Genomic DNA, 72,089 nt, shown 5'->3' with positions numbered 1-72,089 from the left:
TCTCACAATAACCTCTCTTGCAATAATCCTCTCGCAAATGACCTCTCTCCCAATCACCCTGACCTTCTCGTAGTTCTCTTCTTATATCCTGGTAGCTCCTCCCATCGTACCTCCCAGTCTCATTTGATTAATAGGAAACACCTGTGGTTTCTCAGCAGGCGAAACGGTAAAGCGAAAACTAATTAATGGCACGTGTGTTGCGCAACACGGCGCATGCTCCAGGCGGCTCCGGACACGTTGAGCCATCCTTGTGTCCCTGGATTGAATCCCACTTGATCGTGGTGCACTATCCCTTTGACACATTGCTGGATTATGTGGGCAGGATTTTGTTGAGGAATTTTGCATCAGTGTTCATTAGGAAGAATGTCCTGTAATATTCTTTGTGCTGTCTTTGTTTAGTTTTGGTATTAGTACAATGTTGGCTTCGTAGAACATATTTGGTAGTTTTCCTTCTTTTTCAATTTTTTGAAAGAGTTTGTGTAGGATAGGCACTAATTCACTACAGAACATTTGGTAGAATTCATTTGTGAAGCTGGCTGGGCCTGGGCTTTTTTTGGGGGGGAGTGCTTTGAGACTGCCTCAGAGACTATACTTGCTGACCTGTGCCTTTTCCCAGTAGTTCTCTGAGAAATGGAGGAGGGGCAGAGGGGAGCACCTCAACACAGGGACTCTTATTCAAGCTGGGTGTTCTGTCTGCCCCATGTTCACTGGGTGCTGTGCCCACAACTATATGGACCCCGTGCCCTGAATTCTGCATTGTAGGTCTCCTTTTCAGGGCTATCAGATCCAAAACACTGGCTGTCACTCTGCAGTGCCTGCTGCTATGGTGCGTCCCGCATCCCGGATCCTGCACCTAGCTCTCAATTCCAGAATGGGGGTCTTGCTCCACGCCTTATGTCCCTTCTTAGCCCAGTTGCATGGCCCATCCTTTCTCAGAGCCTGAGTGTGTTTTTGGGATCCCTGGTTTCCAACTATCAGGATGTTGGTGATTTTGCTCTGTTCGCTAGGTGGCACCAGAGATCTTTCCCAGTGTCCTTGGGTCTGGGGAAGAGTGGGGGTGTCGTGGAGCACCTCAGAAGCATGTGGGTGTTGTGTTCCCTGTGCCCCACCCTTGTAGGTATCCCACATCCTGAATTTCGTGTCCCAGTTCTCAGTTTCGAAGCTCTCAGATACAGGTCACAGGTGGTAGCCCAGTTCAGTGTCTGCAGAAATGGTGCCTTTTGCACCCAACTCCTGTGTCTGGGCTCCTGGTTTCTGATTACTCAGTGAGGGACATTCTCCTCAGTGACAGCTCCAGTGCATCTCCCCACAAACCTAGGTTGTGGGCACGTGGACTTGGGCAATGTGATACACGTATGTTGTTTTTTTATGATTTATTTATTTATACAATAACCGGGGTACAGGCCAGATGCATGGGAGGGTGAGAGTATTCACCAGAGACATAGTAGGGTACAGAACAGGCAGACTGACGAAATACACTGCTGAGGGGAGCAGTGGGCGCGGCAGGAGAGGTCTGCTGCACCATGTGGGACCCTCGCCTGCCCGCCGTGAAGGAACCCACGCTGCAGAGGCTGTGTTCAGCTCCACAGTGCTGCACTCAACCGCCTGCACCACCACAGGAGGCCCAATACATGTGTGTTTTTCCAGCGTGCATAGTTTTTCTGCACAAGTTACCAGCTGGCCTTGGGCTATTTACAGGTCTCTCCGCGAAGTACTTGTCTTCCTCTAATGGTGCCTGGAGCTGTTCGCTCCCTTCCTGGAAACTCCTGCACGGTTCTCCACAGTTCCCATTCATGGGGTGCGGTGCCTAAAATAGTTCTTTTCTACGCAGTGTCCCAATTGATCTGTACTTTGTTCCTGTTTTCTTTTCTTTATTTTTTTTCCTACTTTCTGTTGGTCACAGAGTGCCGACTTTGTGGGTGGGAGGGTAGCAGGGTTCTCTGATCTATAATGTTGATATTGCTAGTTCCTTCACACTAAAGTAGAGACACCTGTGGAAATCTATTATGGATGTGATCTTGTTTTTATTTTAATTCCACACAACAACAGAGCTATGTAAAATCTAATTTTGTCAATATAAATATGGATTCCAGACCACTGAAAAAGCTTTTTCCCTAGGCTACAACATTTTTTGAGTTGATTTTTTTCTTGTTTTCATTAAATTAGCTGGAATTGTTTCTCTTATATCTTACAGTAATTATATACTACTACATTCTCCTAAAATATCTTACAGTCACCAGGACCTGCCCCTCTGTCACCCCCACAGAGGGAGGAGAGGATAAGATTGGGAAGGAGGAGGAGAGAAGGCAGGGCTGCCCCGTGTCCAGATGTCCCCACTCTCACATGGTCCTGAACAACCTGCACACAAGGGGGAGCAGAAGGGCTGGGGCTTTAGGGAGGGGCTGTCAGCCGACTATGAGATTCAACCAGAGCAGAATCCTAAGATCAGCTGAAATGTCCCTCATTTCCCGATCCCAGATCCTGTGTGAAAAAGGTGTGTTTCTGGAGCTGAACACAAAAGGCTCAACAGAGAGCGAGAGACACGGAGCTGATCGACACCACACCATTAGAGTGACCTCTGGGGCACACTTGTGACTGTCCTTGCAGGTGTCATGTTTTATTTTGCTCAATATTTTTATGCGGATGATGGCTCCAGGGGTGACCAATCTCACAGCCGTGACAGAATTCATCCTCCTGGGGTTCCCCACCCAGGGGACCATGGGCTTCTTGCACCTGCTGCTCTTCTCCCTGGTCTACCTGTGCACCATGCTGGGGAAGGGGCTCAAAATCCTCATCACCACCCTGGACCAGATCTTCCACACCCCCATGTACTTTTTCCTGAGGGGTCTGTCCCTCACGGAACTTTGTCTCATCTCAGCAACGGTCCCCAAGTCCATTGCAAACTCTCTGAGGCACAGCAGCTCCATCTCCTTCCCGGGCTGTGTTGTCCAGGTCTTCGTGCTGATTCTTTCAGGGGCTGCAGAGTTTCACATCCTTGTGTTGATGAGCCTTGACCGCTATGCTTCCATCTGCCACCCCCTGCACTATGATGTCCTCATGATCAGGGACAGGTGTGTGCAGCTGACAGCTGTGTCCTGGCTGGTTTGGGGTCTCTATGCTGTGATGAACACAGCTGGAACCTTATCCTTGTACTACTGCAGTTCCAAGGTGGTCCACCAGTTCTTCTGTGATGTCCCCCAGTTATTGGCTATTTCCTGCTCAGAAAATCTAATCAGCGAACTTGTCCCCATTCTCATTAGTGTGACATTGGATTTGGGTTGTTTTAATTTCATCATCTTTTCCTAGGTCCACATCTTCTCTGCTGTCAGGAAGTTCCCATCCACAGAAGGGAAGGCCAAAGTCTACTCCACCTGCCTTCCCCACCTGCTGGTTGTGGTGCTGTGTCTCTCCACTGGAAGATTTGCTCATCTAAAGCTGACCTCAGATACCCCGTCCATGTCTTACCTGGATCATGTCTATGTTCTACATGACGGTGCCCCCCACCATTAATCCCGTCATATACAGACTGAGGAACCAAGCCATGAAGTTGGCTGTCGGGAGAGACTGCTGAGGGGACAATACTGTAAGATGTGAGATATCACAGTCTAAAATTACAGCCCCTCATTTATTCAGTTTTTCCTTTTAACTCTACATGTTATCATTTATAAAGTATAGATTTCTTGCATTAGGATTTTTTTCTTTTTCCAGAAATTTATATTCTCATATTCTTCCATAAGCTGTGGTTTCCTAATTACTGCTATCATTTGCCAAATCTCCAATTATGTGATGTTCATAAACTGAATTCCCACTTATGTTTGAAAACGTAGAAAGAATGGCATAGAGGGCCTCCCAGGTGGCGCAGCGGTTGAGCGCTGGGTTGCGAAGCTGCCCGCGGCCTCTGCGGCGCCGGTTCGATCCCCGGCTGCTCCCCGGCTACCAGAGGAGGGTCCCACATGGCGCGCAGACCTCCCCTGCCGCCCGCTGCTCCCCTCAGCAGTGTACTTCGGTCGTTCTGCCTGCTCTGCTCCCTGCTCTGGCTCTGGTGAATTCTCTCGCCCTCCCGCACTTCTGACTGTACCCAGTGCATGTATAAACAAAACAAACAAACAAATAAATAAAAATAAAACATGCCTCTATTTAAAAAAAAAAAAAAAAAAGAATGGCATAGAGAGGATGCTCTAGAACTCACACATCTTATGGAGTGGAGGGGAGACAGCTGAGTGGGGTCCCCCACCCCTTACAATTATAATGGGGCATCTTCTTCTAAGAGACATTCATGATTCTGTTCAAAAGACAAATGGAAAACACAGTTGACTCTGCAAGAAATGGAAGGATGGAAGCTTCCTTGGGGAAGTGGAGTCTATGTAAACCCTACAACTGATGTGAAGATTAATTTCTATGATGCCTGATTTGATAGTAACAGGACTACACTGTTAAAGTACTACAATAAAAGTAAAAAGTGCATGATATTTATTGAGGAACTACATTTTTACTTTTCAAATATATGTTTTTTTTATACACATCATTTTTTTATACACATCAAATAAAGGGTTTATCTTCACATCATTTTTTATACACATCAAATAAAGGGTTTATTTTCGGGTTCCCTTAGTTTTTGAAATTGTATTTTGAGTCTTAGGCCAGGACTTCTTTTTGACTCTGGTAGATGACATTCACTTCCCTTTCCTTCTACTTTGGAAATAACTATTTATTATACTATGTAAAGAACATTACATGAAGGTCAGCATGACACTATTTATAAATATGTATTATTGTACATCATTTGTACCCTAAATACTCAGCTTCTCATTATTGTCTTCCTTCTACTGAGACCATGAGCTGGGTTGATGTTCTTCCCTCAAGAGTATTTTCACGGAGCAGCTCACTGTGTCTCCACACTCTCCTGACTGATCATTACATACTCAGTCCAGAAAACATTTCTTTAAAAAATATATATGGGAACCACCAGACCAAGTCCATTCAGATTTCGGAATTGAACATGTGCTAGAAAATCACTCAAATAAGCATTCATTTCAATGAATGCATTTGAGCAAAGATCTATCCCCTTGGGATCCTTATTTCAGTCTCCTCTGTTTTTTAAAATATTTTCTGTTCTTCATTTGGACAAAATTTCTGTCTTTTGAGATGTGGATGTGAGTTCATGAGTGACATAATATGAAGTCATGTGAAGTTATAACTTGCCACCATCAAATATATGCATTATTCATGTTTTTTGGTGGCTTTCATTTGGGGATTAGTTTCCCACTCTGTAATCACAGGGCCCCTGCACTCCACAAAACACCCATTACTACCTCATCTACTCCCATGCCCATCCTTTACCCCCATTACCTCTGGTAACTGCATGTTTTCCCTAGTCCAAGATTTGCTTTTGCCGCATTTTGCACTAGAGGATTTCTGTATTTTCTTTTCCCTGATGAGTGAGACCATCCGCTATCTGTCTTTTGCTCTGTTATTTCACTTTATAAAATCACCACAAGGCCCATCCATGTTGACCCATATGCATGGTATCATGTTTTTAATAGCTGTATAGTATTCCAATGAGTGTGGGCCCACATTATTTATTCCTTCCTCTGTTCACGGCACTGTGTTGGGGCCATGGACAGCAATGGTGGACGGTGTGCCTGTGAACATAGGTGTACCTGGTCTGCCTTGTAGTGTCTGGGCATCTGGGACAAACACCTAGCAGAGGTTGCTCCATCCTATGGTTGTTCTGTTTTTGTAGTCTGAAGAAATCTCAAGCCATTTTCCCAAAAGAGGTGAGAGGCTCATTCTCTCCCTCCCTCACCTCCTGTTGTGTCCAGTCTCTTGATTGGTCCCAGCTTGCAGGGGAGAGTGACAAGTCACTGCAGTTTAACTTGCGTTCTCTTATCCTTAGTGCTGTTGAATAATATTGTGTGGATTAAAATCATGATAGGACCCAAAACCATAAAATAGCAGAAAGAAAATATGGGGTGATGTCCTAGTGGACACAGACACAGACCCCAGAATGTTTACAGGGACACAAGTCCAAGGGGAAGGGAGCAAGGGCATGTAGGAACAAGTGCCCCCCCACATTAGAGCGCTCCTGGGCCTCAGAAACAGCTGTGAGCACAGGCCATGTGTGGGGAGAAACCATGGGCACCGCACACTCCTGCCAAGGGCGAGTGTCCATCCACACACGTGTGTCCCCAACACAACAGGGAGCAGCACCCCAGTCCAGACAACAGCCAGGCCTAGGCGGATACTCTCTAAGGAGAATGCCCAGTGCCTGCAGAGTCGCGGGCAGGTGGATTCAGTTCCAGGCCCTGCTCCGAGCTCACTGGCACGTCCTGACCCCCGCACGGGCGTGTTTGTTCCCGTCTCGGGATGGGCTCATCCTGCCGGGCCAGTGGAGTCCAGGGCGTGATCGTGTCATTATTCAGCATTAACTCTAATAAGCTGGCCAGACTCTGTCCTGCTGCTTCCTGGGATCTCTGAGAGCTACCGAGGATGACACAACCGCTCCTCACACTCAGCTCACACTTCCCACCATGTCCCTTTCCCTCAGGGGGTGCTGGACACCCAAATCCATGTGGTCCGAGTCTGTTTTCTGAGAGACTTAAATGTGGGGAATGTGCTCCTGCATGCTGAGAAGCTTTTCTCGGCTGAGATTAGCAGGAAGGACTAACTATAATTTTTCTCAAGCCATGAACAGAACATTCAGATGACAAAGATTACCCCATGATACCCGGGGGCAGCAGCCCCTGTTGCCCCTCCCTGAGGTACCCCACAACCTTCTCCCTGAACCCCTAAAAAAACAACAGCCCGGTGTTATCTCCTGGCCCTGTTACCATAGTCATATCCTCCGCTGAGTAGGAGCAAAGCTGGTGTCCTCTCCCCGGAGGGTAACCACCCGATGGAGGGTGCAGGGGAACCCCTCCCTGCAGGCAGGAGCCACCCAGGGCAACTGGGAGAGCCAAGCCCAGGCCCAGGTAGGGGGCTGGGGAACAATCTCTGGTGGACAGGGGGGAATTGCAGGCCTGGAAGGAGGGCCTCTCCTCAGCTACCACATGCCAGAAGCTGAGGTCAAAGCCGTGTCCCCTCGAGTCTACGGAGGTCAGCATGGGTCATGGACCCCATGGACCCTAAGCTGGGCCCACCCTCCATGTGGACCCACACTGTCTTTAATAATGGGGCCAGCACCTGGTCCCCACGGCATGTCAGTGGAGGCTGATGTAGTCTGAGGAGGAGGAACCACAGTTCAGTCCTCACAGGAGTCAAGACTAACAGAACTGCCTCTGGCACCCTCGGTGCACTAATTATCACTGGGATGTGCTGCAGGACAACGCCAATTAAGAGAGTCAAAAACAACAAAAAATGCATTTGTCCCTCGGGAGGAAGGCCCCTGAGGGCTGGAATCTGGACCGAGTCCAACCCGCGGACAACAGCAACAGAGCTCACATTGCCCAGCCCTGAGGCCCTGCTCTGTCCATGAGGTGGCGCAGGACGGGGCGGAACATCCTGTGAGTGCTCAGAGGCTCCCCACGAGCCCTGACCATGGAGTGAGATGCCGGGACACCCTCTGTCCAAGACACGGGGACAACCTCAGGAGAGAGACTTGACACGGCAGCGGAATCTTCTCCCCCAGACTGCAGGTATTTAGCTCTTAAACAGTTTCCAAGGAGAATCCATTGAGATTGAAAGATTTCAGATTTCAAGCTTCATTTCACATCTCAGAAAGCACCGTAGTTAAAATATTCATTCAGAAAAGAACTACACATTCTCAAGGTTCCCAAATAGTTCTGTTTCACACCACAATATTTTTTATGGGATTAGTTTCAATGGGAGAAATTAACTTTTTCATTGACTCTTCCAAAGTCTGTGACATTTAATACATTTTTCATAGAGAATGTTTTGAATTGTGGCCAATGACAATATTCTTTAATAACTGATTTTAGCATTCAGCACAGTGAGTGAATATCAAGTATTAAATAAAATCACAACTAATGGAATTACAATGATAAAGAAATATAAGATGAAAAAAATAGAAATTTAAGACGAAATTTAAAATATTTATTGTTAAAATTCAGAGCAATATGCCTTTTTTCCCAAAATTCACAACACATAGGTGTCAAGCAGAAATTCAAAAACATTTTAAGCAACAACTGTTGATGGTTTCATGGCTCTGACACTAATGTGAGCCTGGCAGGGATGTCTACTCATGGACATGAACTTGGAATTTTTCCAAAACTCTGTCACTCACAGATTGTTAGCGAAATTGTAAAATGAAGAAGTGACAGTATTTTAACAGAATTATATCTCAAAATTTATCTTATTATTATAAATATTTAAATCAATGAAAAGATTTGACATCTAGACTACTTTGTGCCCTTATTGAGAACATTATTTTTATTAAAGTACTTTTAAATGTTCAAACTAATGTATACCTATAAGTTTATTTCCCACATATTCCTTAAAAATCCTGCCTCCCCAGGGCCTGCCCCCGCGTCACCCCACAGAGGGGGGATAGGGTGAGATTGGGGAGGGGGAAAGTTGCAGGGCTGCTCTGTGTCCAGAAGTCCCCACTGACACATGGGCCTGGGGTGAGGAACAAACCAGCACCCGGGGGGAACCCGGGGCCCTGGGACATGGAGGGACAGCCACACACACAGACCGTCAGCTCAGCCCCGGATCGGCCTCGTCCCTGCACAGACGTGCCTGAGTCTGAAAGGGACAGAGGTGCCGGGAGGGACCCAGGGTGGATGAGCCCATCCTGCAGGAGGAACGTGTGGGTGTGACCCAGGAGGAGAGTCTGCGGGAAACGTGGTCTCTGGGTCCTCAGATGTGGGGAGTCAGGGTCAGGGAGATGAGGAGATTAGGGGATGGACCAGAAGGCAGCAGTGTGGCAACAGAGGAAGGAATCTAACAGAGGAGGCATCAGGACACGCAGCACGGGGATGCTGAGACCAGATCATTCAGTTCCAGGACAGTATCGGGTCCCGGGGAGCAGGAAATCGGGGACGCGCTCACCCCACCTCCCTGCACACCCGTCCCTGTGGGGTCTCCCCAGACCAGGGCTGTGCTGGAGCAGCAGGGACAGGCTCTCCAGGGTGGGGAGGGGCTGGGCATGGTCACGTGTCCTCTGGGTTGTGCCCTGGAAAACCTCTGGGAGGTGTGCTGGGCGGAGACGCTGGGGCCTGGGCAGGAGGGTGAGCCACAGGCCTGGGGCAGTGGGGAGGGGCATTCACTTGGGTTTATTTACACATGTGAGATTCTAATTTTTCAAGTTTGTAGAGGAGAATTGAAATTTTCCAGTCTTTACCAAATTTCAGAAACAATTTCGACAACATAATAATGACACATGAGATGGAAATAAAAGGTTGAATTAGCAGGACACACAGAGGAGGAGATGAGATTCCATAGCACCTAGAAGGAGTAATTACCTGGCAAATAGATTAAATCATTATGCTATACTTATAACTCACCTTATGCTCAATACCTGATGATTTGACATTTGTTGTTCTCTTTCATACAGATGATGGCTCCAGGGGTGACCAATCTCACAGCCGTGACAGAATTTGTCCTCCTGGGGTTTCCCACCCAGGGAACCATGGGCTTCTTGCACCCGGTGCTCTTCTCCCTGGTCTACCTGTCCGCCCTGCTAGGGAACGGGCTCATCATCCTCATCACCACCCTAGACCGGCAACTCCACACCCCCATGTACTTCTTCCTGAGGAGTCTGTCCTTCTCGGACCTCTGCCTCATCTCAGCCACTGTCCCCAAGTCCATTGCCAATTCTCTGAGGCACAGCAGCTCCATCTCCTTCCAGGGCTGTGTCCTCCAGATCTTCATGATGGTTTTTACAACAACCACAGAGCTTCACATACTCACAGCAATGAGCCTTGACCGCTATGCTGCCATCTGCCACCCCCTGCACTATGAGGTCATCATGAGCAGGGACAGGTGTGTGCAGCTGACAGCTGTGTCCTGGCTGGGTGGGGGTCTCGATGCTGTGATGCACACAGCTGGAACCTTCTCCATGTCCTACTGTGGGTCAAACGTGGTCCACCAGTTCTTCTGTGACATCCCCCAGTTAATGACTATTTCCTGCTCAGGAAATTTGATGAACGAACTCGTCCCCATTCTCATCAGTGTGGTCTGGGGTATGTGCTGTTTTATTTTCATCATGATTTCTTATGTCCACATCTTCTCTGCTGTCAGGAAGATCCAATCCACAGAAGGGAAGGCCAAAGTCTACTCCACCTGCCTTCCCCACCTGCTGGTTGTGGTGCTGTTTCTCTTCACTGCATGCTTTGCTTATCTGAAGCCGACCTCAGAGACTCTGTCCATGTCTGACCTGGTCATTTCTATGTTCTACACGGTGGTGCCCCCCACTTTTAATCCTGTCATATACAGTTTGAGGAATCAAGCCTTGAAGATGGCTGTGTGGAGACTGATAAATGGTAAATACTAAGATGTGAGATTTCATAATGTAAAATTATAACTCCTCATAAATTCAGCTTTTCCCCTCTAACTCTTACATGTCATTATTTATAAAGCATAGGCTTCGGCTTCTTGCATTAGTATTTTTCCTTTTCCAGAAATTTATATTCTCATATTCTTCCATAAACTCCTGTTTCCTAAAACACTACAATCATTTCCCCATGCCTCCCTACATGGTACGCATAGACTGAAACCAGCTCATGGTTAAAAACATGTATTTGGTGTAGAGAGAATGTTCTAGAACTCAGGCATCACCAACTTTACAAAAATGAAGTAGTGGTAAAAGGGGTAGTCCTTGAACGCATTGTCACAAGATCCCAGTCCTGAACAATCGGTTTCCACAGCCAATGTGTGTCTCCATTGAGAGGCCTATCTTGATGGAGTGGAGGGGAGACAGAAAGTGGGGCCCCCATCCCTCACAATTTCTTTCTTTTTAAATGCTGATGAATTTGACCTCTCAAGTTTGTTTGTTTGTTTCATTAAGATTTATTTATTTGTTTGTTTGTTTGTTTGTTTGTTTATTTATTTTACAATTATTGGGTACAGTCAGAAGTGCAGGAGGGTGAGAGGATTCACCAGAGCCAGAGCGGGGAACAGAACAGGCAGACCGACGAAGGACACTGATGAGGGGATCGGAGGGCGGCCGGAAATGTCAACAAGCCATGTGGGCCCCTCGCCAGTGGCCGGGGATCGAACCAGTGCTGCAGAGGCTGCAGGTAGCTTTGGGGCCCAGTTCTCAACCACTGTGCCACCAGGGGAGGCCCCCTCACAATTTCTAACAGAACATTTTTCTCTAGGAGAAGTTCATGTTTCTGCCCTCTCTGACTCTGCCAGAGATGGAAGGATGGAGGTTCCTTGGTTAGTCGGAATCTATGAAAGAATTCTGGAATTGATGGGAACATTAATTTGTATGAGCCCTGTTTTGATACTAATGTAACTAACACCCCCTTGATGTGGAATTTTCAAAGGATGGACGCTACCTTGGTTAGTAGGAATCTATGACTGAAACCTGGAATGGATGGAATATTAATTTCTATGATGCCTGTTTTTATGGCAACGTGAATACACTCCCTCGATGTGGTGTTATCAAAAGTAAAGTTATTTGAATTATTTTTGAAGAACTACATTTCTACTTAAAAATTTATCATTTTAATTGTTGTATTTATTTTTAGGTTCCTTATTTTTCCAGATTGTATCTTGATCCTACACCAGGTCTTCTTCTCGACCTTCTTGTAGGTTACACTTAAGCCCAGTTTTCTTCTACATGGGAACTATGTTATTTTTTATTATGTAAAACATCATGAAAAATAAAGACAGGCAATATTTGTTAATTCTACACATCTACACTCAGTGTTATTGTTTCCCTAACACTGAGAATGTGAGCTGGGCTTGTTGTTCTTGCTCTCAAGTACTTTCTCCGGAACAGGTCACTGTGTCTCCAAACTCTCCTGATTGATTATCACATATTTGTCCATAAAAATATTTCTTATAATAATATGTGTAGTTAACCACAAACCTGACTAGTCCATTCAAATTTCAGAATTAAACATGAGTTAGAAAATCATTCAAATTAGGGGCCTCCATGGTGGTGCAAAGGCTTAAGACACAACCTATGAAGCTATCTGCATCCACTGAAGCACCAGTTCAATCCCGGGCAAGGGAGCTACCCACATGGTGCAGCAGACCACTCCTGGCTCTCCTGCTGCTCCCCTTAATAGCATATATCAGTACTTCTGCTGTTCTGCTCCCCACTCTGTCTCTGGTGAATCTTCTCACCTCTGCACACTTCTGGCCTGTACCCCAGTTACTGTATGCATAATACATCTTTAAAAAAAGGAATCTGAGGGGAAAACAAAAGAAAATCACTCAAAGTAATATTCATTTCAGTGATAGTATGAGATTACAGTCGCCATCCCTTGGGATATGATGTCTTCCCTGGTCAGATTCCTGTTAATGTATTTTCTATTTTTCTTTGAACAAATTCAGTGTCTGTTGAGAAGGGATCTTCACCATGAGTGTGTCATCGAAATGTCACATTAATTTGTTATTTGTTCTTATCAAGGATGACATTTACACTTTGTACTGTTTTCACCGTGGGTCACTTTTCACTCCCCACATGCACAAGTGTCCACTCAGAATCTACTAAATGCCCTGCAGTGCCCGGCCCCTCCTTCCACACTCCTATCTCCTCCCTGGTTCCCTCTGGTAATGATCAAAATTTTGCACTCTGTCCAACATATCCGTGTGCTGTTTGCCACTATACTTTTTCAGTTATTGAATTTTTATATTATCTTCCACAGATGGGTGAGACCACCAATGTCTTTCACTTTGTGACATATCTCACTAGCATACGCAGCTCAATGTCCTCCTTTGGTCCCGAGGGCATGGGCTCATCTTTTTAAAAGCTGTGCAGTATTCCACTGAGTGTGGACCCACATAGTTTGTTCACTCTTCTGTGCACCACACTTGGGTTGGGGCCCTGGCCAGCAACAGTTGTCAGTGCAGCTGTGAACACAGGTGTACATGGTCTGCACTGTAGAGTCTGTGCATCTGGGATAACACCCGACAGAGGTTGGTCCAACCTGTGGGAGCTGTTTTCATCATCTGAAGACATTGTCTGAGGCCCTTTATTTCCTTCGCTTCTCACAGGTGACAACTCATTACAGTTTGGATTTCTATTTTCCTTATTAGTGCAGTTTAACAATTTGGAATGGATTAAAAATCTGCATTAGATAAGGGCCTCCCTGGTGGCGTAGTGGTTGAGCGCTGGGTTGTGAAGCTGCCCGTGGCCTCTGCGGCACCAGTTCGATCCTGGCTGCTCCCCATCCACCAGAGGAGGTTCCCACATGGCGTGCAGACCTCTCCTGCCGCCCGCTGCTCCCCTTAGCAGTGTACTTCGGTCCTTCTGCCTGTTCTGCTCCCTGCTCTGGTGAATTCTCTCACCCTCCCGGCTTCTGACTGTACCCAGTGCATGTGTAAAAAGAACAAACAAACAAAACAAATAAAGAAATAAACATGCCTCTATAAAAAAAAATTAAAAAAAAAGAAAAAAATCAGAGAGGAACTACAAAGACAGTAAGAAAACAATAAACAAATGGAAATAATTATATACCTTCAACAATCACTTTAAATGTAAATGGAAAATTATACTTTCAAAAGATATGGAGTGGCTGAATGATAAGAGACAAGACATCTATTTGCTGCCTACAAGAGTCACATTTCAAGTGTAGGGAGGCAGAGACAGAAACAGAGACTGAAAGAGAAGGAGTGGGAAATGATATTCCATGCTATTGCAAATGATCAAATGTTGGTAGAGCTATACTCATACCAAAAACATAGATACTGAAACTAAGGCCATAAAAAGACAAAGGAAAACAGTATATGTTGATATATAGGGCTGAACCAACAAGAATATATAATGTTTTAATATATTTTAACCCTGCAAAACACAACCAAAATATATAAGGCAAATATTAACAAAACTAAAAACAAAATGACAATACAATAATTTGGGCAATGTTAGTAACCCAATTTCATCATGGGTAGATCGTCCACACAAAAAAAATAAGGAAATACTGGCTTTAAATGGTACATTAGATCCCACAGACTTAAAAAGAAACCTAGAACATAAAAAGAAAAATATTAAATAATTACAACTGCAATCATATCAAGCATCATTTTCAACTACAACTGCATGAAACATGAAATTGAGTACAAGCAGTAAACTAAAAAATCACAAAACTTAAAGATCAAAGAACATGTGTGAACAACTATTGAGTCCATGACAAAAATCAAAGGCAAAGTTATACACACAGATGTGCAGATAAAAAACAAAATGGAAATACAACATACCAAAATATATATAGACTGCAGCAAAGTTGTCTCTAAGAGAAAATTAGAGCAATACAGGCCTGTATCAAAAACCAACAAAAAATCTCAAAAACATAAAGGAACTAGAATAAAACACAAGCAATGTGCAAAGTGAATAAAATATTGGAAATAAATATCAAAGTAGCAATAAATGTAACAGACTGAAATAATAATTGAAAAGTTAAATGGAATTAAGAACAGCACCTTTGAAATCAAAAATGACAAACCTTTGGCTAGAATCAAGAAAAAGAGAGGGCTTAAATAAATAAAATAAAAAAATTGGAAGTTAAAAAGAATACTTGAGAAACACAAAGATCTATAAGAGATTATAAGAACACATAGATGACAACAAGATGGACAATCTAGATGAAACAGATTTATTCTTAGAATCATAAAATATCTCATGACTGAATAGTGAAGAGACAGAATATCTAAATAGACCCATTTTAGTAAGGATTTTGAAGTTGTAATCAAAAACCTTCCCCGAAATAAAGGACAAATGCTTTTATACCAAATTATACCAAAGATTTAATACATATCCTCCTCAAATGCTTCAAAAGCTTTAAGAAGGGAACACGTCCATAGCCATATTACTATGTAAGTATTACCCTGAAATAAAATAAATGAGAACATGACCAAAAAAAAAAAAAAACTACAGGTCAATAATCCTGATGAACATAGATTCAAAAATCCTCAAAATATCAGTAAATGCAATTCACAATGATATAAAAGGCTTATATACTATGATTTTTTTCATCTATTACAGAAATTCAAGGATGGCTCACCATCTCTCAATGAAGGATTAAAATCTATTTTTTTATTTTTTTATTATTTTTTAAACAATATTTGCTTCCCCTCACCCCCTCAGATTGAGCACCCATAGAATTTCCTTCCCCAAGGCACTTGTGCACCATAACCACAGTCCCCTGTGCTACTCCCTCCTCCCTCTCATCCCTCTCCCTCCTCCTCCCCTGCAGGGTATCTCTGATTTATAATTGTCTGTTTTTTCTTTGTTGTGTTTTATACTGTTAGTATTTTTTTACACTGATGTCTTATTTGGTTCCCCTATATTCTTGTTATAAGCGGAATCATCTGATATTTTCCTATTCCTCTGGCTTATTTCACTGAGCATAATTCCTTCTAGCTCCATCCACGCTGCTGCAAATGGCATGAATTTATCTTTTGACTGCTTAGTAATATTCCATTGTGTATATGTATCACATCTTCTTGATCCAGTCATCTATTCTTGGGTACTTGGATTGTTTCCAGGTTTTACTTATTGTAATAGTGTGGCAATAAACATTGGTGTACAGGTGTTCTTTTGAATCAATATTTTTGTGTCCATTATGTAGATCCCTGGGAGCAGAATTGCTGGGTCGTATAATAGCTCCATTTTTAGTAGACTGAGGAACCTCCAGGCAGCGTTCCATAGTGGTTGGGCCAGTTTTCACTACCAACAGCAATGTAGGAGAGTTCCTTTTTCACCACATCCTTGTCAACATTTGTTGTTGCTTTTTATTTTTGATATGTGCCATTCTTACTGGTGTAAGGTGTTATCTCAGTGTGGTTTTGAGTTGCATTTCCCTGATTATAAGGGATGTTGAACATTTTTCATATGTCTGTTGGCCATTTGCATTTCCTCTTCAGAGAAATATATTTTGGGTTCTTCTGCCCATTTCTTGACTGGATTGTTTATTTTGTTTTTGTTGAGTCATGTGAGTTCTTTGTATATCTTTGTGATTAATTCCTTATCAGTTGAATGGAGTGCAAAGATTTTTTTTTTTCCCAATCAGTGGGGTGTCTCTCCATTTTGGTTAATGCGTCTTTGGCTGTACAGAAGGTTTTCAGTTTGATGTAATCCCGGGTGTTTATCTTTGCCTTCACTCTCACTGCTTTGAGTGATGAGTCTTTAAAGATTTTTCTGAGATGTATGTCTTATAGTGTTTTACCTATATTTTATTCTATCTATTTTATGGTTTCAGGTCTTATGTCCAGTTCTTTTATCCATTTTGAGTTGATTTTTGTGCGTGGTGAGAGGTAATGGTGTAGATTCATTTTTTTGCATGTGGAGATCCTGTTTTACCAGCACCATTTATTGAACAAACTGTCCATGTTCCACTGCATATTCTTTGCTCCTTTGTTAAAGATTAGTTGTTCATGTACGTGTGGCTTTATTTCTGGGCTCTCTATTTGGTTCCATTGGTCTGTGTGTCTGTTTTTGTTCCAATACCAAACTGTTTTAATTATTATGGCTTTGTAGTATAGCTTGAAGTTTGGAAGTGCAATACTTCCTTTCTCCTTTGTTTTCATCAGTATGTCTGGCTATTCATGGTTTTTTGTGGTTCCCTATGAATTTCATCAGTATTTTTTTCTATTTCTTTGAAGAATGTCATTGAGATTTTTATTGGAATAGCATTGAAATGTATATTGCTTTTGGGAGGATGGCCATTTTAATAATGCTGATTCTTCCAATCCATGAGCAGGGCATGTCTTTTCATTTCTTTGTGTCTTCTTCAATTTCTTTTAACAGTGTTTTATAATTTTCTTTGTATAGGTCTTTAGTCTCTTTTGTTAGGTTTATTCCCAAGTATTTGATTTTGTTTGCTTCAATTACAAAAGGGATAGTTTTCATGATTTCTTCTTCTTCAGATTGATTGTGTATAGGAACGCTACTGATTTTTGTGTATTGACTTTATATCCTGCTACTTTACTGAACTGGTGGATTATTTTGAATAGTTTTTCTGTGGAGTTTTTAGGGTTCTCGATGTATATTATAGCATCTGCAAACAGTGATAGTTTTGAAGGATTAAAATCTTATGTGCATCTCTGTGTCTCCCAGGTGGTGCAGCGGTTGAGGGCTGGATTGCGAAGCTGCCCGCAGCCTCTGCAGTGCTGGTCCGATCCCCGGCTGCTCCCTGGCCACCGGAGGAGGGTCCCACATGGTGATATAACACTCATCTACATACACTCACCAAATGAAGGCACACCAAAACATATTAGGCAATTATTATCAGCTCTGAAAACAGACATTAAAGAAAATGCGTATAGAGTAGGAGACTTCAACACCCCATTCTAACCAATGGACACATCAACAAGATGAAAAATAAACAAAGACACTAAAGCCCTACATAAAAACATAGAACTCATGGGCTTAACAGACATCTTTAGGACACTGCACCCAAAAAACTCTGAGTACACATTTTTCTCAAGCACACAAAATCCTTCGCCTGAATCAATAACATACAGGGCCACAAGACAAACATCAACAGAATCATTAAGATCAAAATCATTCCAAATATCTCCTCTGATCATAAAGGCATCAAACTGGAAACAAGTCATGAAAATAAAGCAAGGGACCCTCCCACTTCATGGAGATTGAAATCCACACTACTGGAAGACCACTGGACTAATGAAGAGATCAAACAAGAAATGAAAATATACTTTGAATTGAATGACAAGGAGGACATCAATTTCCAGGATGGACTAGCATTATCCACAAAATCCAAGTTATGGAACCAGCCTAAGTGTACAATACAGATGAGTGAATGAAAAAAAAAAAAAACTGGGAATTTCAAAGTTTTCCCTTTTAATTGACTTCTAATTTACTATTGCTTTGCTGCGAAGTTGCCAAATTTTATTTTAATCTTCTTAGATTCCTTGAAATTTGCTTTCTGGAATAAAGCATTGTATATTATGAAGGATTTAACATATGCGCTTGGAAATAATGTGCATTCAATATTGTATTGAATGTGCATTTGATGGATATTGTATGGAATGCTCTGTATATGTCTTTTAGATCCTCCAACTCCAACATATAACTTATGTCTCTTAACCTTACTGCTAATCTTCCTGCAAGCTCACTCTATTTTTGATGGTGGGGTATTGAATTCCCCTCCTATTATTGTGTCCCTGTGCAATGATCGATTAAATGTGGTTAATATTTGCTTCATATATATTTAAGTGTTGTGATATATGATTTCACCTCTTATCTCTTCATACCCCTCCATGTGCAATGCAGACTACTTACAGCACTATTCTAAATTCCTCCTCCCCACTCCTTTATCCCTAGATGTTTACTGCACAACTGTGAGGGTAGTGAGGAAGACCAGAATGGGTTCCACTTTGGAAAAGTACTTCCCCCCATGCTGTGTTAAAGCATTGGAAAAGGGGATCAGGGAGGAGGGTTTGGGGGAACCAGTTGCCCTGAGTCACAGGGATTAGCATTGGTGGGCAGCTCCAACAGTATAGTCCAACTTTATTGTTCCAGGAGCTTCACCTAATACAAGTGGATGGCTGCTATGACGCTTCTTTGTGTTTGTCTCCTAGACACAAAACTTGAATTTGACCTGACAGCCAGATTCTCCTACAGTTGAAAGAAAAATCTAATTTGCTATTTACTCAGAACTTTTTATCTACTAAAGACAGAGATGACCACTTCTAAGACTTCTAAGACCACTTCTAAGAGTTAAAAATGAAAGTGCTTTTTAATTTTTAGTATTGTTTTCAGATAGCATTTTTCAAACAATTCACTACAGATAATATACATATAAAATTAGTATTTACTCAGACACACCCTTTCACCCAGGACACAGATCTGAGCTTTTACCCAGCTCCAGAAACTCCCTCCAGTACACAAGACAGAGGTGTGTTTTGAGGGAAGACTATGTTCTGGAAATGATTTTGTACCCAACTCAACTATCCCTCAAGGTTTGAGAGTAGAAGGAAGATATTTTTAGTCATGCATGGCCTGAAAACATGTACATTCAATTCACAACCTGTCAAGAAGTTGTTGAAGGATGTACTTCACTAAAGCAAAAGGGGTGACTAGAAAAAGGAAGGTGTAAAGGCACATGCACAAAAACAAGAAGTTCAATGCGGAACAGAGATGAAGGTGTCCCCTGAGAAGAGAAATAAAGGAAAGGCACACAGAGACTCATGCAACAGACCTGCACACAATCCCACCACTTTCGAGGAGACAGAGGTCTTCAGGAAAATGAACAAGTGTGGGAGAGAAAATTAAGTCTCAAGTGAAGAGAAGCACCATGGCTTACTTCTTGAATCAGCTGTGAATACTTTTTACTTTGTTATAATACTCTACTCTTGTTTCTTCATCTAACCTAAATTGTGATACTATAATTTGAAGGAATGGAGGAGAAGATGTGAAAGATGGGTCAGGGCTGTAAAACAGCTCCAGCACCTTCCACAGGAGAAAAATCAATAGCAGATCTCTAAGATGAACACAAGACAAAAAGCAATAGCACACCTGTTAATTAGTACAGTGGAGAAGGTAGACCCCACACCAAAGCTTGACTACAGGAAATGAAAACCAGGGGAGAAAGGGGCATGGGGAACCACTTTTTCATGGTAACCCTTGAAGGACTACCTGCCTCTTAAAAACAATATATACAACATAGTTAAAAACTTTGATTAGGTAAACATGCTTTACTACTGAAAAGCATGAAATTTTCTGTATTCTGTTTATTATTGTGGAAAACATGGATGGTCAAGGAATGAAATGAAAAAAAAAAATAGTTTCCATGGGGAAAAATTAGTCTTCACCAAAATATTTGAAGGTGAACCACTTAACAAGCAGTATCCCTGAGGTGGAGGCTGCATGTCCTTGTGAGATAGCTGTAACCATTTCTTCTGGGTCATGGAGGATGGGGAGGTAACTGCTGCACACTTTGCCTCAGGGACTGGGTGCAGTTGGGGATGGTCCCTCTGAGGGCTGACAGTGGAACAGTAAATTGGTGTGGATTATGGAGGCAATGGCGTCAAGGTATTTAACCTTTGTTCAGGAGGACTGTGGGCTTCTGAGGCTGGAAGAACTAAGACATTGATAACACTCTAGAAGCAGCACTGATTCTGTTCTTTTTTTTTTTTTTAATAGAGGCATGCTTTATTTATTTATTTATTTGTTTGTTTATTTGTTCATACATGCACTGGGTACAGTCAGAAGCGCGGGAGGGTGAGAGAATTCACCAGAGCCAGAGCAGGGAGCAGAGCAGGCAGAAGGACTGAAGTACACTGCTGAGGGGAGCAGCAGGCGGCAGCAGAGGTCTGCGCGCCATGTGGGACCCTCCTCCGGTGGCCGGGGAGCAGCCGGGGATCGAACCGGCGCTGCAGAGGCTGCAGGCAGCTTCGCAACCCAGCGCTCAACCGCTGCGCCACCGGGGAGGCCCCCAGCACTGATTCTGTTCTTACAAATATGTCAGAGGGTTGTTCTCGGGATACATGTTGAAGTCTGTTATGATTTCCTAAGCTGCCTAATATATAATGCTCTGACCTTGTACATATAATAGACAATATCAATAATCCCCTCTATTTAAGATATGTATCTATAAGATATTAATACATTTAAATACTGAAAATACTTAGATGTTGTCTGTGGACTCAAATAAGCTGTTTAGTTGAACTGGAACTGGCATGTGCACTAACATTGCATAAGAAGACAATAGCTCATGGCAATACTGATGGTCTGTAATTCTCAATGAGGTACAATTTACTAATTTTGGGGTGGAGTCAGGGGTTAGTTTTATGGAAGAAAGATGTTCACTGTTCAAAGCCAGCGTCCTCTCACAGTGCCAATGCCCTTCCTGGAAGACTATTTGAAGGCTGAGGGCATGAGGATTGTTGTAAATCTATAATAAATTCATTTTTAAGAGACATGAGCAGTGGCATAAGTAAAACCATAAGACATTTACCCAGGATCTACTCTCAAAACACACTGTTGGTTGATTTCCTTCTAATTCATGTCAATGAGGTAAAAGATAAAGTTGTTTTAAGTTAAAATGAAAGAAAATTGACTTCAAATTCATTTTTCCTGCCATTATATTTTGGGTAGTTTTATATATATTAAATACATATATTACATACATATATAAGATATGCACATGATTTCATGTCCTCTGGGAGTCTCATAGCATCATAAATTAAGTAAATCTCCAAATACAAACATCCACTTACCAAATTGCAGTGGACTGTTTTTGGATTGAGGGCATTCATATACATTAATTAGTAAACATTTAGGAAAATATCTATTAGGCAATACTGGAAATCATCAAAAGGTATTGAGAAAGTGGAATGTCAAATTTCTTAGGAAAACAAAGTATTTCAATGAAAAAGTAACTATTTACTGTACCACACTATTGCATTCATTGGCTCTCTGGAAGCTGGGAAATAAATTAATTTTATGTCCTCCCAGACATGAAGACTATTGTAATTCAAATGATTAGATTGTTGGATTCTCCTTCTAGCACATAATGCCACACTGCTTTGTTTGCTAGAGTTAAAGGGTTGATAGAAACAGGGAAGTTTTATATAGAGAGGGAGGTGGAAGAAAGTAGCGGTCCCATAACTTTTTTGTCATATTTAATGATTTAAAAGTCAATGTTTTCAGACTTAACATGCTTTTATGTGTATGACATTTAAGCACCAATTTCAGCATAGGGATTGGAGAGTGTTTGTGTCTAGATTTCCCCATATGACCAACCCTACATTCCACGCATTCTACAAACCCCATGTCATACCTCTGTGGCAGGAGGTGGTGAGGACAAGGGCAGATGATGCTCCTGTCACCGGGGCAGACAGCTGGGAACTCAGTGCCTAGCCACCTCACAGGGACTTCCGCTGGTACTAAAAAAAAAATGGGTCTACCACAGCTGCTGTAACTGCACACTTACCCAATGGCATTTATTAAACACATTTGTAATTTAAGTCTCATGTCCACTTAAAGTCTATGAAAGTTCTTTATTATACATCCACCCCAAGAGAAAGTGCTGCAAGTCAAAACACAAGTGCCAGCTCTTCACATTCAACACAAAATTGATGCTCTAAATAATGTCATGAAGCGAGAGTCCTACTCCCTCCATCACTTCACAAATGACCTTAAGTTCACTTTGCAACAGAACAAAGACAAAAAGACAGAAGGAAATCCCTGGGGATTTTCAAGTCCTGAGGTTGCTGCTGTGCCTCCACCTGTAGGGCAGTGAGTCCACCTGGCTTCCCATGCAGAAGCGCATTTCCCACGCAGTCCGCTCCTGCCAGGCAGGTCTCTATGACGTCTGCTGCGCAGTGGACCCTTGTCCTGTCCGAAGCTCACAAACAATACCTCCTTAATGACATGTTTTGAAATAGCTCCTTAGAGAAGAAAGACATTTCCATTATGCAACAGGTGAGATTTCCATGTTAATTGGAAGTCATTGTTGAAAAGAATTAAAGGCTGCCTTGACCCTGACCTTGCAGCTATGTCCACACAGCACATATAGCCCTGAACTACTGATATTACTCATTGTTTTTTTAAGATTTATTTATTTATGCTTACAAGAACCAGGGTACAGATGAGAGGTGTGGGGGCGTGAGGATTCACCAGACAGAGTGGGGAACAGAACAGGCAGATTGACTGAAATACACTGCTGAAGGGAGCAGCAGGGGTGTCAAGAAAGGTCTGCTGCACCATGTGGGTAGGGCCCTGGCCCAGGATTGAAATCACGCTGCAGTGGCAGTGGAGAGCTTCATAGTTTGTGTCTTAACCCCCTGCACCACCAGGAAGGCCCTGATACTCCACATTATTGAAGTGCATAATAGTGATGCAGGTGTTCATTAATTAATGCATTTATTTATGTATGCTACTTAAAGCATAACTTAATAGTAATTAATTGAGGAATGCAATTTCTAAAAAAATAATGACAAAAATGTTTCAAAATAACATTTTAAAGGTAGCCAATATTGCCTTTTATCAGTGTGGCAAGAATCCTAGATGGTAACTTAAGATACTTTAGTAAAGTCCAGTAAATGTAAATATATTTCTTAACTAATAAAGCTGAAGGGTGAAGTGCAGGGAGTAAAATAGACTTGCAATATTAAAAGTGGCACATGCCTTTATTTGCAAAAATCTTGCAGGGTCAATGAACATTACGCTTGTGAAAAACACTCCAAGGTTACAAATTCAAAACACGAGCATGGCATGGCTGAGCAACCAGACCTAAGGCAGTGATTTTGTCCTCTTGGATCTGTTCCACAGCACCCCAGTGCCCTGGGTCCTCTTCAAACTCACCCTGCTCGATCTCCTGCTGGCCCTGTTCGGCAACACCATAATAATCATCTTCATCTGGGCCGACCCTCTTCTCCACACCCCCATGTAATTTCTGCTCAGCCAGCTGTCCCTCATGGATCTCCTCTATATCTCCATATTTCTCCCAAAGGTGGTGGTGGATTTTCTGTCTAGGGACCACCTCATCTCCTTCATTGAGTGTAGCTTCCAGGTGTTCCTCTTCTCCACTCTTTGGGGGTTGGAGTGCCTGCTGCTGGCGGTCATGGCTTATGACCGCTACGTGGCCATCTGCCACCCTCTGCGCTACCCCATCCTCATGCGCCCCAAGGTCTGTGTGCTCCTGGTGCTTGTGACCTGGCTGGGTGCCCTGCTCAATTCCTTGATCCATGTGGTCTATACTCTGACACTTCCTTACTGCGCCTCCAGGGAAATCCACTATTTCTTTTGTGAGATCCCAGTGCTCCTCAAAGTGGCCTGTACTGACACTTTGCAATATGAAAAGGGGATTTATTTTAGTGCTGTGATTTTATTCATTCCTCCCATCTCAGCCATTCTGTGCTCCTATGGAAGCATACTCTCCACTGTTCTGGGCATGGGATCAGGCTAGGCTCTCTGGAAATCCTTGGCTACTTGCTCTTCTCACATGACTGTGGTGTTGCTCTTATATGGGGCTGCAATCACTAAGTACCTTGTGCCAAAGTCCTACCACTCCCCCGAGCAGGAAGAAGTAGTCTCTGTGATCTACACCATCATTTCACCCACGTTCAATCCCCTCATCTACAGCCTGCAAAACAAGGATGTCAATCAAGCTTTTAGGAAGGTTTTCAGAATATGACAATATAAGGTTTCCTGGTACCCAATGTAAATCCAGAACAGTGATGGTTTATGCTTTGAAATGGAACAGTACCTGTTTTTATATTCTTTTGTAGCCAATGTCACCATCAGTGAAGACCTGGTTATTAATATGATACATAAAATATATTTTTATTCCTATGTAATTTTCCTATTTGTCAATTTTCAAAAAGTATGGTTCATAAGGGAGAGGAGCCATGTTATCTTGAAAATTTTGTCTTTAAAATTGTAGATATATTCCAAAACTACCATTGTAAATATATAATGATGTATATTTTAAAGTATACATTGTTTATATAAATTTTGAAATATCTCTTAAAATACTACTTGCTATAATTCAATAACCTGGAATTTCTGAATGAAAATTTATTTCTCTATTATATATACTAATACACATTTTTTAGCATTTTGGGTTTTCACACTGAGAAATAATTAATATGCAATAGTAGTTTTGTTTTTCAGATTACAGCATGTTGATTTCCCTGTGAACTGCTCACCACACATCTTGTTACCCCACACACCACACAAGGTAAATGTGAGGGTTAATCCTCTTTCCTCACTTCATACGCCACCCACACCCCATGCCCACTTTCATCTGGTAGCCACCTTTTATTAGTGATCATCTATTCTCTTAACTGTGGGGACACTAGGAGCCTCCCAGTCAAGTGTCAGGTTTGGCCACCTGGGTGCATCTGCCACTGATCACCCACACCCCCACAACAGCCCAGGGGCCGGCCCCCACCTGTACCCACCCTTGGATGCTCAGCTCTGTAGTCAGAGTTCTAATGTTAGTTTTTAAGTTGGTCTTTCTCTGACTCTCAACTTGGCATCTCTAGATTCTGCATATTACTGGCCATCTGGTATCTGCCCTTCCCATCTGACGTATTTCATGTAGCATCATCCCTCTGCTGTGTCTTGTTCGCTTTTAGACTTCCATGTGAGTGAACCCACAGGGCATTTGACTCTTCCTCTGACTCGCTCCCCACCCCAGGACATGCATGGTGTCACATATGGTGACATTTCATCTTTTTAAAAATTGTGTTGCGGTCTCCCCATACACAGACATGTACACACACACACACACACACACCACACCACTTCCCTCCCCACCCACCCATCGTTGGAACCTCCGTTGGTTCCCGTGTGTGGTGGTGTGAGAAACATAGGTGAGCATATGCATTTTGGAATTAGTTTTTTTTTTTTTATTTTCCTTTGGATAAATACCCAGAAGTGGAATTGCTGGATCATATGAGTTTTACTGTAATTTCTGAGGAATACGTGTTTTAATATACTGTTCCCCAACAGTGCATGGGGGTACCCTATCACCACACCTTTGCTCACACTTGCTGTCACTTGTCTTCATCACCACAGTACTCCCCCTTATCCAGGCCCATCCTTCCAAGGTCCCCAAGTGGAAGCCTAAAAATCAGATTATACCAAACTTGACAGCAACAATTTTTCCTAAACATACTCAGCTGTGTGAAAGATTAATGTACAAATTAGGCAAAGTAAGACATTCATAATTAGTAAAGTTAGAAAAGATCGTTGTATTAACTATTGATCTCTAAAAATATCTTAGTGTAGGAGAGTAATTTAGAGTTCCTCCAAGGAGCCCTCTCCAGTGCTGCTGACGGTAGTAGAAGTCACAGCCAGTCCTTCGGAGTGATGGGGCAGCTCACATGGCTTTGAGTGGGGAGACTGAGCGCCCTCACCAGTTGGGACACTGAGTGCCCTCTCATGCACCTGAGCGCCACCTTTGTGGCTTCCTTGGCAAAGGCCTATTTGGATCCTTTGCTGTTTTCTTCACCAGAAAATGTAATCACTATAATGCTGACATGTGCACCATAGCTTGTGTCGGCTTGCAAACTCAACTTTAAAGATGTCTACTAAAATCCTCTCTAATGGGTGAAGCTTAGTATTTCTAAATAATGACTTCAATACAATCTCACGCTCATTCAGATTATTATAAATTGTAGAAAATGTAAACTTCTGATAACTTTATAAACTTGACAGACACATTCTGACACAATTACTGGCATGCATTCTACCAGTTTCTTTAGCTAGACTCGTTGATGTAACTGCCCGTCCTAAACAGTCGTCTTTTATCGCTCTCCATGGCTATTACGACTCCTTCTCCCTAGCGGGGTCTCACTCTTGGAGCTTAAGACTATCATAGGCGGAAAAATAAGAACATTGTTCGGTTCAAAATGGGAAATGCATGATTGTGTTTCTTTGTAGATAATTAAAATCAATGACCATTTTATCACTTAATCACAAGCACAAGGAATTGTCAATCCTGCGCCCATTTCTGGAATTGAAGATTTCAACATGCTCTGTCAACATATTAAATGTGTCTCCTTGCTCTGGAAGCACCAAATATGGAGGACTTCCGAAACAGGCCATTTGTCTTTCACTTTAAAACTGTAAGTATTTCCCTGAGATCACACCGGTTCCACGCCTCGAGGGCCGCACCTATTCAGAGGTGCTTCCACCCCACGTGCACGCGGATCCTGCCCCCACCACCAGCCTGCCCGCGCCCATCCCGCACGTCTGCGCGTGCGGGGTTGGTGTCTCCCTGCTCCTTGGCCTCCTCCACTCCTGAGGCGTGGTTGGGCGGTGTCCAAGGAGGCCTCCCCTCCTGGAGGGACGTCTGCGCATCTGCCCGCACACCCCCGGGCCGGCTCGGGCCGCGGGTGTGTCGCGCCCGGGGCTGCTGTGTCGGGGTTCCGGCCCTTCCTTCTCTGCCACCTGGGCGAGGGCGGACTCAGCTCCGTCCTCCTCCACCATGTCCTTTACTCAGCAGCGTCCCCGGCCCTCCAGCCCTTCTGCATCACCAGCGGCCTCGGCCCTCCTCGCTGGAAGCGCATCCAGTTGCTGGTCAGCCACACCCCTGTGGTCCCTCAAGGCTGTGCCCAGCTCGGCCGCCCTGACCGCCTTCTGGGAGAGCGCCTGAATGCTACCCTCCGAGCAGGTGCTTGGCCTCTCCCGGCCGCCTGCCTCGCGGCACTGCGGTCACACATGGTCCCAGGGGTCCTGTGTGCGCCCCTCTGTGCTGCGCGGCGCCAGGCGCGAGGGGTGGCGGGGCCGCGGCGAGGGAGCAGAGCCTTGGCCCTAAGGAGGCTTCCAGCTCCTCACTAGAGCCCGGTGCTGGCTGCGGGGTGGGTTTCTGGCCTGTCTCACACTGAGGTGGCTCCTTCTCCCCTTGGCACCAAGCATCTTCACCACAAATGCACCTTGCGTCTTGCCAGAGCTTCCTCTGCTACCGCCAAGGGGTTAGAGGGTTTCTGTCTTTCCTCTCCGAGAAGGGGTCAGTCCCCTGGGTGATCTGAGCTGTGGCCCGAGCCTGCCCCCCCGAAAAAAGCCCACGGGGGTGGGGGTGGCCATGACCCTTGATGTCAGTTTGCCACTGCTTTGTGGAGAGTTTATCATATCTGTCTCCTCAGGGAAGGCCCAAAGTCCTCTTTGTGACGTCCTTGTCTGCTTCTGGTCTCTGACTAATGTGGGCCTCACAAAACGGGTCTGGGGGCGCTTGCTCCTCCTCAGTGTTCAAAATGTGTGAGAAATGAAAGTATTAGCTCATCTCTGCAGGTCCACGGGAGCTCACTTGTCGAGCCCTAGGGGCCTGGCTCCTGTTTGGTGGGAGACTGTTGAATGATGACTGTTTCACCCTCCTTGCTCACAGTGGCCTCTTCACTCCTCCTCTTCTGACTCCGGCCATGCGGAATCTCAGGAGCTTGGCGCACATGCACCTCATCTTCTTGGATCGCTTGTTACCACAACAAATATCCTCTCCTGTTGTCAATCCATAACATACCCTAAATGTCTTTCTCACATGATGCCCAGGGGAAAATAACAGAACAGTGATGATAACCAGGACTGGAAAGTTCTAGATCTAGATCGGGAGACAGATTTACCCTGAAGCTAAATAAACATGGGCCGGGTTGCTCACGTGCTCAGCCCCTTCCGAGGCCAGCCTCGAATCTGTGTCTGTTCTCTTCCTTCCTTGCTTAAGGAACACGCCCAAAACTGCACACGTGGGGAGACTGTCCCCTCGTCCCTGGCATTCTTGCCATTAGTGATGACACTTGAAGGAAGGGCTGGCCGATTGCGGGACACTAATCTTCATTTCAAATCTAGGATGTGGATTCCAAAATTTTGTATTTTACTCCTGCAGCCGAAATTCAGTGAATCATAACTGGTGTTCTGGAGAAATTCTTTCAGGTGCTTTAGGGAAAGAAAAAAAAAATTTTTGCAATAAAAATTGCACATTATGTAATTGGAGTGAATGAAGATTAAATACAAGTATCATCTACAATAGGAATGTCCTGATCTGTTATATATGTCAAGAAAGCTGAGAGTTAATGGCCTCTGCAGCTTTCCTGTGATGTCTCCGACTGCACCATCTCCACTCTCATGCTATTGAAATTTCTTTCTTTCCCCAAATCTCCGCATACAATGGGGGCCTCCCTGGAGGTGCAAGGGCTAAAGACACAGCACTATGAAGCAAACCACAGCCTCTGCAGCACGAGTTCAATCCCTGGCCAGGGAGCTGACCCACATGGCGCAGCAGACCTCTCCTGCCTCGCCCACTGCTTCCCTCAGCAGTGGATTTTGGTCATCTGCCTGTTCTGCTCCCTGCTATGTCTCTGGGGAATCCTCTCACCCTCCTGCACCTCTGGACTGTACCCCAGTTCTGGTATGCATAAATAAATAAATCTTTTTTTCAAAAAAAATCTAAGCTGGTTGCCAAACACCAGCTCCTAAAATGAAGAGTTTGACAGGCTAAAATTTAAACAGACTTAAATTTCCCTAGACAAACACACCTCCCTGCAATAGAACGAGGCTGAGAATATTGTAAATTCTGAAATCCCTCTCTGGGAGCTCATGCACAACACACTCTTACTGCAAATCATATCAGCGCTGCACCCAGGGCGCTTCAGAGCCCCGCGTGTCCCATGCCACACCTCCTGGACGTGCTGAAAAATGTTTCACCCAAAACACAGGCGTAACACAGAAGACACCTGCGGCCTGCAGCCCCTGGGACAGCTACACACTCTGCCTGTGACACTCTCGAGGGCCCCTGGGGCCCGGCGGCCACACGGAGGCGCGGTGTCCAAGGAGAAAGAGGAGATAATCGATTTGGCGGCCTGTCAGCCAGAGGGCCCCAAGAGGGCTCTCTGCGGGCCCAGACCTGTCTTCTCTCCGAGCACGGACAGCAACACCAAGTAGGTGGCCTGTGCAGAGCAGCAGGCGCCCAGCTGGGACTGAGACCAGCTTCCCTGCAGGTGAGCACAGCGCGCCACAGGCTCTGCAAGGCGGCGGCCGCGCCTCCTGCAGAAGCCAGGGCGCTGCACGAGGCGGGCACAACCACGCGCGCTCAATTCCATTTCCCCAGATTTTTCCTGGGAAGCGACGGGACCCAGGTCATCTTGGAGAAGAGAAAGCCTAGGCCATGCGGCCGGTGCGGGTCCCAGCCCTGAGTCCGAGCGCCCTGGCTCCCGCCCGGCCGCGGCCTAGCATCTCCACAGACGTGCCCGGGACTACAGTGCAGGAGCTGCCCCAGCTCACCGGGTGGGGGGACCTGACAGGAGCTGCCCCAGCTCACCGGGTGGGGGGGCCTGACAGGCGCGCCCAGCTCTCCGGGTGGGGGGACCTGACAAGCGCGCCCAGCTCACTGGGTGCGGATGTCACAGGGGCGCGGCAGCGAGGCACTGCCCCGCGGAGAGGAAGGGCACGCAGCAGGCGCGGTCGGGGGCGGCGGCGGGCAGGCAGGCTCCCAGTGCCGTGGGTCGCCCGCCCCAGAGCCCGAGGCCCAAGCAGCCCGCGGGGAGGTGCCGGCTCACCAGAGCGCGGGTCCCCCCACTGGGCGCGCCGCGGAGATGCCTCATCAGCCTCCCCGCCTCCAGACAGGGCTGCACAGCAGGACCGCCCACCCCCGCGCCCAGGCGCCAGCCAGCGCGTCCCGCTCTCTTGAGGATGCTGCACAGCCCCGCCTCAGCCAGCAGACCCCAAGAGAGCCCGTCTCCACCCGAAGCTCGCCGCGCCCGCGGAAGCGCATGCTCTGAGAGAAGGGCGGGCACCGCCGGGGGGGGGGGGGGGGGGGGGGACGACCCCAGGGCTGTGCGCGCCAAGGTCAGGTGTGGGGGTTGGGGGGCGTCCCCGCTCCTCACCCATCCCACTCGCCTGTGCGCGCCCAGTTCTCAGGGCAGGTAAGGCCGTCCAAAGCGCTCCCTCCCTCCCTCTCTCTCTCTCTCCATGCACACACACGCGCACACACGCGCACACACGCGCACACACATGCACACAAATGCGCACACATGCAGACACGCACACACACGCGCACACGCAGATGGAGAAGCACATGAATATGTACACGGTCACCCCCTCCCATGACGGATCATGCGTTTAACCTGCAAGGCTATTTTTTTTTTTTAAATATAATTCTAGATGTGACGGTTTTGAATCAGTCTGGAAATAGTTTATTGTTTTTCTTCGCCGATTAGTCTCCTCCAGATGCGTCTCCTTCCCTTCGTGCTGTGAGGTGCGTCCCGAGTAGTGCAGCGCACGCACCCGTGCCCCTGCCAGGCCCCTCCAGGCCACCGAGGGCCAGGCCTGCCTCGCACCCGCCCCACCGGCCTCGCCTCACTTCCCGCTCATGGGCCGTGGCCGCTGTCCCCGGTAATTGCTTCCTCCTTGGAATTTCGGAACCAACACTGTGTTGTGTCCACAGGAGACACGCAGCAAATCTGAGAGGACTGAATACACTTTCACGTCATTTCATGAAACATTTTTAGTTAGTAAGATGTTATTTGCTCTGGAAATATGCAGAGGTCAAATCCGTGTCCAAAAAGGGGAAAAAACTAATTTCCTAGCATGGACAACCACTAAACAGACTCCCGCGTCAGATTAATTAGCAAGCTTCCATTTATCTTTTAATGATTCATCCTCCAGCTTTCCCTAACATCGTCATGCTTCTTTATTTCAATTCACTGTATCCCTTGTACATGCACAGAAAAGAACAATGCTAATGAAGCCATAAGATCTGGAATATTCCTTCTCTGTAATTAATATAACTTTTGCCAATTTGTAGGCAATATAAAGTCAATATAGACAAATACATGAAGAAACATCAAATTTATAAGATAATCCACCAAATCTGTCAAGCAAACCTGTACTGTTCACGTGAGTGAAGTATGCAACATTTTTCTTGGGAGAAAACAGCCCCAATCGAGCACTTGCAAGATATTTTGAAGGGAAAAAATATTTGTATAAAATCATCTCAATGTCTGTTTTTCCTTTTCAAATTATAACTTCATCCCATGGTCAGTAATAATATTTATTTTAATGTCATCATTTCTCAAGTGTCTATAGTTCAACAGATAGGATTGAGTGTGTGTAGGGAAATAAAGTGTTAATGTTGTTTTGCCGGGAACATTGGAGAACGAGCGACCAACTTTTGGCCCCCAGGTCAGGGAGCCTGGCCAGCGCCCGGACCGAGAGCCAAAAGATAGGGCTGGTTGTGTAACTGTTCGCGATGTCCGGGACCACCAAGAAATGGGTTGGTTATGTAAGTCTGGGGCATCGTGTGCAGGAATGTGACCATCCCACCATGAATCCCTAGGGTTTGGATACTGGCCATATCCGACCTTGGGATATAAAAACACAGTGGTCACCTAGCTGTCACAGCTGCTGGACTTGGATACATCTCCCGTGCTGTTCCCCGGAGTGCTGCCTCTGCCTCCGTGGTGTTGTTCTCCGGAGTGCTGCTTTTTGCCTCCATGATGCTGTTTCCGGAGTGCTGATTCTTTGCCTCCGTGATGCTGATTTCTGAGGAAACTGTACAGTATGTATTCATGGTTATCAGTTTGGTCGGGTTTGGGGCACTGTTTATAATTTTGCTTGTGCATCGCCTCTGTTGCTCACAATAAATCCTTTTCCTTTTTAATATGGTGTGGTTATTGAATCCCACGGAATTGAGCCTCCCTCAAACACCTGTGCACAGAGCTACCAATTATATTTTATTGCTAGTTACAGTGTGTTAAATGGAGGGAACTATATTCACCTAAGATTATTACATCATTTATAATCATCATTTGGTTTTCCTTAGGAGGCAATCAGAGCTGTTTCATGGACCTGCAGATTTTATGAACCTTGATATTCCGTGTTAAGTCATGAAGGCAGAAAATCTAAGTGTTGGGATGGATTTTCTACTCCTCGGTCTTTTCCAGCATGGCCGGATGGACACTTTCCTCTTTGCTGCCATTGCTGTCCTCTTTACAGCATCTCTGACATCCAATATCATATTGATCCTCCTCATCCAGCTGGACAGTGGGCTCCACACCCCTATGTACTTCCTGCTCAGCCAGCTCTCCTGCATCAACGTGCTGTACATCATGCTGTACACCATGGTGCCCAAGATGGCAGTCAATTTCCTGACCAAGAGTATGAACATTACTTTTTTAGGCTGTGAGATTCAAACCTTTGTGTTCTTGGCTATTGGCGGAACCGAGGCCCTACTTCTTGGTCTCATGTCTTACGACTGGTATGTAGCCATCTGCCACCCACTGCATTACCCCGTTCTCATGACCAGGAGGATCTGCTGGCTCATGGTCTCGTGTGCATGGACTAGCAGTTCTATCAATGGTTTCATACACACGCTCTATGTGTTTCAACTTCCATTCTGTAGCTCTCAACTCATTAACCACTTTTTCTGTGAAGTCCCATCTCTGTTACCACTGGTGTGTCAAGACACGGCCCAGTATGAGTACACAGTCCTCCGCAGTGGGATTGTTATCCTGCTGATACCATTCTTGGCCATTCTGGCTTCCCACACCCGTGTGCTTATTGTGGTGTTCCGAATGAGTGGTCAAGGGCAGAAAAAAGCTGTCTCCACTTGCTCCTCACACCTGATTGTGGCAAGCCTATTCTACATGACCTCTCTCTCCACCTACACGAGGCCACAATCCCTGCGGTCCCCCGAGCAGGATAAAGTGGTGGCTGTGTTTTATACCATCATCACCCCTCTTCTCAACCCTTTTATTTACAGTCTAAGGAATAAAGAGGTGATAGGGGGCCATGAGGAGACGGTTATGACAATGTGTGTTTGCACATCAAATATGACCTTTGGAACCCTCCCTTACTGAGGCTGAACAACATGAGAGCTGTGCCTAGAATTCTGATAGAAATGCTAATAAATGCTTATTAAATAAATTGGCAAGCCTTTGATTCCTCCTGACTTCAGAAGTAACTAAGGTATCATTGTTAGGACTAGATAGATTTTCCATATACAAAATAGAGGAACAGTATGATTGCCAAACTTGTTCAATCTCTGAAACAAAAGAATCCAACCCAATCCACTCAACATTCCCATATCATAAATGTTTTGAAGTGCTTTTCAGAATCTGACACACCATGGAAAAGTAATACAGTTCACGCCCATGCAGAACACTAGTAAAATCCACACATGACCAAAAAGTAATATAGAGAAAAGCAACAATCCACCATTTCATTTCTTTACTCACCAAGCTTTTTAACGTGTCAACTATGTGTGTGTCCTTTTTACCGAAACTTCTGATGTTAGAGAAGTCAAAGATAAAAACTGACTAAAATCTCTGATCTCTGGAGCTTTATACTTCCACAAGGGGAGATATTAAGTAAGTAGCAAAGTTAACAGTATATAAAAAAGTAATAACTGCAGTAATAATAAGACAGGGATTTGTGATAGGGAATTTGCAGTTTTATATAAAATTTTCTAGAAAAGGCTAAGAGGTGGGATTCGGTAAAAGGCTAAAGGGAATGAAAAATTATTTCTTTTTTTTTTCTTTTTTTATAGAGGCATGTTTTATTTATTTATTTGTTTGTTTGTTTGTTTGTTTATACATGCACTGGGTACAGTCAGAAGTGCGGGAGGGTGAGAGAATTCACCAGAGCCAGAGTGGGGAGCAGAGCAGGCAGAAGGACCGAAGTACACTGCTGAGGGGAGCAGCAGGCGGCAGGAGAGGTGTGCGCACCATGTGGGACCCTCCTGCAGTGGCTGGGGAGCAGCTGGGGATTGAACCAGCACCACAGAGGCCGCGGGCAGCTTCACAACCCAGCACTCAACCGCTGCGCCACCAGGAAGGCCAGGGAATTAAAAATTAATTCAATGGAAATGTGGTAATGAGTGTTCTGGAAACAAGTGATGAGAACATCCTGCTGAGGGAGGTGCTAAGTGGTAAGCATGCAGGCTGCTGGCAAGGAGAAGATGGACTGGACCCAGAAATGAACTACAACATAATCACAGTGATACTCGGCAGTAGGGGCCTCCCTGGTGGCGCAGGGGTTAAGTCTCAGCACTTACTAAACATCTTGTTAAAATATCAGATGTGAAACTTAAAATTGAATATAATCTGTCAGTTAATAAACAACTCTGGTGTACCACTGTGACTAGACCATGAGAGAGGGAGGAAGAATATATTTTCTGTGAAACCTTTCAAAGGTTCTTTGATATCTTTGCAATGAATGTCAACAGCTTTAATAACAATTTATAATTGCATCTAAAATTTCATTTGTGGTTGAACACAGTACAATTATTGGTCCACAAATGTCTTACTTGACTTAGCTGACTGGTTTATAATGTAATGTGAACTACCAAGAAAACCAGTCACACCAAGAACCAATGCAATAAAAATCATGTCTCTGGGCCTCCCTGATGGTGCAGGGGCTAAGTCTCAGCACGATGAAGCTGTCTGCAGCCCCTGCAGCACGAGTTCCATCCCTGGCCGGGAAGTTACCCACATGGCAGAGCAGACCTCTCCTGGTTCACCTGCCTGCTGCTCCCCTCAGCAGTGTATGCCAGTCAAACGGTCTGTTCTGCTCCCCACTCTGTCTCTGGTGGATCCTCTCCATCCCCCACACCTTTAACCTACACCCCACCTCTTGTGTGCATAAATAAATAAATCTTTAAAAAAAAAACTTGTCTCTTTATTTTTTTTTAAGATTTATTTAAACAAGCACTGGGTACAGTCAGAAGCACGGGAGGGTAAGAGGATTCACCAGAGCCACAGCAGGGAATAGAACAGGCAGACTGATGAAATACACTGTTGAGGGGAGCAGTGGGATGGATTCGAGGTCTGCACACCATGTGGGACCTTAGCCCAGTGGCTGGGGATCGAACCGGTGCTGCTGAGGCTACACGCAGCTTTGCAGCCCAGTGCTCAACCACTGTGCCACCAGAGAGGCCCAAACTTTGTCTCTTTAGAACCACTACATATCTAGCCCCCTAATTCTCCATTAATTTTAAATTTTGATATATTATTCTCTGGGAATGTTTATAAGATCTCCAAATATAATCATACAAAATTATCAACTACTTGCATTTACTGTTTGAACTATATGAAAACCATCTTACTATAGGCCATCATTCTCAGAAATAATTTGAGCTACTCGACATTTTTCACATGAATATAGCTGGCTGTAGCTGGGGCCCATTCTCCTTTGCTATTAAATAGCATTCTATTTTAAGACTGTAACATGTTTTGTCCACGTATACTTGACTTTTGTCCAGTTTTCAGATATTACATATAATGCAGTTGCTAAACAGACAAATAGAAGAGAGTTGAGTGACCAGAAAAAAAAACCACAGGGGAAGGAAAACTAACTGATGACCAGAGAGTCAAAAGCAAACAAGGAAGCAGAGGAGTCTCTTCAAAAATGGTCCTGGGAAAAGGCACAGCCACACGCAAAATCACGACACGACCCAGACAGCTACCTAACACACAGACACGAATTTAAAATGGATTAAAGATTGCTGAAAGACAAAAAAACAAAAACTGCCTCGATGATATGCTCTTTGTCATAGGCCTTAGAGATGTGTTTCAGGGCTCAAATCCAAAAGGCAGGGCAACAAAAGCAAAAATTAAAAAGGGATCACATCTACTAAAATGCTTCCAGACAGGAGAAGAAAAGAAACTATTGATAAAATGAAAGGCCCCCTACCAAGTGGGAAAAATAATTTCCATATCACACATCTGACAGGGGGCTAACATCCAAGCTCTATGAAGAGCTCACACAACCACACAAAGAGAAGACAAGTCAATGAAAACAAGAAAAGAGATAAGCAGCCACTCAGAGGAAGACACACAGGCAGACAACAGGCACAAACAGCAATGCTGGAATATTCAGTTGTCAGGTGAAGGTTAATCACACAATGGAAGTGTTACCTCAAGGTAGACATTTTGTCATGAGCTGAGGCTACACTATATAGCTGTGATTGTTCAAGTTCATTAGGATTTAACTCTTACTCATTTATAAAGTACTAATTTATTTTTAAAGATTTATTTATTTATGCATAGAAGAGCTAGGGTACATGCCAGAGATGCAGGGGGGTCAGAGGATCCACCAGAGACAGAGTGGGAAACAGAATAGGCAGACAGTGAAATACACTGCTGAGGGGAGCAGTGGGTGCAACAGGAGAGGTCTGCCTCACCATGTGGGATTCTCCCTGGCTAGCTGGGATCGAACTCATGATGCAGAGGCTGTGGATTGCTTCATAGTGTGGTGCTTAACTCCTTGCACCACCAGGAAGGCCCTAATGTACTAATATATAAAGTAATATTAACACAGTCATGCATGTGTACAAGAAAATACAGTCTGTGTAGCTTTGGTGCCATCTGCGTGTCAGGCACCCCCTGGTGTAAAACAGTGGATAAGGGGGTACAGTTTCAAATGGATGAGAAACACGTGTTGGCAAGAAGTGAAGAGAAGGGACCTGCCCAGCACTGAGACTGGGAATGCAGGGACTACAAAGCCTTTGGGGGCCCCTCAACACTGAGGAAACCCACTACGTATCAGCAGTTCCACCTTCGGGCATTGATCCGGCAGAGAAAAAGCACCCATTCATAAAGCCATGAGGACACCCATCCCCCCACACACAGGAGCACACAGGGCAGGCACATGGGACAGCCCAGAAGGGCCAGAACCACCACCCACCCACCCGGTGTCCTGACAAGGGAGCCACCAAAGAGCACCAAAAAGCCAAAACCAAGGGCAAGAGCAACACACACCCAACAACAGGGGCCTGTGGGCTAGAGCCAATCAAGGGCAATGCCCCATGAGAGCACGGGCCACCGTGGGTTCTCACCTGTGTGCATGATTCCAAGAGACCTCAGGCTCTGGGAACCATCACCACAGGGTTTCTATACAAACAGAGGAACAAAGAGCTTGTTGTGTCCATAGTGGCACCTCCTCCTGAAGATGGCACCTTCCAGAAGTACAGGCAGAGTTTCAGGTACATGGAATCAGAGCTGGACCACACTGGTCAACAGGGATGGTCACCACTGGCCAACAGGAGGGATGGACAGCGCTGGCCATTAGTGATGGTTAGTACTGTCCCAGAGGCTGTGTCAGAGACACCCAGTGTCCACAGTTCTCTGTGAGAGCTTGGATGACGCCAAAGACAAGCAGCTCATTGACACACCAGCCCCGCCTGGGGCCTTTGGTGCTCCCTTCAGGCCAGGGAGACACAGGCCCAAGGCCCCATCTCTGCGAAGGTCTTCGGCTTCTCTTCCCTCCTCCGAGGTCCCTGTTGGGTTCTTCTCTTCTATCCTCTGCAGCTCCTGGTTCTCCTTTCCTCAGCCTAGAACCATCACACTACAGCCCCCACCAACCCTGCTTCTGTCCTCTCTCAGGGGGCACCACCCACAAGTCTGTTTGAACCATTTTTCAATCCTGTGGCTACTGGACCATTTAGCACCAGTCAGCTCACAGCTCACGCCTGACTGTCCCAACCCACAAACCAGGAAATACCCACAAAAGGGCGGTTGCTGGGCCCTGGAGAGCCATTGTTAGGACTGGCTTGTGCTGGAGCAGCAGGAGGAGAGTCTAGCCCCGCTGCTGCCGCTCCCGTCTCTGAGGTGGCTGGTTCCAGAATCAATGACACCATCACCACATGGGGACTAGACTAAGATTCCAGTGATGCATGATTGGACAGGGGGTGGGGTGAGTGTGTGTATACACTTATGTGCACTTGTGTGTGCGCGTGTACGTAGGATGGTAGCAGTATAGTGGAAAACCTTCAAACATTTTATTAAAAAAACCTGAGTGTCATCATATGCCACAGAGCGGGTGAGCCTGCAAAGAAAAAATGCCAAGGAAATGGGTAAACAGGAAAAGACAAATACCCATGATCTCATTGAAAGGAAATTGACAAAGAAAACTAAAGTAGACAGAGAGAAAAAGGGGGGTGAGCAGATGGAAGTGGGGTTGTGAAATAGGCGAGGTCAAGAGGCTACATCCTAACAGTTATGTCTGCATGGGTGGGATGGTGACTGCACTGTGGTCATTAGAACGTGTAGTTGAGTGTCTACATGTCACATCCTAAAGTCATGCAATATTTTGTGTCAGTTTAGAGTTTAGGTCTGGAAAATAAACATTCCAGACATAAAACAATGTATACCAACACATATAATAGAGTAACAGTTTCACTCTAAATTTTCAATCCAGGTTTGAGAGAAAGCATCTTTTGAGGAAATGTCTGTAAATATAGAAAGAATAAATACTTTAGAATATCCATCACTGTGATGATACATCTACACGCTCAGTACAGGCAACTGCTTACAGGCATCACGGTTCATGTTTCTGAGCACACACATGTTGAAAATACAATAAATAAGACAATTACAAAGAAGAAATATATTGTAACTGCCAATGAATAATGAAGATTCCAATATATGTTATCATTGACTACAGAAGGTAGACATGTTTTTTTTTTAATATTACATTTTATTCAGTACAAAATTATATGTTTTTGAACTCAATTTCTCAACATAATTGTTTTCCATACTAAATGTAACTAAGGTATAAATACATATTCTATTCACATTTACAGCAAATGACAATGCTATTATGGGTTTACAGTAGACACAAGCAAACTCCAATGCCTCACATTCTGAAAACCTTCCGAAAAGCTCTAGTGACGTCCTTATTCCGCAGGCTGTAGATGAGGGGGTTGAGCATGGGCGTTATGATGGTGTAGAACACAGAGACCACTTCTTCCTGCTCGGGGGAGCGGTAGGACTTTGGCACAATATACTTGGCAGTGGCAGCCCCATAGAAGAGCAACACCACAGTCATGTGGGACGAGCAAGTAGCCAAAGTTTTCCTGAGTCCCTGGCCTGATCCCATGCCCAGAACAGTGGACAGTATCCTTCCATAGGAGCCCACGATCGCAGAGATGGGAGGGATGTAAAAAATCACAGCAGTGACATAAGCACCCTTTTCATATTGGGAAGTGTCAGCACAGGCCACCTTCAGGAGTGCTGGCATCTCACAGAAGAAATGATGTATTTCCCTGGAGGCACAGTAAGGGAGTGACAGACTATAGGCCACTTGCATCAAGGCATTGATCAGAGCACCCAGCCAGGTCACAAGCAAGAGGAGCACACAGACCTTGGGGCGCATGAGGATGGGATAGCGCAGAGGCTGGCAGATGGCCACATAGCGGTCATAAGCCATGACCGCCAGCAGCAGGCATTCTGAGCCAGCAAGGAGATAGAAGAGGAACATCTGGAAGCCACACCCAACGAAAGAGATGCGATGATCCCCGGACAGGAAGTCCACCGCCATTTTGGGTACTAATGCTGAGATGCAGAGGACATCCAAGAGGGACAGTTGGCTGAGCAGAAAGTACATGGGGGTGTGGAGAAGAGGGTCAGCCCAGATGAGCAATATTATTATGGTGTTGCCAAATAGGGCCACCAGGAAATCGAGCAGGGTGAGTGTGAAGAGGACCCAAGGCACTTGGGTGCTGTGGAACAGATCCAGGAGGATGAAATCACTGCCTGAAGTCTGGTTGCTCAGCCATGCCATACTTGTATTCCTAACTTGCAACTTTGGAGATTTCTTCAGAATTGTTATGTTCACAGCCCATAAAATTTTTTCCAAATTAAATCATGCCTAGCTTTCTGATATCTCTTGTCCATTTATGTCCCTACTCTTCATAGCTTAGTAATAGATAGTTTAAGGACATCTTTCTTATGAAAAGTTTTCTAGAAATTGAAATTCTCAAGAAATTACAATCAAGCTGCCTCTACCCTAAATATACACTGAAATGCACAAGTCAATATTTGATTCAGTTCCTTACTCATCAGGGGGATAAAGCATGTGTGGAAAAGACAAAGAAAATTTCAAGGTCACAATAAAGCTTTCATCAATTAAATCTTTTCACAAAAATTTCCAATTAACTCCACAACTCCCTTGTAATAAAACGGAAATAATTTTTCTCTGGGGATTCATTAAACATACATGTAATTAAACAGGACTTTTGCCAGAAGCTGCACAGTTATACTGAGTCTGTGGATCCAGTCAATCAAGCAAGCTGCCTGGAGAGGATAGTACGGAGGACTCAAGCATGCAGACCTGGACACAGTGACTCTGGAAAGGAAGAGAGTCCAAGGGCAGCAGTTGGCACAGAGTCCTGCCTGGAGGGAACAGGCACATGTGGAAATGCACTTCTGTGCAAGAAGCAAAGTGGACTCACTGCCCTGAAGATGGGGAGCAGCAGCAAACTCAGGACTATAAGATCCCCAGGGATTTCCCTTCTCCTCTTTTCTTTCCTTCTTGTTCGTCTTCAAACATGAACTTAAAGCAACATCTGCAGTGACAAGGGCAATAAAAAGCACATTTATTGAGATTTTTTTTTGGGCATCAGTTCCGTGATGAATGAAAAATGTTCATATTTTTACATTCATCTAAGCTACTTTTCTCTTGGATAGGATGCAAATGAAGAACTTTCATGAACTAAAGTAAAAATAAGATATAAAAATTCTTCATACAAAAATGTCATTGTATTAACTAATAGCAAGAGCAGCTATTGAGTGTAGTCAGTTCTGCTGACAACACTTGAATCCTGCTGTCAGGTGCCTGCCACTAGCTTCTCTGTCACACAGCAACAAGGATCTGCCATCCTTCCCCACACATCAGTCCTACAGAGAGATGATACGGAGCTCAGTGGGTCCTGGTGTGGGGCAAAGGTTGAATATGGGGGGATCCTTGCATGAACACGCAACAGTCCCTGTGCTGAAGTTCATGGATTCAATATTATTATAAGTAAAATAGCACATGGAGGCTTCAAAAACTCAAGTATTGTTTTCATACCCAGTGTACCAGACAAAGCGATAGGTCTAGGGTCTTCACTACCGCACTGTATACAAAATTCCCTGTTCCTCAGCTCTAAATTCTAAGGTAAATGTAACAGCACAGTGTGTATCACAAGGAGGGCTATGCAAGCTGGTGATTCCCAGAGAAGACATTCATAGGGCTTTACATGATCCTTATCTCTAAGAAAACAGAGCTGCCACTTAATTCTCAATTCCAGAGAGAGCTAAACAATGGTTCCATTTGAAATAATATTTTATGGGATTATTGAAATAAAATAAATATTTACAAGGAATTTAACATTACACTTTTTCCTAAATACTTTTTGATGGCTCCCAAAATTGCACAACAGGTGCTCCTCAAAGCTTTCCTGAGCGGCATGCATCAATGCCAACAATGCAAAATGGTCAAAGATAATTTCATGACCAGTATTTGTATTTGTATTTAAATTGTGGTGCTTACAGAAGCTCAGAAAACATTCTATGCATGCATATGCAAAAGTACATAAAAACACACAGGAAAAAATAATTTGTAGTCAACTTCCAAACTGAGAATTCTATCCCTTTAGAATAAAGGACATGAACAACTGAAATCAACCAATGGTGTCTATTGAGAGTAGACCATGGGAAATGTCATATACTTTTACTTAAGTGACTGCTCATGTATCTGAAAAAGAATTTAATTACACATTTGCAACAATTCATTCCCTCTGGTTTTCAAAAAGTCTTTCAGGAAAGGCTTTGAACACCAGAGAGGAGAGACAGCTGGTATTTCTACACTTCACCCCTCTTTCTTGCATAGAACTGACCACTGGCCTGAAGACTGACAGTGACAAATTGAACCTATTTGAAAATAAAAGGAAACGTGATTATCAACTCAGAATCAGAAATTGCCTTTCCTGTGGTACTAGTACATAAATGTCAGTTCCAACATAACTAAACTGCTTACTTGGATGGAAAAAAAAAACTTGCTAATATTTTTAATATTAATATATTTAATATTATTGACAGATGTGCCATTGATTTTAAATGGATGGGATTGTCTTAGTTGGTCCATTATATGCTAGAGAACAGCATCATATAATAGGCAACTTAAGGAAACATAGCAAACTTCTCTTCCAGAGAAACATGCTCCTACTTACTCATAGGAACAAAATGAACGATGCTTATGCAATGCTGCCCATACATGTCTTGCTTCTTCCACTGTGAGACACACAGTGCACCTGAACACACAGATTAAATACCTTGAAACCATTGCTTCAAGAGGCCAGGGTCAATTTACTGTTGCACAAACATCCATCAAAGTGACTGTCCCCAACCACAGCTTGGTCCCTCAGGTAAAGACTGTAGCAATTATATCCCTGTTCTTTATGGCCCTGAAGAAATAGTTACAACTATCTCACAAGTATGTGCAGTCTGTCCCTCAGGAAATACACTTTGCTGAAGTGATGTGTGTTCAAAACTTACAGCAAATATCAATTTCAAAGCAAAGATACATTAACTACTTGCTGGTTGTGTGAAAAACAAACTACTTATAAACACCACTAACTAATTAAAAATCACTTTTAATCACTCCTTAACTTATATGTTGTAGGAATATTATTATGATTTTTGGCCATTCACACAAGATAGGTTTGAAATTCTGCAAGTTGAAGGTGGGCCAATTGAAAGTGAAAACTCCTGTGATGGCAGTCTTTGGGATGAAGGTGCTTGGCTGGTGGTGTGAACCACATTCATATGGATTAGGACCAGGATCCACACCAGGTCCTCAAGATGAAGAGGGATGACAGTTTCCCTCCTGGCTGTGTGAAATAACCAAGAGCATTCTCATTGAAGCAAAAGCAAACACTTTGGGAGAATAGTCTTTCCCTGAGCCTTAGCCCAGATGACAGAAGGGTATTTCCCCAACAACTGCTCAACACACTTTGCTCATTCACCTCAGAAACAGGGAAGGCTACAATGCAATTTTGAAGGTCACTCTTGGGGACACATGCCCTATGCATGCCTAACATTATACCTAAATCATAGGCTCAACTCCACATACATACCACATCACTACAGATATAGAGCTCTAGTATAAAACAGTGTATTATATGCCAAACAAGGAAGATATCTAATGACGAGTTCCTATAGAAACACAAAAAGAAGCAGGGACACATGTGTGGGCACTACATGTGTTTGAACTTGGGGACAGCAAAAACTATGGAAACTTAAAACCCAGCTGAACTTCTTTTAGATTACACAACATATCACAATAAAAGTCTTAGCTCAGTCTCTATTACCAACAAATCATGTCTCTCATTTAACAGAAAATTACAAAGGTGGCCATTAGCAATAGAAGCAGAGGCAGAGAGTATACAGATTTGCAATTATCACAGAAGAAATTAAAGCAACCACAAATACTATGCTCATGAATCCAACTGATATATTACACAATAAAACCATGATATCACTGCAAGTAAACAGATGGAAGATGTAAATCAACATGAGTTCCACTTTTTAAAAAAATGCTTCAAGTGAAAAATACTATAATACACAGTTGAACAAAGATGAAACACATCATTGTCACTAGTAAGAGGAATAAAATGTATAATAAAAGGGAAGGAGAGATAAAATTTTTATTTGAGAAAAAATAATAGAAATAAAGAAGACTTTGATGGGATAATCAGTCAACTCAACAACTGAGAAAATAATCAACCACCATTAATATTTGTCAATACAAGTTTTCCCAAACAGAGCAAAAAAGGGGAGACTGGGGAAATTTAATTAAGAGTCAAGAAGTATGGGATGATATCAAAGGCAATCAGGCAAGACAGAGACATGAAAGGAATCCAAATGGGAAAAGAAGTGAAACTATAATCTTACACAGATAATATGATATTATAGAGATAGAGTCCTTTAAAAATCCACAGAAAAACTAAAACAATATATGTGTTTAGTAAAGTACCAAATTACAAAATCAATATACAAAAATTAGTAGCCTTCCTGTATGCAAACAATCAATCTCAAGAGGAAGAAATTAAGAAAATCATCCCATTTACAATGTACCCACAAAAATTAAATACATATAAATAAAGCTAACAAAGGTGGTGAAAGATCTATACAAGGAAAACTACAAAATCATGGTAAAAGAAATAGAAGACACAAAGAAATGGAAAGATACTCTCTCCTCATGAATTGGAAGAATTAACATCATAAAAATGGTCATCCTACTAAAACCAATTTACAGATTCAATGCAATTCCAATAAAATCTCAATGAAATCAGAACCCTGGTACCCTCCTCCACCCACAAAGCAGGCACACTTCGACAAACAGAAAGGAGGAAAAAAACAAGAACAAATTAGAGATCAAGCAGGATAGTGAGTGGAAAGGAACTACTGCACACACTACACCCCGTGAGCAGGTAATGTGGGGACACGGGCAGGAACCGCTACAGAGGTGAGCAAACGGCACTGGGGAATTCAAAAACTCGGTGCCATTAGAAGAAGATAGGGATTCCACGAAGAGACCTGCAAATAGACAAAGGCCAGCTGGTAAGCTTGTGCACAAATGCTTGTGCTCAGAAAGCATATGCAGGTGGAGGCTGACCAGGTTCCCGCACCTGCTACAGAGGGAAAATGCAAGGGAGCCTTCACTGAGGTGAATGACCCTCACGGGGTAATCAAAAACCAAGTGCCCAGGCACAGGATTGGCATGCAAAAGGCACCATATATGCAGGCACTGAACTGTGCTATCATCCACACTCCAGATCTGAGGGCTTTGTAACTGAGAACCTGGGCACAAAATTGGAGGTGAGGCATGGGATCCCCACAACAATGGGGCACATGGCAGACAAGGTACCCCCACGCCATTGAGGCACTCCACTCTATCACAACCCACCCCCCCCCCTCATTACCTAGAGACCTATGGGAAAAAGCAGTTCTGGAAGGATTCTAGGAAAGATATCTGAGGCCACCAGCGATCAGAACAAAATCACCAAATACCTGATAGTAGGATGCCAGGGATTCCAAAAGAATCCTTGCATTCTGAGAGATGGTGGGCCAGATAAAGGGGGGTGAAAAGGGAAATGAGGCATGGAACTAGAATTCTAAAGTTTCCATATAACAGTCACATTCTGGAAAGAGAGTGGGGCACAGATCAGCAAAAACGAAGTGAACAATCCAGTCAAGAAATGGACAGAAGAGGGCCTCCCCAGGTGGCGCAGCAGTTGAGCACTGGGCTGTGAAGCTGCCCGCAGCCTCTGCAGCGCCAGTTTGATCCCCGGCCACCAGCAAGGGTCCCATATGGCACGCAGACCTCTCCTGCCATGCCCGCTGCTCCCCTCAGCAGTGTACTTCGTTAGTCAGCCTGTTCTGCTCCTCACTCTGTCTATGGTGAATTCTCTCACCCTCCTGCACTTCTGACTGTACCCAGTGCTTGTATAAATTAATAAATCTTTTTAAAAAAATTGCAGGTTTGGCCTCATGCAGACCCCATTCTCTGAACACAAGTAATAAGTTAGAAATCAGTGTCAAAAAGATAAAATTTTAGGGCCTCCCCTGGTGGCGCAGTGGTTGAGCACTGTGCTGCAAAGCTACCTGCAGCATCTAAAGCACCAGTTCGATCCCCATCCACCAGTGAGGGTCCCACATGGTGGGCAGACCTCTCCTGCCATGCCCGCTGCTCCCTCAGCAGTGTATTTCATCAGTCGGACTGTTCTGTTCCCTGCTCTGGCTCTGGTGAATTCTCTCACCCTCTGCACTTCTGACTGTACACAGTGCTTGTATATATAAATAAATAAATCTTAAAAAAATAATGGACAGAAGAACTTAAAAGACATTTCTCCAAAGAGGAAATGCACACGGCCAACAGGCATATGAAAAAAAAATTTTCAACACCCCTTACAATCATCGAAATGAAAATCAAAAACAAAATGAGATACCACCTTACACCAGTAAGAGAGGCACATATCAAAATAACTAGCAATAACAAATCTTGGCAAGGATGTGGTGAAACAGGAACTCTCCTATATTGTGGGTGGGAGGGAAAACTGGTCCAAAAACTATAGCTAGCTGTATGGAGATTCCTCAGTCTACTAAAAATGGAACTACCCAGCAATTCCACTCTTAGGGAACTACCCAAACATTTATTCAAAAGAAAAACTGTAAGAAAAATATAAAACACCATTAAATGAAATAGACGAAGACACAAAGAAATGGAAAGACATTCCCTGCTCATGGATTGGAAGAATTAACTTTTGGCCATCCTACCAAAAGCAATTTACAGATCCAATGCTATTCCAATAAAATTTCAATGACATTCTTCAAAGAAATAGAACAAATATTGATGAAATTCATATGGAGCCGACAAAAACCCCAAATAGCCAAAACTCTCCTAAAAAAAATAAAGAAGGGAATGGACACATCACACTCCCAGACTTCAATCTATACCACAATGCCATAATAAATCAAACTGCATAGTATTGGAACAAGAACCGACACAAGGACAAATGGAACCAAATAGAAAATCCAGTAATAAACCCACGGATTTATGGTCAACAATCTTTGACCAATGAGCAAAGAATATGTACTGGAGCAAACAAAGTTTGTTCAATAAATGGTGCTGGGAAAACTGGGCCGCTACATGTAAAGAATGAAGCTTGACTACTAGCTCACACCATGCACAAAAACCAACTCAAAATGGATTAAAGAACTAGACAAAAGACCTGAAATCATAACATATATAGAAGGAAATATAGGTGAAACACTACATGACATGGACCTCTTTACAGACACATCACCCAAAGCAGTGATAGTGAAGGCAAAGATCAACAGCTGGGACTACATCAAATTAAAGGGATTCTGCACAGCAAAAGAGACTATAACCAAAAAAAAAGAAAAAAAACAACGACTGGGAGAAACTTTTTGCACACACACTAATGATAAAGCATTGATCACAAAAATCTGCAAATTGCTGTTGAGACTCAACAAAAACAAAGTAAATAATACAGTCAAAAAATGGGCAGAAGAGCTAAAAAGAAACTTCTCCAAAGAAGAAATGCAAATGGCCAACAGGCATACGAAAAAATGTTCAACATCACTTGTAATCAGGGAAATGCAAAGCAAAACTACAATGAGATACCATCTCACACCAGTATGACTGGCACATATTAAAAAAAAAAAAAACTAGCTACAACAAATGTTGACAAGGATGTGGAGAAAAAGAAATTCTTCTACACTGCTGGTGGGAGTGCAAACTAGTCCAACCACTATGGAGAGCTGTGTGGAGATTCCTCAACCTACTAAAAATGGAGCTTCCATAGGATCCAGCAATTCCACTCTGAGGTATTTACCCAAAGGACACAGAAACATTAATTCAAAAGGGCACCTGCACCCCTACATTTATAGCAGCACTGTTTACAATGATGAAGCTATGGAAACAACCAAAATGCCCAAAAATAGATGACTGGATCAAGAAGATGTGGTGCATACACCCAATGGAATATTACTTAGCAGTCAAAAAAGATAAACTCTTGTCATTTGCAGCAACTTGGATGGAGCTGGAAGGGATAATGCTCAGCAAAATAAGCCCAAAAGAAAACAAAAAATATCGGATGATCTCACTCATTGCAGGAATTTAGAAAACCTAAATGAGGTGGGTCTGGTAAAAGACAAATTATAATAAAGAAAAATCAAAACCAAAAAGCAACTATAAACCAGTGACACTCTAATGGGGGTGGGGGTGTGTGAGATGAGGGATCAGGGCCAAAATAAGGGGGTTGGGAATTGTATGGGGAATATAACCAAAATGAAAATGCATACACTGTGCAAAAATGAAAATGATTTAAGAATTATATAAAATAAAATAAAATATTTTTAAAAAGACACTTCTCCAAAGAAGAACGGCAAATGGCCAACAGGCATATGAAAAAAATTTCCAACATCACTAGTTATCAGGGAAATGCAATTCAAAACCACAATGAGACACCATCTAATACCAGTGAGGATGTCTCACATTAAAAAAAAAAAAAGAAAGAAACAAATGCTGAGAGAATGTGAATATAAAGGAACCCTCTTACACACCCCCTGGTAGGAATGTAGCATGGTACAGTCTCTATGGAAAGCTGGGTGGAGCCTCCTCAGACATTACAAAATGGATCTACCATGTGATCCAGTGATTCCTCTCCTAGGAATCTACACATAGGACATAAAAAAATACTAATTCAAAAGGAAACTTGCACTCCTGTGTTTATTGTAGCACTATTTACAATACCCAGATATGGAAACAACTCAAATGATCCAAAATACATGAATAGATCAAAAAGTTGAGGTGTATTTACACAATGGATAATGCTCAGCAAACAAAAAAGACAAACTCATGCCATTTTCAGCAACATAGATGAAGCAGGAAAGGATCATGTTGACACAAGTGGATGGCTGCTCCGATGCTTCTTATTTGTCTCTCCAGATACAGGGCTTGAGTTTGACCTGACAGCCAGATTCTCCTACAGTTTAAAGAAAAAACTAATTTGCACATTACACAGCAATTTTTATCTACTAAAGATTGAGATGACCACACCCAAGACTTCTCCATGTGGGAAATAAAATAAAAGTGCTTATTTTAATGTTTTAGTATTGTTTTCAAATGTTTTTTTTCCAAATAACTAACCACAGTTAATATACATATAAAATTAATATTCACTCAGACACACTCTTTCACCCAAGACACAGACCTGGATTTTTCCCCAACCCCAGAAACTCCCTCCTAAGACAGAGGTGCTCTTTTGAGAGAAGATTTTCTGGCTAAGATTCTGTAACCAGATCAACTATCCCTCATGGTTTGAGAAGAGAAGGAAGGAGTTTGTAGTCATGCATGGCCTGAAAACATATACAATCATGTCAAGAAGTTGTTGAAGGATGTACTGCACCAAAGCAAATGGGTGACTAGAAAAAGGAAGGTGCAAAGGCACAAATGTCAAAACAAGAAGTTCAGTGTGGAAGGGAGATGAAGGTGTGCCCTGAGAAGAGAAATAAAGGAATGTCACGTGGAGACTGGTGCAACCAACCTGCACACAATCCCACCACGTTTGAGGAGACAGAAGACCTCAGTAACACCAGGGCCCCTGATGTGTGGGAAGTAAAATGAAAAGTGTCAAGTGAAGAGAAACCCCTTGGCTTACTTCTTGAATCAGCTCTGAATACTGTATACTTTGTTATAAATACTCATGTCTCTTCACCTAGTCTGAATTGTGATACAATTATTTGGAAGGAATGGAGGATAAGAAGATGTGAAAGATGGGTCAGGGGTGCCTCCCTGGTGGTGCAAGAGGTTAAGACACAACCAATGAAGCTGTCTGCAGCCACTGCAGCACAAGTTCGATCCCCAGCGAGAGGGAGCATCCCACATGGCACAGCAGACCTTTCCTGATTCACTCACTGCTCCCCTCAGCAGTATACTTCAGTCATTCTGCCTGTTCTGCTCCCCAATCTGTCTCTGGTGAATCCTCTCACCCTCGGCACCTCTGGCCTGTACCCCACTCTTGTATGCTTAAATAAATTAATTAAAAATCTTAAAAAAATGAAATATGGGTCAGGGCTGCAAAATAGCTCCAGAACCTTCGCAAGGAGAAAAATCTATAGCAGAACTCTAAGATAAACAACCACAACAAATAGCAATGGTACTCATTTTAATTACTACTGTGGAGGAGGTAGACCCCACACCAGAGCTTCACTACAGGAAATGAAAACAAGGGGAGAAAGGTCTTGGGGAATTACTTTTTCATGATAACACCTCAAGGACTGCCTGCCTCTTAAAAACAGTTATACACATAGTTAAAAGCTTTAATTAGGTAAACATGGAACATACTCATGATGCTACTGAAAAGCATGAAATTGTATTCTGTTTATAATTATGTAAAACATGGATGGTCAAGGAATGAAATGGAAAAATAAAAATAGCAGTGGGAAAAAATTAGTCTTCACCCAAATATTTGAAGGTGAACCACTTGACAAGCAGTATCCCTGAGGTGGAGGCTGCATGTCCTTGTGGGATAGCTGTAACCATTTCTTCTGGGTCATGGAGGATGGGGAGGTAACTGCTGCACACTTTGCCTCAGGGACTGGGTGCAGTTGGGGGCTGTCCCTCTGAGGGCTGACAGTGGAACAGTAAATCGGTGTGGATTATAGAGGCAATGGCGTCAAGATAGTTAACCTTTATTCAGGCGGACTGTGATCTTCTGAGGCTAGAAGAACTAAGAAATGCATTGATAACACTCTAGAAGCAGCACTGATTCTTTTCTTACAAGTAAGTCGGAGGGTTTTTTTCGGGATTGAGCAATGTGGGCACCTTCAGCATTAGTTGTCATGATTTAGAAAATGAATAGTTTACCTAGGGCGCATTCTCAAGTCTAGAATTAAGCTTGAATTTGAAAACTTTCAGGTGTGAGTGGATTCTCCCTTGCAAATGGCTTGTGCAGATATCTGCAGTCTGGGGGGTGGTTTCCGCTGCCGTGTCCTGTATCTCTCCTGAGGTTGTCCCCATGGCAGGACAGAGGGTGTCCCGGCCTCTCACTCCATGATCGGGGCTTGTGGGGAGCCTCTGAGCACTCACAGGATGTTGTCCCGCCTAATGGACAGAGCAGGGCCTCAGGGCTGGGCTATTTGAGCTCTGGTGCTGGTGTCCGCGGGTTGGACATGGTCCAGATTCCAGCCCTCAGGGACCTTCCTCCTGAGGGAAAGTGCTTGTTTACTTGACTGTGTTAATTGGAGTGTCCTGCAGTGTGTCTTAGCGAGTAATTATCACACTCAGTGTGTAGATGTGATTTTGTGTCTGGCTCACACCTCTATGGACGTGAATAGAGAAATCCTCATGTCCAGGTTCCATTCCCCACCTGTCGTGTCCGCTGTGTTGGGCACCATCAGTCATAACAGTGCCCTGAGTCCCTGTCTAGACAGCTGGACAGTCGCCCGTCACCCCCTGTGTGCCCTTCACAGAGAGGCCCTGCGGTTGGGCATAAGGGGGATGAGGAAAGGCCTGAGGTGGGAGGGAAGGGATATGGAGAGAGGCAGGAGGGAGCCCAGGGAGGGGGAGTGGGTGGAAAGACAATGGACATCATGCAGAAGTGAGTGAACATGGGGGTCACCAGCCCTTTGGGAAGAGAAATTTTACTGGTCTCTGAAATTGTGAATCCTGTGGTTCTTTTCCACCCCAGCCCCTGTCAGTTCACTTACATTAGAATAGTCCTTTTGATGGGATCATTAGTTTTTAATCTTTAGGAAAAAGTATTTTAGGGTTTCTGCTCATGGTGTCATATCCTTAGGTTTGCTGCATGACGATGGTGATGTCACACATGGAAACAGATGTTTATCTGTTTGAGTTTACTCTTCTGTAGGGGGTGGGGCAGGACCTGCCTCACTCTGCTGCATGTGTCTGTCTGCTTTTCCCAGAACCATGTCCCCACTTTCCCTGCTCCAGTGCCTGCTCTGGCTCCTCTATCATAGAGTCACTGTCCCTCCTGATGAGGGTGGGATTCTGGGCCCTCGTTATATTCCAGTGGCCGGCCTGTCTGTTTTTGTCCCAGTGCCATGCTGCTTTAAGTATTAGAACTTTATTGTATAGACTTAAGTCTGGAATGTGCTGCCTCCATTCTTCCTCATTTTTGTCAGGATTATTTTGGTTCTCTTCTTTTGTGGTTCTATATATATTTAAATAGTATTTGTTTCATATCTTTGAAGAATATCATTGAAATGTTCATTTGGATTGCATTGAATGTATAAATTGCCTTAGGTCTGATGGGTATTTTGTAATGCTGATTCTTCAATACATGAGAAGGGGTTATCTTTCCATTTTTTGAGCATCTCCTATTTATTTTAAGAATGTCTTACAATTTTCCAACTTTCAGGTTTACTCCTAGGTACTTAATATTGTGATTACATATAGGATTGCTTTATCAACTTCTCTTCTTCATATTTTAATTTAATTTAATTTGTTTTTTTTTATTTTTGGAGTCTCTAGATTTCTCAATGTATAATAACATGTTGTCCAACAATTTTAAATGCCTAAGTTCCAAAAAAACTTGAGGTGTTTAATGTTTTGTTCACTTACATATTTTAATTATGCTATACAATGACTATGAATAGTCAGTGAATGTTTATAATGTTTATAATGTTTATAATGTTTTTATTCAGGTTCGTTATTCAATACATATGTTGGATTCTTATTGTATCCCAAAACTTTATACCTGTAAAGTATAACAGTACCAATAATTAATATGAAGAAAGTCATTTATTGGCAGAAAAATTAAAATTGCCTATCACTTAAAAGAAGAGTATGAAGTTGTCATCCCACACTTTCAAAGATGGAGATGTTGCCATTTTCTAACCGTTCCTGGCTGCCTCCATATTTATTTTGTGCCCACATGGGTCTCACCTGGGCTGGAGGCCAGGTAGGCCTGACTAGCCGCCTCACAATGTGAACTCTATGAGAATGACTTAAATGTCTGACATCCAATTGGAAATACATTTTCAACATAAATTATTTTGGTGTGAAATTTTCAAATGTAGGACATCACAGAGGGGACAGCAAAGGTGGATGCAGTCAGTGGAGAGGAGCTGAGGCCAGACAGCAAGTGACAACCATGGGGGCATTTCACTTCCCAAATTGAAATCTCCTTCAAATTCTTTATTGTCTTTACATGTACACTGAATGATAAAATTATTTTATTGTACATCAATCTGATGAGTTTTTTCATTTCAACATGTTTGTAAAAAAATGCAGACATACTAGGTACAGTTCCTCTTGATGACCTGGCAGGCCAGGGCGTTGTCCTGCCATCCCACCCACTCTAGTGATGCAATAAATTGGGATAACACTCCTGTAAAGTGTGGGGTGAGGTCGTGGATGGCATTCCTAACACATGTCTGGAAATATTAGATATGAGGTGGGCTACTAGCTATTAATTTGTTTAGAGCATCATAACTTGCTAAGTTCTCTTATTGCTTCTCAAAAATTTCCACCCAATGCATTTTTGTAATTTTTTTAGTAATTACAGTGCACATGAACTTAACTTTCTTATTTCTGGTGTCCACCGTGAATTGAGTGTGTTTATGGTAAATACTGGCAGCACCCACCCACACCAGAGCTTCCAGGAGTGTCTCCACCACGTCACAAGTGTGGGTCTTTGTCCACAGAAGGTCGTGACTACTCAGTTCCCAACTTGGACCAAAGGCCTTATTTATGCTGTGAAGGCCCCACTCACCAAGTAAAGGGTCCTCTATCCTCCCCGAGGTCCCTGACCACATGACCGAGAATGTCAGTGACATTAAAGGGGAAGCCGCCTAAGAGCCTGGAGATGCTGCCCAGTGAGAGAACTTCTGCTGACCCCTGAGATGAAACCAAACCATTGCCTCTCTCGGCCAGGAGCACAGAAATGGAGACCAGCAAAGAGTGTCTGGAAGTTCCCTCCAGTACACACGGAATCTCACAGTGCACCTAAGTGTTAAAAAGAGGAACAATCAATGCTAATAGAGTATATGAGCAGCAGACTGTATGAAGTCATCTTAAATATAATTTAAAAATGAGCATATATTTTTAAATTTTAAAATAAAATTAGATGAACTTAGAAAAACATAAAGGACAGTATTATGTGAAATTTTAAAATCTTTCTCTCATAACGGAGTCATGAAGTCATCTTCTCTATTACATTTTGGTGAGTCTCCCCTTCGTCAGTCTCCCCACAGCTGACTTCATGGCTTGGTTCCTCAGACTATATATGACGGAATTAACGGTGGGGGGCACCACCGTGCAGAACATAAATGACCAGGTCAGACATGGACGGGTCCCTGAGGTCGGCTTCAGAGAAGCAAAGCATGCAGTGGAGAGAAACAGCACCACAACCAGCAGGTGGGGAAGGCAGGTGGAGAAGACTTTTGCCTTCCTTTCTGTGGATGGGATCTTCCTGACAGCAGAGAAGATGTGGACATAGGAAATGACGATGAAAATGAAAGAGCAGATACTCAACACCACACTAATGAGAATGGGGACAAGTTCGCTCATCAAATTTCATGCCTTTTGCACCCCACTCCCGTTTCTGGGTCCTTGGTTTCTGATTACTCAGTGAGGGACATTCACTTCAGTGACAGCTCCATTGCAACTCCCCACAAACCTAGGTTGTGGGCGCGGGGACCAGGGCAGTTGGGATACACCTTTTTTTTAAGATTTATTTATTTATTTATACAAGAACCAGGGTACAGGCCAGATGCATGGGAGGGTGAGAGGATTCACCAGAGACAGAGTGGGGAGCAGAACAGGCAGACTGACGAAATACACTGCTGAGGGGAGTAGTGGGCACAACAGAAGAGGTCTGTGCTCATGTGGGACCCTCGCCTGCTAGCCAGGATGGAACCCACACTGCAAAGGCTGCGTTCAGCTCCACAGTGCTGCACTCAACCGCCTGAGCCGCCAGGGCAGGCCCGATACACGTGTGCTTTTCCAGCATTCTATCGTATTTCTGCACAAGCTTACCAGCTGGCCTTGGGCTATTTGCAGGTCTCTCCGAGGAGTCCTTTTCTTCCTCTAATGGCGCCTGGAGCTGTTTGCTCACTTTCTAGCGATTCCTGCACAGTTCTCCACAGTTCCCATACACAGGGTGCGGTGCCTGAAATAGTTCTTTTCTATGCAGTGTCCCCCTTGATCTGTAGTTTGTTCTTGTTTTATTTTCTTTCTTTCCTTTTCCTACTTTCTATTGGACAGAGAGTGCCGATTTTGTGGTTGGGGAGGTTAGCAGGGTTCTTTGATCTATCATGTTGATATTGCTAGTACCTTCACACTAAAGTAGAGACACCTGTGGAAATCTATCATGGATGTGATCTTGTTTTTATTTTAATTCCACACAACAACAATGCTATGTAAAATCTAATTTTGTCAATATAAATATGGATTCCAGACCACTGAAAAAGCCTTTTCCCTAGGCTACATTTTTTGAGTTGATTTTTTTCTTGTTTTCATTAAATTAGCTGGAATAGTTTCTCTTATATCTTACAGTAGTCATATACTACTACATTCTCCTAAAAATCTTACAGTCACAAGGACCTGCCCCTGTGTCACCCGACACAGGGTGGAGAGGATGAAATTGGGGGGAGGAGGGGAGTGGGTGGGGCTGCCCCATGTACAGACGTCCCCACTCATGCACAGGCCTGAACAAACCTGCACCCAGAGGTTGAGCAGCGGGGTTAGGGCGATAGGGAGGGGCTGTCAGTCAACTATGAGATTCAACCAGAGCAGAATCCTAAGATCAGGTGAAATGTCCCTCATTTCCCGATCCCACATCCTGTGTGATAAAAGTGCATTTCTGGAGCTGAACACAAAAGGCCTCAACAGAGAGCAAGACACTGAGCAGCTCCACTCCACACCCTGGGAGTGACCTCTGGGGCACGTCTGTGACTGTCCTTGCAGGTGTCATGTTTTATTCTGCTCAATATTTTTATACAGATGATGGCTCCAGGGGTGACCAGTCTCACGGCTGTGAAAGAATCCGTCCTCCTGGGGTTCCCCACCCAGGTGACCATGGGCTTCTTGCACCCGCTGCTCTTCTCCCTGGTCTACCTGTGCGCCCTGCTGGGGAACGTGCTCATCATCCTCATCACCACCCTGGACCATCACCTCCACAACCCCATGTACTTCTTCCTAAGGGGTCTGCCTTCACGGACCTCTGCCTCCTCTCAGCCACGGTCCCCAAGTCCATTGCCAACACTCTGAGGCACAGCAGCTCCATCTCCTTCTCGGGCTGTGTCCTCTAGGTCTTCATGGTGGTTATTTCAGCAGGTGTAGAGATGAACCTGCTCACGGTGATAAGCCTTGACCGCTATGCTGACATCTGCCACCCCTGCATTATGATGTCATCATGAGCAGGGACAGGTGTGCAGCTGACAGATGTGTCCTGCCTGGGTGGGGGTGTCATCTCTGTGATGCACACACCTTGAACATTTTCATTTTCCTACTGTGGGTCCACTGTGGTACCCCAATTCTTTGTGACATCCCCTAGTTATTGGCTATGTCTTGCTCAGAAAATCTAATGAGCGAACTTTCCCCATTCTCATTAGTGTGACTTTGCATGTGGATTATTTTACTTTAATCATCATTTCCTATGTCCACATCTTCCCTGCTGTCAAGAAGATCCCATCCACAGAAGGTAAGGCCAAGGCCCACTCCACCTGCCTTCCCCACCTGCTGGTTGTGGTGCTGTAGCTCTTCACTGGATGCTTTGCTTATCTGAAGCTGACCTCAGAGATTCCGTCCATGTCTGACTTGGTCATTTCTATGTTCTACATGGTGGTGCCCCTTTAACCCTGTCATATACATTCTGAGGAACCAAGCCATGAAGTCGGCTGTGGGGAGACTGCTGAAGGGCCAATACTATAAGATGTGAGATATCACAATCTAAAATTACAGCCCCTCATTTATTCAGTTTTTCCCTTTAACTCTACATGTTATCATATATAAAGTACAGATTTCTTGCATTAGGATTTTTCCTTTTCCAGAAAGTTATATTCTCATATTCTTCCATAAGCTGTGGTTTCCTAATTACTGCTATCATTAGCCAAACATCCAATTATGTGATGTTCATAAAATGATTTCCCACTTGTGTTAGAAAACAAGAAAGAATGCTCTAGAACTCATACTTCACCAACATTTATGTGAAACCAAGCAGTGGTAAACTGGGTTTGTCCTCTGGAGCACACTGTCACTGGACCCCAGTCCTGGTGGACTCGGTTCCCTCAGCCTGTGTGTCTCTACTGAGGGCCCCATCCTGTGGAGGGGAGGGGAGACAGCTGTGTGGGTTCCCCCACCCCTTACAATTATAATGGGGCTTCTTCCTCTAAGAGACATTCATGATTCTGTTCAAAAGACAAATGGAAACCACAGTTGACTCTGACAGAAATGGAAGGATGGAAGCTTCCTTGGGGAATTGGAGTCTACGCTAAACCCTACAACTCATGTGAATATTAATTTCTATGATGCCTGATTTGATTGTAACAGGGCTACACTGTTTAAGTACTACAATAAAAGTAAAAAGTGTATGATATTTATTGAGGAACTACATTTTTACTTTTCAAATATATGGTTTTTTTATACACATCATTTTTTATACACATCAAATAAAGGGTTTATTTTTGGGTTCCCTTAGTTTTTGAAATTGTATTTTGAGTCTTATACCAGGACTTCTTGTTGACTCTGGTAGATGACATTCACTTCCCTTTTCTTCTACTTTGGAAATAGCTATTTATTATACTATGTAAAGGTCAGCATGGCACTGCTTGTAAATATTTATTCTTGTACATCATGTGTACCCTAAATACTCAGCTTCTCATTATTGTCTTCCTTCTACTGAGACCATGAGCTGGGTTGATGTTCTTCCCTCAAGAGTATTTTCAGGGAGCAGATCACTGTGTCTCCACACTCTCCTGACTGATCATTACATACTCAGTCCAGAAAATATTTCTTTTGAAAATATATATGGGAACCACCAGACTAAGTCCATTCAGATTTCAGATTTCTAGCACTAACATGTGCTAGGAAAAATACTCAAATAAACATTCATTTCAATTAATGTATTTGAGCAAAGATCTATCCCCTTGGGATTCTTATTTCAGTCTCCTCTGTTTTTTAAAATATTTTCAGTTCTTCACTTGGACAAAACTTCTGTCTTTTGAGATGGGGATTTGATTTCATGAGTGACATAATATGAAGTCATGAAGTTATAACTTGCCACCATCAAATAAATGCTTTATTCAAGGGTTTTGGTGGCTTTCATTTGGGGGTTTGTTTCCTACTCTGTAATCACAGGGCCCCTGCACTCCACAAAACACCCATTACTACCTCATCCACTTTCATGCCCACCCTCCACCCCCTGTTACCTCTGGTAACTACATGTATTCCCTAGTCCAAGATTTGCTTTTGCCGCATTTTGTACTGTAGGATTTCTGTATTTTCTATTCCCAGATGAGTGAGACCATCCACTATCTGTCTCTTGCTGTCTGTTATTTCACTTTACATAATCACCACAAGGTCCATCCGTGTTAGGATGGACCATATACATGAGTTCATGGTTTTAATAGCTGTATAGTATTCCACTGAGTGTGGACCCACATTATTTCCTTCCTCTGTGCACGGCACTTCTGTTGGGGCCATGAACAGCAACAGTGGATGGCGTGCCTGTGAACACAGGTGTACGTGGTCTGCCTTGTAGTGTCTGGGCATCTGGGAAAAACACCTAGCAGAGGTTGCTCCATCCTATGGTTGTTCCGTTTTTGTTGTTTGAAGAAATCTCCAAGCCATTTTCACAAAAGTGGTGAGAGGCCCTTTCTCTCCCTCCCTCACCTCCTCTTGTGTCCAGTCTCTTGACTGGTCCCTGTTTGAGGGGAGAGTGACAAGTCACTGCAGTTTAACTTCTGTTCTCTCACCCTTCGTGCTGTTGAACGATATTGTGTGGATTGAAATCACGATAGGACCCAAAACCATAAAATAGCAGAAAGAAAACATGGTGTGATGTCCTAGTGGACACAGACCCCAGAATGTATACAGGGACACAAGTCCAAGGAGAAGGGAACAAGAGCACGTAGGAACAAGTAGCCCTACCACACTAGAGCGCTCCTGGGCCTCAGAAACCGCTGTGAGCACAGGCCCTGCGCAGGGAGAAGCCATGGGCACCCCACACTCCTGACAAGAGCAAGTGTCCATGCACACACGTGTGTCCCCACCACAACAGGGAGCAGCACCCCAGTTGAGACATGGGCCAAGCCGATGCAAACAGTCTCTAAGGAGGATGTCCGGTGCCTGCAGAGTCACAGGCAGGAGGATTCAGGTCCAGACCCTGCTCCGAGCTTCACAGGTGTGTCCTGACCCCCACATGGATGTTTGTTCCCGTCCTGGGATGGGCTCATCCTGCGGGGTCAGCGGAGTCCAGGGCGTGATTGTGTCATTATTCAGCGTTAACGTCTAATATGCTGGGTGGACTCTGTCCTGCTGCTTCCTGGGACCTCTGAGAGCTGCCAGTGATGACGATTCCTCTCTTCACACTCAGCCCACACTTTCTGTCGTGTACCCTTCCCTCAGCGTGTGCTGGACACCAAATCCACATGGTCCGAGTCTGTTTTCTGAGAGACTTAAATGTGGGGAATGTGCTCCTGAATGCCAAGAAGCTTTTCTCAGCCAAGATTAGCAGGAAGGTCTAACAATAATTTTTCTCAAGTCATGAACAGAACATTCAGATGACACAGATTACCCCAAGATACCAGGGGGCAGCAGCCCCTGTTGCCCCTCCCCAAGGTACCCCACAACCTTCTCACTGAACCCCTATACAGACACCAGCCCAGCGTTATCTCCTGGCCTTGTTTCCCCAGTCATATCCTCCGCTGAGTAGGAACAAAGGGGGTGTCCTCTCCCTGGAGTGTACCCGCCCAACAGAGTGTGCAGGGGACCCCCTCCCTGCAGGCAGGAGCCTCCCAGGGCAACCGGGAGAGCCAGGCCCAGCCCCAGGTAGGGGGCTGGGGAACAACCTCTGGTGGACAGGGGGAAGTTACAGGCCTGGAAGGAGGGCCTCTCCTCAGCAACCACATGCCAGAAGCTGAGGTCAAAGCCCTGTCCCCTCGAGTCTGGGGAGGTCAGCATGGGTCATGGACCCCATGAACCCTGAGCTGGTCCCACCCACCACGTGGACCCACACTGTCTTTAATAAAGGGAAGGACACCTGGTCCCCACGGCAGGTCAGTGGAGGCTGATGTAGTCTGAGGAGGAGGAACCACAGTTCAGTCCCCACAGGAGTCAAGACTAACAGAACTGCCTCTGGCACCCTCAGTGCACTAATTATCACTGGGATGTGCTGCAGGACGATGCCAATTAAGATCGTCAACAGCAACAAACAATGTGCTTGTCCCTCTGGAGAAAGGCCCTTGAGGGCTGGAATCTGGACAGTGTCCAACACACGGACGCCAGCTCCATAGCTCAAATAGCCTAGCCCTGAGGCCCTACTCTGTCCATAAGGAAGCACAGGACGGGGTGCAACATCCTGTGAGTGCTCAGAGGCTCCCCACGAGCCCTAAACATGGCGTGAGAGGCCGGGACGCCCTCTGTCCCGCCATGGTGACAACCTCAGGTCAGAGACGCGACACGGCAGCAGAATCTTTCCCCCCATACTGCAGGTAGTTAGCTCTTAAACAGTTTTCAAGGAGAATCCATTCAGATTGAAAGATTTCAGATTTCAAGCTTCATTTCACATCTCAGAAAGCACCATAGTCAAAATATTCATTCAGAAAAGAACTACACATTCTCAAGGTTCCCAAATAGTTCTGTTTCACACCACAATATTTTTTTATGGGATAAGTTTCAATGAGAGAAACTTACTTTTTCATTAACTCTTCAAAAGTCTATGACATTTAATACATTTATCATAGAGAATGTATTGAATTGTGGCAGATGACAATATTGTTTAATAACTGATTTTAGCATTCAGCACATTGAGTGAATATCAAGCATTAAATAAAACCACAACAACTAATGGAATTATAATGATATAGAAATATAAGATGAAAAAATAGAAATATAAGATGAAATTTAAAATACTTACTGTTAAAATTCAGAGCATTATGCCTTTTTTCCCAAAATTTACAACACAAAGGTGTCAAGTAGAAGTTCAAAAACATTTTAAGCAACAGCCGTTGATGGTTTCATGGCTCTGACACTAACGTGAGCCTGGCAGGGATGTCTATTTATGGACATGAACTTGGAATATTTCCAAAACTCCGTCACTCACAGATTGTTAGCGATATTGTAAAATAAAGAAATGACAGTATTTTAATAGAATTATATGCCAAAACTTATCTTCTTATTATAAATATTTAAATCAATGAAAAGATTTTACATCTAGAATATTTTGTGCCCTTATTGATAATATTATTTTATTAAAGTACTTTTAAATGTTCAAACTAATGTATACCTAGAAGTTTATTTCCTACATTCTCCTAAAAATCCTGCCTCCCCAGGGCCTGCCCTTCCATCACCCCACAGAGGGGGAATGGGGGAGATTGGGGAGAGGAGAGCGGGCAGGGCTGCTCCATGTCCAGAAGTCCCCACTCATGCACGGACCTGGGGGAAGAAACAAACCTGCACCCGGGAACCCAGGACTCTGGGACCGGCAGGGACAGCCACACGCACAGACCGTCCAGCTCAGCTCCAGAGCGGCCTCCTCCCTGCACAGATGTGCATGAGTCTGATGGGGACAGAGGGGCTGGGAGGGACCCGAGGTGGACAAGCCCATCCTGTAGGAGGGACGCATGGGTATGACCCAGGAGGAGACTCTGCATGAAACATGGTCTCTGGGTCCTCAGATGTGGGGAGTCAGGGGCAGGGAGATGAGGGGATGAGTGGACAGACCAGGAGGCAGCAGTGAGGCCACAGGGGCAGGAATCTGACAGAGGAGGCATAAGGACACGCCACATGGGGATGCCAAGCCCAGATCATTCAGTTCCAGGACAGCATTTGGTCCTGGGGAGCAGGAAAATGGGGACTCGCACACCCCATCTCCCTGCACACCCGTCCCTGTGGGGCCTCCCCAAACCAGGGCTGTGCTGGAGGAGCAGGGATGGCTCTCCAGGGTGGGGAGGGGCTGGGCATGGTCACGAGTCCTCTGGGACTGTGCTTTGGACAACCTCTGGGAGGTGTGCCTGGGTGGAGGTGCTGGGGCCTGGGCAGGAGGGGGAGCCTGGGGACTGGGGCAGTGGGGAGGGGCATTCACTTGGGATTATTAACACATGTGAGATTCTTATTTGTTCAAGTTTGTACGGGAGAGTTGAAATTTTCTGGTCTTTACCAAATTTCAGAAACAATTTGGACAACATAATAATGACACATGAGATGGAAATAAAAGTTTGAATTAGCAGGACACGCAGAAGAGGATATGAGATTCCATAGCACCTAGAAGGAATAATTACCTGGTAAATAGATTGAAACATTATCCTATATTTATAACTCATCTTATGCTCAATACTTGAAGATTCGACAATTCTTGCTCTTCTCTTTCATACAGATGATGGCTCAAGGGGTGACAAATCTCACGGCTGTGACAGAATTTTTCCTCCTGTGGTTCCCCATCCAGGGGACCATGGGCTTTTTGCACCCGCTGCTCTTCTCCCTGGTCTACCTGTGTGCCCTGCTGGGGAACGGGCTCATCGTCCTCATCACCACCCTGGACCTGCACCTCCACACCCCCATGTACTTCTTCCTGAGGAGTCTGTCCTTCTCAGACCTCTGCCTCATCTCAGCCACTGTCCCCAAGTCCATTGCCAACTCTCTGAGGCACAGAAGCTCCATCTCCTTCCCGAGCTGTGTCCTCCAGATCTTCATGATGGTTTTTACAACAACCACAGAGCTGCACATACTCACAACTATGTGCCTTGACCGCTATGCTGCCATCTGCCACCCCTGCACTATGAGGTCATCATGAGCAAGGACAGGTGTGTGCAGCTGATGGCTGTGTCCTGGATGGGTGGGGGTCTCTATGCTGTGATGAACACAGCTGGAACCTTCTCCTTGTCCTACTGTGGGTCCAGCGTGGTCCACCAGTTCTTCTGTGACGTTCCCCAGTTATTGGCTATTTCCTGCTCAGGAAATTTGTTGAACGAACTTGTCCCCATTCTCATCGGTGTGGTCTGGGGTATGTGCTGTTTTATTTTCATCATCATTTCCTATGTCCACATCTTTTCTGCTGTCAGGAAGATCCCATCCACAGAAGGGAAGGCCAAAGTCTACTCCACCTGCCTTCCTCACCTGCTGGTTGTGGTGCTGTTTCTCTCCACTGCATGCTTTGCTTATATGAAGCCGACCTCAGGGACCCCGTCCATGTCTGACCTGGTCATTTCTATGTTCTACACGGTGGTGCCCCCCACGTTTAATCCTGTCATATACAGTCTGAGGAACCAAGCCATGAAGTTGGCTGTGGGGAGACTGATAAATGGCAAATACTCTAAGATGTGAGATTTCATAATGTAGATTTATAACTCCTCATTAATTCAGCTTTTCCCCTCTATGTGTTACATGTCATCATTTATAAAGCATAGGCTTCTTACATTAGAACTTTTCCTTTTCCAGCAATGTATGTTCTCATATTCTTCCAAAAACTCCTATTTCCTAAAATACTACAATCCTTTCCCCAACCCCTCCCTACATGATATGCATAGACTGAAACCAGCTCATTGTTAAAAACATGTATTTGGTGTAGAGAGAATTTTCTAGAACTCAGGCATCACCAACTTTACAAAAATGAAGCAGTGGTCAAAGGGTTAGTCCTTGAGAGTGCATGGTCATGAGATCCCAGTCCTGGGCACTGGGTTCCCACAGCTGATGTGTGTCTCCACTGAGAGTCCCATCTTTGTGGAATGGAGGGGAGACAGCGAGTGGGCCCCCCCATCCCTCACAATTTCCTTTCTTTTTTTTTATTGCTGATGTACTTGGCCTATCAAGTTTTTTTTTAAGATATATTTATTTATTTGTTTGTTTGTTTGTTTGTTTGTTTATCTACAAAAGCACTGGTTATAGTCAGAAGCGCAGGAGTGTGAGAGAATTCACCAGAGCCTGAGCAGGGTGCAGAACAGTCAGACCGAGCAATTACACTGCTGAAGGGAGCAGCGGATGGCAGGAGAGGTCTGTGTGCCATGTGGAACCCTTGCAGGAGGACAGGGATCGAACCGGTGCTACAGAGGCTGCAGGTAGCATTGTAGCCCAGTGCTCAACTGCTGCGCCACCAGGGGAGGCCCCCTCACAATTTCTAACTGAGCATTTTCCTCTAGGAGAAGTTCATGTTTCTGCTCCAAGGACAAAGGGAAACCACACTTGACTGTGCCAGAGATGGAAGGATGGAGCTTTCTTGTTTAGTCGGAATCTATGATTGAATCCTAGAATTGATGGGAACATTAATTTGTATGATGCCCTGTTTCGATGCTAATATAACCAACATTCCCTTGATGTGGAATTTTCAAAAGTAAAGTTATTTGAATTATTTTTGAAGAACTACATTTCTACTTAAAAATTTATAATTTTAATTGTTGTATTTATTTTTAGGTTCCTTATTTTTCCAGATTTTATCTTGATCCTATACCAGGCCTTCTTCTCGACCTTCTTGTAGATTACACTTAAGCCCAGTTTTCTTCTACATGGAAACTATGTTATTTTTTTATTATGTAAAACATCATGCAAAATAAAGCAGGGCAATATTTGTTAATTCTACACATCTGCACTCAATATTATTTTTTCCCTAACCCTGAGAATGTGAGCTTGGCTTGTTGTTCTTGCTCTCAAGTACTTTCTCTGGAACAGGTCACTGTGTTTCCAAACTCTCCTGATTGATTATCACATATTTTTCCATAAAAATATTTCTTATAATAATATGTGTAGTTAACCACAAAACCTGACTAGTCCATTTAAATTTCAGAATTAAACATGAGTTAGAAAATCACTCAAATTAGGGGCCTCCCTGGTGGTGCAAAGGGTTAAGATGCAACCTATGAAGCTATCTGCATCCACTGAAGCACCAGTTCAATCCTGGGCCAGGGAGCTACCCACTGTAGGAAAATAAAGTGTTAATGTCTTTTTGCCGGGGACATTGGAAGATGTGTGACCACCTTTTGGCCCTCTGATCCTGGCCAGAGCCCGGACCAGGAGGCAAAAGATATGGCTGGTTATGTAACTGTTTGTGATGTCCGGGACCACCAAGAAATAGGTTGGTTTTGTAACTCCGGGGCGTCGTGCACAGAAACGTGAACAGCCCACCATGAATCCCTGGGCTTGGATACTGGCCATATCCGACCTTGGGAGATAAAAACACAGTGGTCGCCTAGCTGCTGCTGCTTGCAGCTGCTGGATGTGGATTTGCCTTCCATGCTGTTCTCCGGAGTGCTAACTTTTTTGCCTCCATGATGCTGTTCTCCGAAGTGCTGACTTTTTGCCTACATGATGCTGTTTTCTGGAGTGCTGACTCTTTGCCTCCGTGATGTTAATTTCTGAGGAAACTGTACAGTATGTATGCATGTTCATCAGTTTGTTTGGGTTTGGGGCACTCTATAATTTTGCTCGCACATCACCTCTGTTGCTCACAATAAATCCTTTTTCCGTTAATACGGTGTGGTCATTGAATCCCACAGAATCGAGCCTCCCTCAAACACCTGTGCACAGGGCTAGCAATTATATTTTATTGCTAGTTACACCCACATAGTACAGCAGACCTCTCCTGGCTCTCTTGCTGCTCCCCTTAGCAGTATATTTCAGTACATCTGCCTGTTCTACTCCCCACTCTGTCTCTGATGAATCCTCTCATACTCCACACCTCTGGCCTGTACCCCAGTTCTTTTATGTATAATAAATAAATCTTTTAAAAAAATAAACTGAGAAAAAAAAAAGAAAATCACTCAAAGTAATATTCATTTCAGTGATAGAATGAAATCACATTTGCCTTCCCTTGGGATATGACGTCATTCCCTGGTCAGATTCCTCTTAATGTATTTTCTATTTTTCCTGTGAACAAATCCTGTGTCTGTTGAGAAGAGATCTTTACCATGAGTGTTTCATCAAAATGTCACATTAACTTGTTATTTGTTCTTATCAAGAATGACATTTACACTCCATATTGTTTTCACCGTGGGTCAATTTCCACTCCCCCATATGCACAAGTGTCCACTCAGAATCTGCTAAACACCTTGCAGTGCCTGGCCCTTCCTTCCACACTGCTACTCTCCTCCCCTGTTTCCTCTGGTAATGAGCAAAATTTTGCACTCAGTCCAACATTTCCGTGTGCTGTTTGCCACTATACTTTTTCAGTTATTGCATTTTTATATAATCTTCTACAGATAGGTAGGGCCAGCCAATATCTTTCACTTTGTGATTTATCTCACTAGCATATGTTGCTCAATGTCCACCTTTGGTCCCGAAGGTCATGGGCTCATCTTTTTAAAAGCTGTGTGTGGACCCACATTGTTTGTTAACTCTTCTGTGCACCACACTTAGGTTGGGGCCATGGCCAGCAACAGTGGTCAGTGCAGCTGTGATCACAGGTGTACATGGTCTGCACTGTAGAGTCTGTGCATCTGGGATAACACCCGGCAGAGGTTGGTCCAACCTGTGGGAGCTCTGTTTTCATCATCTGAAGACATCTCCATGTCATTTGGCATCAGAGGTGAGAGGCCCTTTATTTCCTTCCCTTCTCACAGGTGACAACTCATTACAGTTTGGATTTCTATTTTCCTTATTAGTGTGGTTTAACAATTTGGAATGGATTAAAAATCTGCATTAGATGAAGCCTTAAGATACCAGAAAGCACACCTGAGTGCTGCCTACTGCATATCTACCCCACAGATGAACTTGGGGACACACACCTAGGACCAGGGAACAAGGCCATGTAGGAACAAGTGCACCCCCACACACTAGAGAGCTTCTGTGCCTCAGAAAAGCCATCCCCAAAATAGGCCCCTGCACTGGGAGATGATTGTGCACATCACACGCCTGACAAGGGCGAATGTCCAAAATACGCAAAACCTACAAACCCAGCATGGAAAGAGACACCCCAACCACACATGGCCCGGGCCTCTCCAGCCCTGCCCTCCCTTTGGGGTCCAGCCCCAGACCCTGCCAGGCTGCACCCTGCGCCCGCCACTGGCGCCGTCCGGTCGCCCCTCCCGCGCTCCCAGCTGACCTGGAGCTGTTTGGGGCCGCCATCGTGGACTGTGTCCTATCGGCATTCTGCGTGAGGCTGTCTCTCCCTGGACCTGCCCTCTGCAGGTTGCGGTGCCCTCTGCAGCCTCGACACCAGGTCACGAGGCGCGTGTGCAGAAGCTGCCGCCGGGCAGCGCCTGACCGCGGAGGACACCTGCTCTCCAGCACCGACTAGCCTATGCAGGGTGGGCGCGGGTGGCGCTCCGGCCGAGTCTCCAAGACCAGGCTGATGTCAGCGTGCTGGCCCCGCGCGTGCTGTGGGGTGCCCACGGGTCCCTGCGGGTGACTGAAGGGGCCGCTGGCCGCCGCCCTCCCGCAGAGCCACTGCCCCCCGCTGTCCCCCCTTCCCCCTGCTGCCCCCCGTTGCCCCCCCGCTGCTGCTGCTGCTGCTGCTGCGGCAGCGCTGCCCTTGCTCTGCCAGGCGCGGTGCTGTCCGCGACCCAACCCAGGGGAATTAAGCGCTAATTCTGCTCAGAAGCGTCCGGAGGAGTGGCTGCGAAAGCTGTTCACTGCACGTACAGCAGGATTACGAAAAAGCTGCGAAAATGTATTAAGTGGAACTTTGGGGGACAATAAGAGGATGTAATTTTGTAGTTATGACAGCAAAAGCAGAAACCCCAGCCTCCTCGTAGTCTAGTGTTTCCAGAAATCGCCGAGGATGGCACTGCAGCCTCGCCCCGCACCTGCACGTGTTTGTCCCCATCTGCTTATTTTCTTCCGCGCTGCGGAGACCAGGACAGTGTCCCGAGGGCACGCGCCGTGGGGCTCTCACCAGAGGGTAGAGTTTCCCAGTACGGGTCGAATTGACAAAATTTACTGGATTTGTGCACATGAATCTAATACAAACATTTAGTGTAGACATAAAGACATGCAAAGAATATTAAGAAGGGCCTCCCTGGTGGTGCAGCAGTTGAGCACTGAGCTGTGAAGCTGCCCGCAGCCTCTGCAGTGCCGGTTCTATCCCGGGCTGCTCCCTGGCCACCGAAGGAGGGTCCCACATGGCACGACAGAACTCTCCTGCCACCCGCTGCTCCCCTCAGCAGTGTACTTCTGTCCTTCCGCCTGCTCTGCTCCCCGCTCTGGCTCTGGTGGGTTCTCTCGCCCTCCCGTGCTTCTGGCTGTGCCCAGTACTTGTATAAATGAAGAAATAAATCTTAAAAGAATATTAAGAAGGTTTAAATTTGGAAAGATAAAATACCCGTTGTGTGTCGCTGGCTGTCTGGCTACAGATCCTCTCTGCTGACTCCATCGATCTTTCCCATCTGTGATGTCCAATATTTCAAAATTTCACACCAAAATATTCATGATAAAATGTAGTTCCAATTGGATATCAGACATTTAATTCATTCTCAGACATTCACCCCGTGAGAAGCAAGTCATGCTGATCTTGCCTTTGGCCCAGGTAAGTTCCAGGTGGGCTCAATATAAATTTGGAGGGAGCCAGGAATGGTTAGAAGAAATGGCAATATCTCGATATTTGGACTTCTGGGTTGACAAATTGTAAATGACTGGAATTATTAACTTTGTTTTGCCCATAGATAATTTTGTGAATATTAATCCTTGATTCTGTTAGTTTACTGGTCAATAAAAGTTACAAGGTGCAATGAGAATTCAATATGTATACTGAATTATGAAACTGAATTAAACCATTATAACCTAATACTGAGAATATTCATTGCCAATATTTTTGCCAAGTTTGTATGACATAATTAAAATATTTGAATTAATCAAACATTAACTGTCTCAACGTTGTATGAATTCAAATTCATACCCATTTACTCACAATTAAAACTATTGTTGATAGCATGATAATACACTATAAGTTCTCTCAGTATATCTGGTTTCATTCTTTTGACTGTTACCGCCCAGTTCTCCCAACCCCACTTATTGAAGGCACTTCACTTGCTCCAGAGTAAATTCCCGGCTCCATTCTCATGATTAATTGTGTCAAACTGCATCAGTACCTCATATTTCCATGCAAAAACTAATTAAAACAATAAACCATTTCAGTTAAGTTGGAAGGTTACAAAATCAACACATGAAAATCAGTTACCTTCCTATACGCAAAAAAAAAAAAAAAAAAAAGAGGCAGAAGTGGAAATAATTAAGAAAACAATCCTGTTGCAGTCACAAAATTAAGCACCTAGGAGCAGGGCCTCCCCTGGTGGTGCAGGCAGATGAGCGCCATGCTTTGAAGCTGTCCACAGCCTCTGAAGCATTGGTTCCATACCGGCCAGCGTCAAGGGTCCCACATGGCGCAGCAGACCACTCCTGTCTCCCTGCTGCTCCCCTCAGCAGTGTATTTCCGTCAGTCTGCCTGTTCTGTTCCCCGCTCTGTCTCTGGTGACTCCTCTCACCCTCACACACATCTGGCTCGTACCCCGGTTCTTGTATAAATAAATACATAAATGAATAAAGGGACCTAGGATCAAACCTAGCAAAAGAGGTGAAGGCTCTATACAAAGAAAATTGTAAGATATAGTTAAATATCTGGGAAATGCAAAGAAATGGAAATATATTTCCTTTTCATTGATTGCAAGAATAGGTGTTGTCAAAAGCCCATCCCACCCAAAGCAATGTACAGATTCAAGGTAACCCCAGTGAGAACTTCAATAGCATCTTCAAAGACATGGAACAAAATTACTGAAATGCATATGGAACCACAAAAGAACCCAAAAAGACAAAACAATCCTGACAAAAATGAGGAAAATGGAGGAATCACACCACCAGACATCTATCTATACAATAAAGGTATAATAGTTAAAACAGCATGGTAGTGGGACAAAAACAGACACAAAGATCTCTGGAATATCATGAGAGCCCAGGAATACACCCACATCAAGTGGACAGTTACTGTACAACAGAGAAGCCAAGAGTTTGACTGCAACAAGGAGAGTGTGGAAATGGGGTTGGGAAAACTGGGCAGCCACATGCAAAAGAATGAAACTACATCAATATCTCCCAGCAGACACCCCCAAAAAAACCTCAAAATGGATTAAATGACTTTTTCCAAATATGTCACCATAATCCAAATAAGTCACCATAATAATCCAAATATGTCACCATAATCCAAATATGTTACCATGATCCAAATATGTCACCATAATCCAAATATGACACCATAATCCAAATATGTCACCATAATTCCAAATAAGTCACCATAATCATGACAGTGAAACTCAACTAACATGACTGCATGTACAGAAGCCCCAATAATCCCTCCTATATGTTAAGGATAAATGAATAATTATTCAAACATATAATAATTATTATAATTTAAATGCAGAGTTGCAAGAGCAGAAAACAGAACAGAATTACATGAATAAACAGGTTTTAAACGACAAGAATAAATCACTTCCTCAGGTGATTGTGTATTCATCCCCTGGCCAATCCCTTCTGCTGAGTTTCTCCTTGTCCCCCCTCCTCACTCTCCCTCCTCGCCCCTTCCTTCCTTAATGTTTTCCCTTCCTTGCTGCCTCCACAGTTTCCTCACTTTGCCTCACACCAAGCTGCCCAGGTCTCCCCGTGAGGGACACACAGTGGGGACAGTGACTTTCCAGCTCCCTCCTCAACACGTGCTCTTAGGACGGGGCCTGCACCTGGGTCAGTGGAGTCTGATGGAGCCTGGAAAGGAGAAGAATTACATTCTTCCCCACACAGGTGTAAACCACCAACAAACTGCCTCTGACACACTCAGTGCTCCAATTACCCGCTGATTGTGCCACAGGATGATGCCAATTAAGACAGTCAACTCACAAAGGGCACTTGTCCCTCTGGAATAAAGTCACTTTACAGAAGGATCTTGGACAGTGTCCAACATGCGGACACCAGCTCCAGAGCTCAAATAGCCCAGCCCTGAGGCCCTGCTCTGTCCATGAGGCGGCGCAGGATGGGGTGGAACACCCTGTGAGTGCTCAGAGGCTCCCCACAAGACCCGACCATGGAATGAGAGGCTGGGAGACCCTCTGTCCATCCACGGAGACAACCTCAGGAGAGAGACTCAACACGGCAGCGGGAACTTCCCCCCCAACGCTGCAGGTACCTGCCACCAGCCGTTTACAGTGAATCTTTTCAGACTTGAATGTTTAAAAACTTCAAGCTTCATTTTAGACTTGAGAAAGTATAGCAGATAAATATTCATTTTGCAAATAATGAAAACTAATGGATTCTAAATGAGCACAAGTTGGTCAGCGCCCCATAACTGCATCATCCTGGGGTGAGTCTCAGTGAGAGAAAATAATTTATTTTTAACTTAAGGAGCTCAATTGATACTGACTTTTTAGAACATTTATCATATGAGAGGATTTTCACTTATGGTTCATCACATGACATAGGATGGTTATTTCTTTGGAACTGTGATGTGTGCATGGAGCACAGTGAGTGTGTCTAGAAAGGAAAGAGCCATGACACTCAGGGACACGCAGCCATGGGGGGGACTCATGGGAGAGTCCAGGGATGCTGCTAGCAGGGACGGGGCTGCGAAGAGCCCGGCCTGGCTCCGGGCCGCAGCAGGTCCAGGCTCAGAGGAGCCGGTTCACTCGAGACCCAAATGTCCTCTCCTGCCCGGTGGGACAGGAGGGCAGGGGGTGGATGGAGGGGCAGGGATTGGAGACCCCAAGCAGACCCAGGGCCCCTCTCACGGGGAACCACCCCCTCGTTGGGGCGGGGCTGCTCTAAGGACAGGGGTGCAGGGCCTGTTCGTCGCCAGCAGGCTGCGACGTCAGGGGAGCGAAATTAAAGGGGTTCGAGGCAGTGTCTGGGGAGACTGATCTTTCTCTCAACACGTGGAGTGGCTGCAACTGTGTCCGTTACTGGACATGCAATGGGGTGATCTGACTCCCTGAAACTGTGGCATGCAGGAGTCCCAGTATCTGATCAGGGCCAGGGGCAGAGATGTGTCATGGCTAAATTTGTCGTGAGAAGTTTATGTTTTACGTCACTCAGAAGAGTCCCAGCCCCTGATGACAGC

At 44.5% G+C, this 72,089-nt stretch overlaps 2 protein-coding genes and 1 pseudogene across 3 annotated transcripts; 2 read left to right on the top strand and 1 right to left on the bottom strand.

Annotated features, from left to right (window-relative positions):
• Window positions 1-23,312: 23,312 nt before the first annotated feature.
• On the top strand, window positions 23,313-24,239 carry LOC311175158 (olfactory receptor 2T27-like; annotated as a pseudogene). Its single transcript has one exon. The product of its transcript is annotated as an olfactory receptor 2T27-like (transcript).
• An 8,188-nt stretch (window positions 24,240-32,427) lies between these two features.
• Window positions 32,428-33,399, top strand: LOC311175157 (olfactory receptor 2AK2-like; the record flags this gene model as incomplete). The annotated part of the gene is made up of 1 exon (XM_084240088.1): window positions 32,428-33,399. One exon carries the CDS (start codon window positions 32,428-32,430, stop codon window positions 33,397-33,399), a length of 972 nt encoding a protein of 323 aa, XP_084096214.1.
• Window positions 33,400-39,175: 5,776 nt separating this feature from the next.
• Window positions 39,176-40,102, bottom strand: LOC311175156 (olfactory receptor 2T27-like; the record flags this gene model as incomplete). The annotated part of the gene is made up of 1 exon (XM_084240087.1): window positions 39,176-40,102. The coding sequence occupies one exon, from the start codon at window positions 40,100-40,102 to the stop codon at window positions 39,176-39,178; it is 927 nt and encodes a 308-aa protein (XP_084096213.1).
• Between the last annotated feature and the right edge of the window lie 31,987 nt (window positions 40,103-72,089).

The sequence above is a fragment of the Talpa europaea genome, assembly GCF_964194135.1.
Source record: "Talpa europaea genome assembly, chromosome: 8".
In the NCBI taxonomy this organism is placed as follows: Eukaryota; Metazoa; Chordata; class Mammalia; order Eulipotyphla; family Talpidae; genus Talpa; species Talpa europaea.
This window is presented reverse-complemented; position numbering and strand designations above follow the sequence as displayed.